Here is a 72,089-nt window from a genome sequence, read left to right as displayed (position 1 = left end):
ATATAGGTTATACATGGAAAACATATTTCCCGTATTAGTCACAGTTGTGAAAGAAGAAATGAATCAAAAGGAAAAAAAAAATGAAAAAGAATGAAGTGAAAAATTGCTCTTCAATCTGCATTCAGAGTCCATCAGTTCTTTATTTGGATGTGGATTGCATTTTCCTTCCTGAGTCCTTTGTACTTGTTTTGGATCATTGTATTGCTGAGAAGAGCTGAGTCATTCATAAATGATAATGTATCTGGCCACTGGACCAAGATGGCTCTGGAGGAGAAAGTAAGGCTGTGACTTTACACAGCCCTCCCTCACTCAAATCAAAGTCAATTTCAAGTCATATCACGTCTCCCTCATGTCACAGTCCTCTTTGAGAAGGAAAGATGAACCACAACCTATGAGTAGTCCAAGCTGCCTGAATGGGGACCCAGCTCGCCAGTTCCATTTGGGCAACTCAGCTCCTCCTCTCTCTCTCTCTCTCCTCTCCCTCTCCTCTTCTCTACTGTCTTCTCCTCCCTTCTCCTCCTTTCTCCTCTCCTCTCCTCTCTTTTCTTAATGTGTTTTGCCCAGAGGAAGGTAAATTTTGATGGTCAAAAGCTACTGAGTTAACTTGGGGTTTACTGGCTAGATTTCTTTCTCAAAGACCAAGCCTTAAACCCAATTTACTTTGAATCTCCTAGATTGGAAAACAAGAGGTCCCTGCCCAAGCATCACTTAATGGATATATTCTGAGCCCTCCTGGCTCAGAATGAATGTAAAGAGTAACTGTTTCTCTTTTGGCCAGCAACCCTGGTCTTCCCCTCCCAGTTCGATTCTTTTTAATTAAAGGGGCCATACCTTGACTCACTTCTTAAAGAGACCTATTCACTGAATGGGACTTGCCGAACTCAAAACGAGAACCTGAAAAGATCTTAGCTTAATAGGGACATGGTCTCCCACTGCATCCTGGGCCATCTCTAGTCATCCTGATTGATATCACTGGACCCGGATGGCTCTGGAGAAGAAAGTGAGGCTGGTGACTTTACTCTCCCTCACTCAAATCAAAGTCAATTGAAAGTCATGTCATCATCTCCCTGATCTCCTGGTCCTCTTTGAGAACAAAGGACAAACCACAACCACAATCATACAATGTTGCTGATAACTTTTTACGATGTTTTCCTGGTTATGCCCATTTCACTTTGCATCAGTTTGCACAAATATTTCCAGGTTTTTCTAAAATCTGCTTGTTCATCATTTCTTATTGAACATTAGTACTCCATTACATTCATATACCATAGCTTGTTCAGCCATTCCCCAATTGATGAGTATTTCCTTAATAGCCAATTCTATGCCACAATGAAAAGGGCTGCTACAGATATTTTTGTACATGTAGGTCTTTTTTCCCTTTATTATGATCTCTTTGGAATACAGACCTAGTAGTAGTGTTGCTAAATCAAAAGGTATGCACAGTTTGGTTAACCTTTGGTCATAATTCCAAATTGCTCCCCAGAATGGCTGGATCAGTTGGCAACTCCACCAACAGTGCATTAGTGTCCCAATTTTTCCACATCCTCTCCAATATTTATCATTTTCTTTTTTTTGTCATATTAGTCAATCTGATAGGTATGAAATGATACCTCAGAGTTGTTTTAATTTGCATTTCTCTAATCAAAAGTGATTTAGAGCAGTTCTTCATATGCCTATAGATATCTTTGATTTCTTCATCTGAAAACTGGCTGTTCATATCCTTTGACAATTTATCCACTGAGGAATGCTTTGTATTCTTATAAATTTGATTCAGGTCTCTATATATTTGAGAAATTAGGCCTTTATGAGAGACTATTACTGTAAAGGTTCTTTCCTAGCTTTCTGAGTTCATTTTAATCTTGGTTAGATTGATTTTGTTTGTGCAAAAGCTTTTTAATTTAATATAAGCAAAATCATCTATTTTACGTTTTATAATGCTCTCTATGTCTTGTTATGAATTCTTTCCTTTTCCATAGATCTAACAGGTACACTTTTTCAATATCGATATTTCTTCAAAATCTATAGTGCCTTATAGCAAGATGTAGTTTTCTTCCTTATCTCTTTTAAATAGATCTATTTTTGCTTTTTGCTGAGAACAGAATTGCTACCTCAGCTTTTTTATTTTACTTAAGCTGTAGCAGAATAGATTCTGCTCCAGTCCCTTACCTTTCCTCTGTGTGTGTCTCTCTGCTTCAAGTGTGTTTCTTGTAAGATTCTGGTTTTTGATCCTCTCTGCTACTCTCTTCTCTTTTATGGGAAAGTTTATTCCATTCACATTCACAACTATGATTACTTTGTTTTCCCTCTACCCTATTTTTATCCCTCTTTCTCCTTTCACCTTTGCCTTCTTCACCAAGGTTTTGTTTTTGTCCACCACCTCCCCTAATCTGCCCTCTTTTCTATCAGTTCTACCACCCATCTTTACTTAATTTCTTTCCCTTTTAATTCCCTGCTGGATAAGATAGATGTCTATATTCAACTCATCATGTATATTATTCCCTTTTTTAGCCAATACAGTTAAGAGTAAGGTTTAAGCCATGCCCATCACCTACCCTTTCAACTTTCCCTTCATGGTAATAGGTTTTTCATGCCTCTTCCTGTGAAATAATTTACCCTCTTCTACCTCTCCCTTCTTTCAGCACCCACTGTACTAATCTTTCTCATCCCTTAAAAATTTGTATGTTATTCACTCCAATTCACCTTATACTTTGTACCCTCTGTCTATGCATATTCCTTCCAGCTATACTAGTAGTAGTATATTTTTAAGAATTACATTATCATCTTCCCATGAAGGAATGTAAACAGTCCAGCTCCTTTGAATCTCTTATGTTTTCTTTTCCTGTTTTACCTTTTTAGCCTTCTCTTAGGTTCTGGATATTGAAGATCAACTTTTTTGTTAAATTTTGGTCTTCTTCTTATAAAAGCTTGAAATCCTTATATTTCATTGAATGACCATTTTTCCCTTAAAATATCTAGCTTAATTTCAATGAGTAGGTGATTTTTGGTTGTACTCCTAACCCCTTTGACTTCTGGAATATCATATTCCATGAACTCTAATCCTTTAATGTTGCAGCTGCTAAGTCCTGTGTAATCCTGATTGTGGCTCCTCAGTATATGGATTGTTTGTTTCTGGACACTTGAAGTATTTTTTCCTTGCCGGATAATTCTGATACTTGGCTATAATTTTCCTTGGAGTTTTAATTTGGGATCTCTTTCCTGAGGTGATCGGTGGATCCTTTCAATGCCTATTATGCCCTCTAGTTCCAGGATATCAATGTGTTTTTTCCTGACAATTTCTTGAAAGATGCTGTCCAGATTCTCCTTCTGATTATGATCAGGTAGTCCAATAATTCTGACATTGTCTCTCATTCATATATTTTCCAGGCTGTGTTTTACCAATGAGGTATTTTACATTTTCTTCTATTTTTACATTCTTTTTAATTTGTTTGATTGATTCTTGATGTCTCATTTATTAACTTCCATTTGACCAATTCTAACTTTTAAAGAGTTGTTTTCCCCAGTTAGCTTTTCTACTTCCTTTTCCATTTGGCCAATTCTACTTTTTAAGCAGGTATTTTGTTTTTTTTTTTTTTTCCCAACCTGTTGTCTCCCTTTTTTTATAATTCTCTTGAATCATTCTCATTTCTTTTTTCCAATTTTTCTTCTACCTGTCATATGATTTCTAAGCTCTTTTTTGAGCTCTTCCATGAGTTCTTTCTGGGCATGAGACCACTTTCTATTTTTTCTTTGGGGCTTTGCCCATAGGTTTTTAATAAACATTATTTTCTTCTTCTAGGTTTGTTTCTCAGTCTTCCATGTCACCATAATGAATTTCTATGGTCAGATTATTTTTTGTTGTTCTTTTTTGCTCATCTATTTTTTGGCCTTTCTTCTTTCTTTAAAATCAGAGGTCTGCTCCCAGGATGGAAGGGACACTGTCTCAGGCTTCTTTGCCAGGGTCTGCAGGCCTTGTATGTTTACCTTGTACTGCACAGATATTTCCTGAGCCCCAGGGGATCCCTCATGCCTGGTACTGTGCTGAGGGGTTGAAGTAAGGATTGGCTGGCACTCTTGGAGGTGTGACAGCTTACCTGGTGCTGTGCTGGAGTCTTAGCTTCTAGGGGCCAGAATGCCTCCAGCTTCAGAGTAGCCCTAGGGAAAAGTACAAACACCCCACTGACCTAAGCACATGCCAGACACAAGCGCTAGGACCCCAGCTCAGCACATGATGGAGACCTGATGTTGATGTTTGCTACTCTACCGTCTTTTTGATTGTTCTGCTGTTCCAGGATTTGTTTTGGGGAGAGATTTTATGGTTGTTTGGAAGTGAATATGGGAGAGTTACAGCAATTTACTGTTTACACCACCATCTTGGCCCCTGGAATTGGTTTATTACTTTTAAAATATATATCAATGGATCCCACTCTTACACTTTGATATTGCAATCTTATCAATGTGAATGCTATTATAATTTGAATAAGCCCCTCCCTCCCATCTATAGACTAAGAGAAGTGTAACCACATTCAATTTTGTTCAATCACCTTTCAGTCTCTTGTGAGCAAAGAAGAGCTTACAACAAGAGTCATAAGGTTGACCATCATAGCAGTAAAGATAAATTAACTCTACTCAAAATCCTACTTCATCAGATCATCTCTAAGCTTTTTATTATCATGTTAAAACAGATGAAAAGCATATATTTTTCCTTCTGCTTCTCACTCTTAAACCAGAGAGCGCAGTGGAGATGACAGTAGAGAACAAGCAGAGACTTCCGAGTGGTTATACTTCTCTCAGTCTATAGATGGCACTGGAAGACAATGGTACAAATCAGGGCAGAGCTCAGTTATTTTTTTTTTCTATTGAGGTTCTAACCAAACTTGCTACAGCCTTTTCTTTAGCCAATCTGCCAAAAATATCTCTCTTCCAATCTTTAGTCTTCCAGCACAGCATAATAGGTAAAGCCTTCCTATCAGATGACTCCCTCCCAGGTTTCTTCAATGCAGGCCTTCCTGGCTTCTGCAAATTGTTCATGATGCCTTCTTAACTGCTCAGCTCTTCCAAATTTATTTATTTTTTTTATTTCATTGCCTCTGATTTTTCCTTATGATGTAAAATTGATAAAATCCGCTTTTTGGTCAAAAGAAATTTTAAAAACCTAACATTTAAATAACACTTACTATGTACCAGATGCTGTGATAAGTTCTTTAAAATTATTATTTCACTCAGTCCTCAAAGCAACTTTGAGAGGTAGGTGATACTATCATCCCCAATTCCAGTTTGGGAAAATGAAGCAAACAGTGATTATATGATTTTCCCAGAGTGAAAAAAGCTATTAAGTGTCCCAAGATGGATTTGAAATCGGGTCTTCCTGACTCCAGGCCTCATACTCCCTCCACTGAGACACTTTTTAAATACTTGCTTTATCTTCCCATAGACTACAAACAGGTATGTGATATATCATTCTGTTACTGTGAATCTCTCATACTCTAAAAACAGTCACATGCATATGGGTTGAGCAATTACATTAACCAACAGCATCAGTCCCTTGTCACCCTTCTAACTAGTTCTCTAGAGTCTTTAATTTGGACAATTTCTCTGATTCTCCCAATAGTCTGTTACCTTACCTCACATTTTAGCTGAGATACTCTGTTTCTCTGTAAGTTGATCCTATCCTTCTTCCTTACACATTTTTTAAATTTTTGCACCATTTAAAGAAGCTCATCTACTCACAAAGGAAACAGGAAATTATGTAGTAGAAATGATAGTCAGGCCTCAAACTTCTTCAACTCTGTGAATTTGACAGCTTACCAACCCTTTCTTTTAGATTCTCTTTTTTAAATGTCCCTGAATTTTAGTAATACTGGTCTCTCCTTCTCCTCCTTGTACCTCTCTACTGTACTCTTTTTTTTTTGTATATTTATTTATTTATTATTTAGTATATTTAGTTTTCAGCATTGATTTTCACAAGATTTTGAATTACAAATTTTTTCCCCATTTCTACCCTTCCCCCACTCCAACACGGTATATATTCTGGTTGCCCTATTCCCCAGTCAGCCCTCCCTTCTGTCACCCCATTCCCCTCCCATCCCCTTTTCCCTTCCTTTCTTGTAAGGCAAGATAAATTTCTATGCCCCATTGCCTGTGTATCTTATTTTCTAGTTGCATGCAAAAACTTTTTTTTTGTTTTTGAACATCTGTTTTTAAAACTTTGAGTTCCAAATTCTCTCCCCTCTTCCCTTCCCACCCACCCTCCCTAAGAAGTCAAGCAATTCAACATAGGCCACATTCATATCATTATGTATAACCCTTCCACAATACTCATGTTGTGAAACACTAACTATATTTTGCTCCTTCCTAACCTATCACCCTTATTGAATTTTCTCCCTTGACCTTGTCCCCTTTCGAAAGTGTTTGTTTTTGATTACCTCCACCCCCATCTGCCCTCCCTTCTATCATCCTGCCCTGTTTTTTATCTTCTTCCTCCTTTTTTCCTGTGGGGTAAGATACCCAATTGAATATGTATGGTATTCCCTCCTCAGGTCAAATCTGATGAGAGCAAGATTCACTCATTCCCCCTCACCTGCCTTCTCTTCTCTTCCTACAGAACTGCTTTTTCTTACCACTTTTATGCGAGATAATTTACCCCATTCTATCTCTCCTTATCTCCCTCTCTCAATATATTCCTCTCTCATCCCTTAATTTGATTTTATTTCTTTTAGATATCTTCCAATCATCTTCATCCTGTGCCCTCTCTCTCTCTCTCTCTCTCTCTCTCTCTCTCTCTCTCTATATATATATATATATATATATATATATATATACACACACATACATAAATACATCTATACATACATACACACTCACATATACATATACATACATATCTGTATACATATATATGTGTGTGTGTGTGTGTGTGTGTATATGTATATATATATGTATATATATATATATATATACACACATATATATGCATATTCCCTTCAGCTACCCTAATACTGAGGTCTCATGAATCATACACATCATCTTTCCTTTTGAAAGTCCTCTATTTTATTGAAAATCAATATTTTGCCTTGGAGCATGATACTCAGTTTTGCTGGGTAGGTGATTCTTGGTTTTAATCCTAGCTCCATTGACCTCCGGAATATCATGTTCCAAGCCCTTCAATCTCTTAATGTAGAAGCTGCTAGATCTTGGATTATTCTGATTATGTTTCCACAATACTCAATTGTTTTTTTCTGGCTGCTTTCAATATTTTCTCCTTGATCTGGGAGCTCTGGAATTTGGCAACAACATTCCTAGGAGATTTCTTTTGGGGATGTATTTGAGGAGGCAATCTGTGGATTCTTTCAATTTCTATTTTGCCCTGTGGCTCTAGAATATCTGGGCAGTTCTCCTTGATAATTTCTTGAAAGATGATATCTAGGCTCTCTTTTTGATCATGGCTTTCAGGTAGTCCAATAATTTTTAAATTATCTCTCTTGGATCAATTTTCCAGGTCAGTGGTTTTTCCAATGAGATATTTCACATTGTCTTCCACTTTTTAATTCCTTTGGTTATGTTTTATAATATCTTGATTTCTCATAAAGTCACTAGCTTCCACTTGCTCCAATCTAATTTTTAAGGTGATATTTTCTTCACTGGTCCATTGGACCTCCTTTTCCATTTGGCTAATTCTGCCTTTCAAGGTAATCTTCTCCTCATTGGCTTTTTGGAGCTCTTTTGCCATTTGAGTTAGTTTATTTTTTAATGTGTTGTTTTCTTCAGTATATTTTTCAGTATTTTTTTGGGTCTCCTTTAACAAGTCATTAACTTGTTTTTTATGGTTTTCTCATATCCTTCTCATTTCTCTTCCCAATTTTTCCTCTACTTCTCCAACTTGCTTTTCCAAATCCTTTTGGAAGTCTTCCATGGCCTGAGACCAATTCGTGTTTTTCTTGGAGGCTTTTGTTGCAGGCTCTTTGCCTTTGTTGACTTCATCTGGCTGTATGTTTTGGTCTTCTTTGTCACCAAAGAAAGATTCCAAACTCTGAGACTGAATCTGGGTGCGTTTTCACTGCCTGGCCATATTCCCAGCCAACTAACTTGACCCTTGAATTTTTCAGCAGGGTATGACTGCTTATAGAGTTAAGAGAACTATGTTTCAAGCTTGGGGGTATGCGCCAGCTCTGCCACACCAGCACTCCTCCTTCCCCAAGAACCCCCAACCCAGACTGGACTTAGATCTTCAGCAGGCTCTTCACTCCTGCTCTGATCTGCCACTTAATTCCTCCAACCAGGTGGGCCTGGGGCCAGAAGCAACTGCAGCTGTAGTTCTGTAGCTGCCCCACCTCTGCTGCCCCGGGGCAGTGGCCGAACTGCGAACTCCTTCTACTCCCGCAGCTTTTCCTACTAACTTTCTCTGTTTTCTTTGGTGTTTGTGGGTTGAGAAGTCTGGTAACTGCTTCAGCTCACTGATTCAGGGCACTAGGGCACACTCTGCCCGGCTCCTGGTCTCGTTGGTCTGTGCCACCCACACTGGGCTCTGCTCTGCTCCACTCCGCTTCCAGCTCCGAGTGGGATAGACCTCACCCACAGACAATCCAGGCTGTCCTGGTCTCAAGCCCTGCTTCCCTCGGCTATTTTATGGGTTCTGCAGTTCTAGAATTGGTTCAGAGCCATTTTTTATAGGTTTTTGGGGGGACTCGGGGAGCTCACGCTAGTCCCTGCTTTCCAACTGCCATCTTGGCTCCGCCCCCAGACATTTTTTTTTTCTAGTGTACTCTTCTTACACTTCTTTGCTTAATAATCATCTATTCCCACCCTCCTAGCCATTCTTTTCCTCATGGAGTTCTGCCCTGTGTTATCTTCTCTTCTTTCTGTATGTCCACAACATCTTTCCCTTCCAACCTCTTCTACTCCCTCTCTGTTTTATCCATTTCAGATGTTCACCACTATGTCTAACCTAGTATACTACTGGTTTACATGTATCCAATCTCTTTCATCTCCAGTCAGTTATGTGAATAGCTGCCCAATCAATATTTCTAAAGCACAAATTTGTCTATGTCATTCTTCTATTACTTCTTGCCTCTGTGATAAAAGGGAAACTATTCTGTTGGGCTTTTAAATTCCTTCAAAATCTGGATCCAATTTATGTTTACATATTTATTTTATGGGAAGCTATCTAATGCAGTGGATGGAGTGCTAGGCCTGAAATCAGGAAGACCTGAGTTTAAATTTGCCCTCAGACACTTACCAGCTGTGTGACTCTGGGCAACTCATTTAACCCTGCTTGCCTCAATTTCCTCATCTGTAAAATGAGTTGGAGAAAGAAATGACAAACTACTCCATTATCTTTTCCAAGAAACCCCCAATAGGATTCATGAAGAGTCGAACACAATTAAACAACAACTTATTTCTTTTAGGCAAATCATCCCTCTTATTGTTTAATGTATACAACATCCCATTTCCTACCTCTGTGCTTTTGCAGATGCTGCCCCCTGCTCTCCTCTCATCTCCAACTCATAGGCCTCTTTGCTACATTAAAGGCACAGTTGAAGTCCTACCTCCTATATAATTCTGGTCCCATTACTAGCTGCAATTACATATATATAGATACATAGATATAGATATATAAATTTATATACACACATACACATATATATGCATATATACATTTTTTTTCTTCTGACCCAAAAGTTTTTTATATACACACGCATATACAAAATAACAGCTAGTAATGGGACCACAATTATAGATAGATAGATAGATATAGATATATATAGAATGCATAATGTGTGTGTCTGTATATATGTATGTGTGTATATGTATATGTATATATACATACATATATAGACACATTTATGTATATATATATTTTTTTTCTTTGACCCAAAGGTTTTTTATATATACACACATATACAAAATAACAGCTAGTAATGGGACCAGAATTAAAGATAGATAGATAGATATAGATATATATAAAATGCATAATGTGTGTGTCTGTATATATGTATGTGTGTATATGTATATGTATATATACATACCTATATATAGATACATTTATGTATATATATATATTTTTTTTTCTTTTGATCTGTCAGTACATATATTGTTCCTTGAGAAGAGGGAGTATTTCATGTTTGCTTTGTAACTCTGGTGCCTAGTACAGTGTCTTTCATGTAATAGGAACTTAATAAATGCCTGCTGATGGGACTCCCTCATTTTGCTGATTAGGAAACTGAGGTTCAGTGGATTTAAGTGACTTGTCAAAGGTCTCATGGGTGATTTCAGATATAGGACTTGAACTCCGGTTTTCTGATTGCCAGAGTTCTTTCCCCTGTATCACAGTGTCTCAGGGATCATGCAGAGTAATAATAATTGCTGATATTTAAGTAGAATTTTAAAGTTTGCAAGGAAATTTATCTATATTATTGCATTTGACCTCTTCAACAATTCTATGCTGAAAGTAATGCAGACATTATCATTCCCATTTTAAGACGAACCACACAGTTAAGTTAAATGACTTGCTTATGGTTACATCACTAGAAAGTTTAAGAGTAAGGATTTGAACCCAAGTTTACATGACTGCAGATGCATCACTCTATCTACTTGACTATTCAGCTGTATAAAAAATATAAATAATATATAAAAAAGCAAAAAGTTTACTTCAGAAAATTTTAGGACTCTTTAATAAGTAAACATGTATGTGTTTGTTTGACAAACTCATCTGACCTAGTTTCTGAGATAAAAATTGGTCAGAGGACTAATAGGCAATGTTGCACTGCCTATAATCCTATTTTTTCCATAACTTTGTTCCACATGCCTTCCAACTATGCTCCCCAGTCTTCAGCCTTTCTCCATTCTAATAGATGCCACAATCTTCCTAATTAACCCTCCTCAAAATATCCTATACAGTCTATCCAGATTAATTCATTATACACTTCTTTGGTCCTCCCTCTTGGCCCACTCCATAACAAAAGACTTCCCAGAGCTTAGAAGATAAAGTTCATCCTCTTTACCTTGGCTTTCTGTGTTCTAAACCAATCTACTCGCTCCCCTTTCCCCCCACTGCTCCCCTACATAAATTCTCTAGTTAAACTGATTCACTCTATTCCAGGAACATATCTTGGTCTTTTCTGCCCTCCTGCTGGTAGCAATCAGACTGTTGTTACAGTTGTTCCTTCTCTATTACATTTTATAAACATCCAGGGATGCAAGATAATATGGAGATTGAAAACTCTAATTGTACTGTCTGAGAAATTGTATTCTTTACATCAGCCTGAAAAAAAAAAAACAAAGAAATCATGTTGTACAATGTAGTAGATTCCTCATCCCCCCTTAAAATGCTCTTACATTCCCAAATCATAGGTCTGGCAAAATCTATTGTAATCTTATAGTTGCTAAAAAATAATTCACTCTATCTACAAGAGGTCCTTTTACTATTGTCCTTCCAATTATTCATTAGTGATAACATTAATACCAATATTAATGACTAGCAGTTATATAAACCTTAAGGTTTTCAAAGCACCACAAACATATCATTTGATGTTCATAATGACTCTTAGGTGTCAGTGCTATGTGTATCCCCATGTTATAGATGAAGAAAATGAGGTAGATAGAGCTTGTGACTTGCCTTGGGTCACACAACTAGAAGAAATCTGAGGACAAATGAGAACTTAGGTCTTCTCAAGTCTATGTCCAGCACTCTAGCTACTACCTGTCACTACCACTAACCCATTATTGTATTAAAGTATGGAGGTCTGCCCCCAGTTTTGCTTTTGTTTTGTTTTTTAGAGGAGAGCCAGTCTGAGTTCTGCGGTGGCTAATAAAGTCTTTTCATAAGCATTTTGTGATTTGGGGTTAGGGAATGCCTTAGTGAGTCTTTGCCATAATATTTCGGTCAAAGCAGTCCACAAGACCTTGGCACAAGAGCATATACAGACTAATGAATTATCACAGTATTTTCCCAATAATCACAATTATATCCTATTATTTGCAGTGAATTCCACTTGATTAATTCCCCTTATACAAACTTTTGTATAGCCTCCTCCAGCTCCTCCAAATATTTAAATGCTAACTGTTCTTTTTTACCCAAATCAAAACTTAAGTGACCACTACAATATCCCTTTCCTCCTCTAAATTCTTAAATGTGGGGAGGGGGCTGTTTTAATAACCCAGCTAGCAGCTAAGTAAGATCTCCCCCACAGCCAACACCCAGGAGGCTGCTGGGACCCAGGAGGCTGCCAGGACCCAGGAGGCGCCAGGAAAGCACAGGTTCTTTTTATCTGCTTAAACAAGGAAAGCACGGTGAAGGGGTTGACCAGCTTACTTTAATCCAGCATTCAGTTAGCATACAGACAACATTCATTTAATTCGGGGGAAAAAACGCCAGCATTCAGTTAGTTCAGGGGAGCAAAGAGACAAGCATCAAGAGATATACCAAATACAGATTCATTCACGTACTTCAGGGGAAAAAGCCAGCACCCTGAGGTTCAAAACATTCATTTAGTTCGGGGGAAAACAAACCAGAACCCTGAAACTCAAAATGAAAATACAAACAAATTACAAATATCAACAGACAGACCCAATACAATTCATAGTTACCAACATCTGGGCTCGGCCGGAGAGCAAGGGCTGGCCCAGAGTCACGCTCCCCACTGTTCCCATGCCAACCAGAAAAGGAAAGAGAGATCTTCAAGCTGTCCTCTACCCTCTTATAGAGTTTTTGACATCATAAAGCGCGGCCTGAATGACCAGAGCCGATTGGTTCTTGAGCTGGCCCCTCCCCCTAGCGTAGACCAGGTTAACACCCAATAGGGCGTGGCTCTGGAGTTAACACCTCCCCTCAGCCAGCCCCATGACTCATCACACAGGAAGTTCTTTGATTCCTGGCATGGTCACTGGACTTCCTGCCGCAGAAGAGCAAGCTGCAGCGTCCAGCGAGGCTCGATGAAGTAAGCTGAGTCATTCAAAGAAAACAAAGGCCATTCTGGTTACAGGGGCAGAAGGGGAGAAATTTACTATTTGTAATATTGCCTGAGATACATCACATAGTAGGTGAGGCAGAGGTTATGAAGTCAAGAAGGCCAACGTTCAGGTCTCACCTCTTACTTGACATGTGATTCAGGGAAAGATATTAAGTTTTCTGTGCCTTAATTTCCCCATCTGTAAAATGGATGACTTAAAGTTAATCACCTCTAATGTCCCTTTCAGTTCTAACTTTATCAATCCTATGATTCTGACCTTGTGACTTTAGGGACTCCCCAGAGGGCACTACATCGTTCTGAGATTAAGGAAGCCTGTGCCCAGGCTTCACTATTCAGCTTTGTCTAAGAGAGTTCTACATCAGTAAAGAATCTAGGGCAATGTCTCATTAGCCTCTTCACTCTGGGCCGTTTCCAGGAGGCTCTGTGATAGCCCAAAATCCCAGCCTTTGAACTCTACCTTCTTGGAGCTTCTACAAACTTTCCTATTGTTCTCAAAGGCTTCCAGTCATTCAATGTCATAAATCCAGAGGTATCTTGGCCTCTTTTTCCCACTCACTTTACATATCCAATGTTTCCAAATCTCCTCATTTTTACCCCATATCTGTCTTAGACATAACATTTTCTCCACTCACACAGCCACTCTCTTTGTTTATAGTCCTATGACCTCGCACCTAGAATATTGCAAAGGCCTAGTTGACTTCCTGCCTTTAGCCTTCCCACTCCAATCCATCCTCCATTGAAATGTCAAAATGATTTTCCTAAAGCATAGGTCTAACCATGTCACCCCTGACTTAATAATCAACAGAGGCTTCCTATTACCCTAAGGATCAACAACAAACTCCTTTGTTTGTTTTCCTTTAAAGCCCTTTAAAACCTGTCCCATACCTACCTTTCCAATTTTCTTACACTCTTCTCTCTTCTTTGTACTTTGTAATATGCTAACACAGGTCTTGCTCTCTTTCACACTTGAAATTTTATCTTTGAACTCAGTTCATTTGAACTGGAATGCCTGGTATGTTTTTCTTCATCATTTCTTCCTCATGGCATCGTGACTTTATTCAAGACTTAACTCACATTCTACTTTCTGCAGGAGACTGGCCCTGCTTCCCCCGCTACACACACACACACAAACACAAACACACACAAAATAAAATAAAAGAAACACCACTAAACTTTTTTCAGGCATAGAGGTGAGACATGGATTTTCTATATAGAATTATTTATACATTAGAAAGTGAGTTCTTTGAGGGGAGGAACATGTTTTTGCTTTTCTTTGTATCTGCAGATATTAACACAGTTCCCAGTATGTAAAAAAGTGCTTAATAAATACTTGCTGGCTGACTTATCAAGAGATCTTTCCAGAGAAGATTGATGCACCTGCTCATTTGCAGCTTATATACTCTCTAGCAATATTAACACTACCACTATCACCAATACAAATAATGATGATAATGATAAAAGCTTACAATTTTTTTCACAAAATATTCATCCACAATCCTCCAAAATATCCTCAAGAATTCAAGTGTATTAGATATAGAGTAACACCACTGATAAAAGCTTTGCCTATAATCACTAAGAGATAACATTCAACTACAAAAATTAAAGAACAAACTTTTAAATACATATTGCCATATTGAACACTCATAACCTCCGAATAACAGAGAATAAAAGCTCTCAAGATAAAGACCAAGTGGAAGAAAACAAAACCATGTGAGAACAGGAAGAGTTATCTTCCTTGTCTTCTTTGCTATTTGAATGGTCCTGAATATGAATCCATAGAATACAAGTCTACGTCCCTGCCTCTTTCATTCAATTTTAAATTTCAGTTATTGTATCAGCCTACACAACAGTTTATTTTCAATATTTAGCATCAATTAATGTGTTGCAGGATTGTAATTAGTCCCAAAATTATTTCTATCTAAACTACATAAAACATTGTTATGAGAAGGAAATAAAAAGAATAAAAAATTTTACTGGGAATTACATATCAATTTTCCAAAATGTTTTTCATCCATTGCCTCATTTGATCTTCAAAATAACTAGTTATCTGTATAGGTGCATGTAACAATAGGCCTGCTTGCAGCTACTGTCACTGTGTAAGGTCAATAATACCAGCACACAGGAGGGCTGCTAGCACAAGTTCTTTGATCTGCTTTTCTAAGTAAAGCAACTTGAAGGGGTTTACAATCTCACTTTAATTAAACATACATATATCATTCATTTAGTTCAAGGGAAAAAGCCAGCACCCTGAACTTCAGAGAAAACACAAACAGAAATTACAAGCAGAAATTATATGAAAAGAGCAAATAACACAAATCAACAAAAACACAAAAATAATACAAATTTAACTGACCAAGACAATAAATACATAGTTACTAGAGAGAAAAGCACCAACACCTGGGTTTTCAAAGCCTGGGGACTCGTTAAGGGCTACCCAGAATCTCCTCTGGCCGAATCACAAAAACATTCTTCCAATGATTGAACCCCCAAAGCAAAATGCTAACTTCAGAGTGCATATACTGTTTGCAATCAAGTAATCTTGATTTAATCAAAGACTCGATTCAAACAAAAGCAAGATTCAATCAAAGGCACTTGATGGCCTTCCTGCTGAGAAGGACTCCAAAAGAAAAAAAAAAGCAACAAAAAGTCTCACTTTGCTTGCCATTATAATGCATTAATCTTTTAACTAGATTTCAAGTTTCTAGAGGGCAAGAATTATATGTACCATTTCTTTAAATCACCCTTACCACCTAATCAATACCTTATAAATCATAAACACTCTAGAAAGATCTTTTTATGAACTGTTATGAAGAGGGTGCTGCATTTTAAAAAAAATTTTAAAGACTTTGAAATTATCTTTTTTGTTTTCTTACCATTCCCTATGATCCTGCATCCTTGACTTTAATCCAGTTTGGTGGTGCTGTTGTTGAGTCATTTCAGTTGTATAAAGTCTTAGTGAATTCATTTGGGGTTTTCTTGGCAAAGATACTGGAGTGGCTTGCCATTTTTTTTCTCCAGCTCATTTGACAGATGAGGAAACTGAGACAAAAAGGGTTAAGTGACTTTTTCAGAGTCACACAGCTAGTAAATGTCTGAAGTCAAATTTGAACTTGGCTCTTTCTAACTCCAGGCCTAATTCTCTATTGTCTGTACCACCTGTCTACTTTATTGCTGCTTTGGTTAAGTTCGAAGTTGCACAGTCTATGAAGAGTCTTGCAAGGCACCTCAGATATTAAAATATAAGAAAATAAACCCTTGTGTTTCTGTCCATCTACTTTTCGTTGGTTTCTCAACACTTATCATTCCCCTGAAATTCTCATTAACCTATGTAATTATAGGCAACAAAAAGCAATTAGCATACTTTGAAATAATGAATGAAATGCATAACCTCTTTTCTAATCAACGGGCAGTTCCTTCCTCAAAACAATGACACCCTATTCAGCCTAATGCATTCTTGTCTTCTTTCCAATTTTTAATCACTGACAGAACTTTTTCTATCCTCCCACAGTTGCCAGACATTCTCCATAGCCTATTGAGATTAGAACTGCCACTAGAAATTTACTTTTCCAAGGGCAGCTTCTAACACTGCAACCTCAAGTCAGTCTAGCCAGCAGATAGGCACCATAGCCAAACATGGGCCCTGTTTGCTCTATGCAATAAAGGCCAACTTCCCTCTAGCCCAGTAATACTCAGAATAAAAATGTCTGGGTATCCTATTTTCAAGCAGACTGTTTTAAGAGAGACTCTTTTAAGAGGTGCTGAAAAATCTAAATCAAATACATCTGGCAACTCTTGTCTATTTACTTTTTGTTAACAGCCATAAAGTATCCTTTCAGGATGAGAGCCATGATTTATGCAGACAAAACCCAGGTTGATTTATTCCTAACAAATTATGTTCATCTAGATGATCTAGCATCCCACCTTCAATGATTTTCTCAACTAGTTTCCCAGGTGCAGAGGTGAGAATTGCTGGGGTATAATTTTTGGATTACCCTTAACTTCCTTCTAAAAGATGCTTAGCATTTTGGCAGGGCTCCAATCACTGGCTATAGTCACTGCTTGAAAGGATAAATTACATATTTTTGTAATTATAAAGAAATAAAAACAAGTTCCACCAGCTAGCATGCCAAAACCACCAGCATGCTTAACACATCTTTATTCTCATGTAGTGAAATCTAAAAATAAGCTCACTGTCAAATTATAACTCTTTATCACTGGTTTTTATAGAATCTTTGAAATGTTCTAAATGTGTGACATATAGAAATAGGCTATAGAATGATTGCCTAAAGAAGGATATAGCACAGAGACATTGTTTCTGATAGCTGAGATCATGCCCTGTTCTTTATAGCTGAAAGAAAAAAAAAAAACCTTTCTGGATAAAAAAGAAACTGTAAGTTCTAGTACTTTAAGTCTTTTCATCTGTAATTTTTGGAATTCCATAATGTTTTGTAATAGAATTCAGGCATACATTTCACTCCAGTCCAAGCCAACTGACCTTGAAATATACGGTCTCTATATGCTTTTATTAAAGATTATGTTATTCAGAGTGGGCAATGATGAATAGACATTATGTTTTTACCACCTGGGTGGAAAGGGTGGTCATGAAATGTACAAAAAAAAGAAAAGAAACAAATACACCAAGTTTTATTTGGTGGTAGATATTTTTTTTTCTTTTTGAGCCCATGCCTACAAATTCTCACCAATGTCTGCTCTGCTTCTTAGAAGGAAAATAAATAAATGAGGACATAAATAAGCCTGCCCTCTTTCATTGTGATTTTCATTCTACTTTTTCTATTCATTTATTATCTATGCTGGAGATAGGAAAATAACCATAACATATTGAGGACACCAATGTTTTGGCAAATTATGAAACCATATGTTGTTGAATAGAATGTAGTAGCAATGGTAAATGGAGAAGTGGCTTCTCTTTTTTAAAAGAAGGAAACAAAATCCCTAATCCTTTTCTCCCTTCTCTCCATCCCATCTGCCCACCCCATCTCCAGCACATACTCATATACTAGGCCACATAAAATCACAAAAGGATGCTTAGCTAATTCTTAGTTCTATCAAAGTCCCTTGTTCGCTTGCGGGTGATAGAGGAAAACTGGGTCCCTTCTTTTATCAATATTTCTTATAGATAAAATGTATGTGGAAGAAAGAATTAGGATGAAATTATTAGGATAGTAAATTACCTAAGAATTAAGTAATAGAAAACAGCATAGGGATTTCATAATTATTATTGGACAATATTGAAATCTAAGATATGTAGCCAGCATAGGTGATACATCCTGGAAAAAATAGACTTCTTTGCAACATTAAGAAAATTATTTGAACTTTATTCTGGAGAAACATTCATATTTTTATACCTGAAAGTGAACTTAGAGATTTTTATTTCAATTTTAAAATTTTTAGATGAGCAAAGTAAGTCTTAAAATGGTTGTGACTTACACAAGGTTATACAGACATTAAGTGGCAGATAGAGGATTTGAACCTATGTGTTCAGATGCCCTATTAAGTACTTTTATCCCTGGCAAAGCAGTGGTGATCAGTGAATTCTCTTTGAAACTGTAGCTTATATTTACCGTATTTATCAGGGAAAGTTTGGATAGACAGATATAGAAATAGATCTATAGATATAGATGATAGTCTTGAATAGTTTTAAATTGATAACATGACTATAACTTCTGCATTGCTTACCAGGAACGTAGAATTTAGTACAACATCTTGGTGAAACATTATTCTATTTGGAAAGTAAGTGCAAGATGGTATTTCTGAAAAAAAAGTGATTTTTAAATTCTATTTCATTTCCTTGTTATATAGCTCTATCAATCTATTATTGAATTAAAATTATTTTGGGGAAAATTGTGATATTGTGTACTGTGAGTTGTCCTAGGGAAGTATGTATTTGTCAAATCCTTCATATAAGACCTTTTGATCAACAAGTATTGTATTAGTCAATAAACAAAATTGTAAAACCATGAAAATGCCAAATTAAGGGGGACTATTTATTAGTGCTATATATTTACGAAGCAAAGAACAGTCTAGTGAAATGTTTAATTTACATTAGAACCCTGCAGACAGCAGCAGCAGCAATAAATACATTTTGGTTTTAACAGCATGTACTCATCAAATACTCATGTCTGTGCATCATGTAAAACATTTATATACAATTACATTCGTCACCAATGCTTGCTGTTGTTAGCTCAGCATATCCTTCTACATTATGGCCTTAGAATGATGATCTTTAAATATCACCCACATGGTAGCTCTTGAATGGTTTGAAATGGATAACATTATTATAACTTCTAGATTGTTTACCAGGAGCATACAATTTAGTACAACATCATGGTGAAATGTTATTCTATTTGAAAAGTAAGTAGAAGAATTTTTAAAGTGACTTTTTAAAAATGCCATTTCATTTCCTAGTTATATAAAAGGAGAAAAGACAAATTCCTCTTTAAAATGAACCAGTGGCTTAAAGATTAACCATTGAACAACTTTAGCCTTTTTGCTTACACATTAAATTGTATAATAAGCTCAGTTTGTAGAAATAGATAATGTCCTAAAATATGGCATGGTGTCCTTTCTCCTTTCTTGATCCCCACTACCAGTGCAGCATATAATCAACCCTTAGCAGCATTGCAAGCTGACCGTACATGAGTGAAAAAATGAAAGAATAAATCAATTTCAGCCTCTGATATCTTAGTTGTTCTCACTCCATCAAAGAGTTCAATCAGTTTACAACTCTATGTATGAAGGAGCTTCATTCCAAATACATACTTTTCTGACACAATGGACTATTACCAGAAGTAGAATGGATATAGAAGATATAAGGATGCTGAGATGAAATGACCCTTATTTTATTGTAGGTTGAAACTGGGTTTTTTCATTATCATCATCATCATCGTCATTGTCATGGTCATAATCATCATCACCTAACATTTATTTGGCACTTACTATGTACCAGGAGCTATGCAAGGCATGTACGATTGTTATCTCATTTGTTTCTCTTAAAAATCCTGTAGGGTAGGTGCTTTTATTATCCTCATTTTCCAGATAAGGAAAGTGAAGCAAAAAGAGTTAGAGACTTGCCCAAAAGATGGCAGATTAGAGGCAGCGATGCAGCTGAACTCTTTCAACATTGTCCTCCAAACAACTTTAAAATAAAGCCTGAGATCAAATTTTATAGTGGCAGAGCCAGTAAAAGGTCAAAGTGAAACATTTTTCCAGCCTAAGAGAACTCATGAGATAGAAAGGAACGCTGACCCAGGGTGGGCACATCCCATGGGGAAGTAGTAACACCAGCTGTAGGCCCTGCAGGTGACCACTAAGACAGCAGCAGCAGCAGCAGCAACTTTGAGAGCTCTCAGTGGTATCGGGAAATGGTGAGAAACAGAACACAGGAGAATGTTGCACTATCCATGCAGACAGAATCAGGTGTTGTTTGACACCTCTATTGCCCATAAACATTTCTGCATTGAAGTTCAAGGGCATAAAGAAGTATTGCTGGTTGGTCACAAGGGAGCAGGATCTCTGGACACAATTCCAGGGCCAAGAGAAATGCTGGAACTTGTGGCAGAAAAGGAAGAGAGACCCTGCCTGGGTAAAGACCAGAGCACAGACCAGGAGAGCAGTGACCATACCTCTCCCTGTATCACATCACTGTGGAAGCACTAAAAACTTGAAAACCTCCAGAACCAGCTCCCAAAATATTGGCACATAAAGTCTGAAGCTTGGGACAGTCCCTCCACAACCCACCCCAAGGGAACAGAGACCAACTTTGCCATAAAGTTCAAAGTCAGAAAATATGATGGAAAAATTAACTAACAAACCTATCGTGGTGTCAGGGAAGACCAAGACAAACTCAGAAGGCACTGATGTGAAAGCAGCTACTTGCAAAGCCTCAAAAAACTGCTCTCTGGACACACACCCAACAAGAATTCCTGGATGATTTAAGAAAAAGATAAGATAAGAGGGACAGAGAAAAAAATTGGAAAAGAAATGAGAGTGATGCAAGAAAATTACAAAAATAGAACTCATAAAAAGCAGAATAGAGCAAATGGAAATGGAGGTCCCAAAGCTAACTGAAGAAAATAATTTCTTAAAAATTAGAATTGGGTAAGTGGGAGCTAATGACTCCATAAGATATCATGAGATAATAAAATAAAATAAAAAGAATGAAAAATAGAAGAAAATGAAAAATATCTCATTGAATAAAAACTAACCTGAAAATAGTCCTTGGAAAGATTTTTTAAATATTAAACTTATTTTCACATTAGTCATGTTGTAAAAGAGAAAGAGAGAAGGAGAGAGAGAGAGAGAGAGAGAGAGCACGCAAAAGCAAATAGTATACTTTGGGCTGCATTTGGACTACATAGATCTTTTTATGAATGTGGATAATGTTTTACATCATGAGACATTTGGAGTTGCCTTAGATCCTTGCATTGCTAAGCAGAGATAAGTCTATCAAAGTTAGTAATTGCACAATGTTGCTGCTACTGTGTAAAATGTTCTTCTGGTTCTGTTCACTTCACTCAGCCATTGGTTCATGTAAGTCTTCCTAGATTTTTGTGAAGTCTGCCTGCTCATCATTTCTTGTAGCACAATAGTATTCCATCACATTCACAGACCAAAACTTATTCAGCCATTCCCCAATTGATGGGCATCCCCTCAATTTCTAGTTCTTGGATGCCACAAAAGGAGATATTATAAACATTTTTGTACATGTGGGTCCTTTTCCTGTTTTTTTAAATCTCTTTGGGATACAGACCTAGAAATGGTATTGCAGGGTCAAAGGGTATGCACAATTCTGTAGCCCTTTGGCCATAGTTCCAAATTGCTCTCTAGAATGGTTGGATCAGTTCCTAACTCCACCAACAAAGCATTAGTGTTCCAATTCAACCACATTTTCTCCAATATTTATCATTTTCCTGTTTTGTCATGTTAGCCATTCTGATAGGTATGATGTGGTACCTCAGTTGTTTTGATTTGCAATTTCCATCGTGAGTATTTTGTAATTGCTTTAGGTCCTTACATTACTGAGAAGAACTAAGTCTATCAAAGTCAGTCATTGCACACCGTGGCTGTTACTGTGTACAGTATTCTCCTGGTTCTGCTCACTTCACTCAGCATCAACTCACATAAGTCTTTCCAGATTTTTCTGAAGTCCACCTCTTTTTCATTTCTTACAGCTCAGTAGTAGTGTATTACATTCATATGTCACAACTTGTTTAGCCATTCCCCAAATGATGGGCATCCCCTCAATTTCCAGTTCTTGGCCACCACAAAAAGAGCTCATATAGACATTTTTTGTACATATGGATCATTTTCCCATTTGTATGATCTCTTTGGGATACAGCCCTAGAAGTGGTATTGCTGAGTCAAAGGATATGCCCATTTTATTGCCCTTTGGGCATCAATTTAATTGCTCTCCACAATGGTTGGATCAGTTCACAACTCCACCAACAATGAATTAGTGTTGCAATTTTCCTACATCTTCTCCAATATTTATCATTTTCTTGTTCTGTCATCTTAGGCAACCTGATAGGTGTGATGTGGTACCTTAGAGTTCTTTTGATTTGCATTTCTCTAAGTAATAGTGATTTAGAGCATTTTTATGTGAGTATAGATAGCTTTAATTTTTTCCTCTGAAAGTTGCCTATTCATATCCTTTGACTATTTATCAACTGGGGAATGACCTGTTTTCTTGTAAATTTGACTCAGTTCTCTATATATTTTAGAAATGAGACAGTAGTGGTAAAAAATTCTTTCCCAGTTTTATGCTTCTCTCTTAATCGTGGTTGCATTGACTTTGTTTGTCCAAAAACTTGTCAATTTAATGTAATCACAATAACCTATTTTGTATTTCATAATATTCTCTATCTCTTGTTGGGTCATAAATTCTTCTATTCTACATAGATATGACAGATAAAGTATTTCTTGCTCCCCTAAATCATGTATCATTTGGACTTTATTTTGGTTCAAGAAGGATTTTAAAAGGCAAATTAGAGAGGCAGAAGAAAATTTGGGAAAAGAAATGAGAGGTATGAAAGAATGAGTCAACAGCTTGGAAAAGAAAGGGCAAAAATTGACTGTAGAAAAAATTCTTTAAGAATACAATTGCAGAATGAAAAGGAGGTACAAAAGCTAGTTGAAGTAAACAATTTGTTAAAAATTAGAAATGGGCAAATGGAAGCTAATGACTCTATAAGACATCAAGAATCGGTCAAACAAAATCAAAAGAATGAAAAAACAGAAGAAAACATAAAATACCTGCTTGGTAAAGCAACTGAACTAGAAAGTAGATCCAGGAGAGAAAATTTAAGAATTATTAATATACCTGAAAGTGTTGATCAAGAAAAGAACCTGGAGAGCATCTTTCAAGAAATCATCAAGGAAAAATGCCCTGACATCCCAGAACCAGAGGGTAAATTAGTCATGCAAAGAATCCACCAATCACCTCCTGAAAGAAATCCCAAATTGAAAACATCAAGGAATATTGTAGCCAAATTCCAGAACTATCAAGTCAAGAAGAAAATACTTCAAGCAGCCAGAAAGAAAAAAAAATAATTAAATACATGGGACCACAGCCAGGATCATGCAGGACCTTGCAGCTTCAATATTAAAATATTGGAGGGCTTAGAATATGATGTTTAATAAGGCCAAGGAGCTTGGATGACAACAAAAGCAAAATTGAGTATAATCTTTCAGGGGAAAAGATGGATATTCAATGAAATAGGGGACTTTGAAACCTTCTTGATGAAAAAACCAGAGCTCAGTGGAAAATTTTATCTTCAAATACAGGACTCAAGAGAGGAATAAGAAGGTAAACAGGAAGGGAAAACAAAAACATGGTTTTTTTTGTTTTTTTTAATTTTATTAAATTTATTTATTTAACATATTTAGTTTTCAGCATTGATTTTCACAAGATTTTGAATTACAAATTTTCTCCCCATTTCTACCCTCCCCCCACTCCAAGATGGCATATATTCTGGTTGCCCTGCTCCCCAGTCAGCCCTCCCTTCTGTCACCCCACTCCGCTCCCATCCCCTTTTCCCTTCCTTTCTTATAGGGCAAGAAAAATTTCTACGCCCCATTGCCTGTGTATCTTATTTTCTAGTTGCATGCAAAAACTTTTTTTTTTGTTTTTGAACATCTGTTTTTAAAACTTTGAGTTCCAAATTCTGTCCCCTCTTCCCTTCCCACCCACCCTCCCTAAGAAGTCAAGTAATTGAACATAGGCCACATGTGTATCATTACGTATAACCCTTCCACAATACTCATGTTGTGAAAGACAATATTTTGCTCCTTCCCAACCCATCTCCCTTTATTGAATTTTCTCCCTTGACCTTGTCCCCTTTCCAAAGTGTTTGTTTTTGATTACCTCCACCCCCATCTGCACTCCCCTCCATCATTCCCCCCCTTTTTTTTATCTTCTTCCCTCTCCTTTCCTGTGAGTATGTATGGTATTCCCTCCTCAGGTCAAATTTGATGAGAGCAAGATTCACTCATTCCGCCCTCACTCCCCTCTCCCCTCCTCCTACAGAACTGCTTCCTCTTGCCACCTTTATGCGAGATAATCCACCCCATTCTATCTCTCCCTATCTCCCTCTCTCAATTTATTCCTCCCTCATCCCTTAATTTGATTTTATTTCTTTTAGATATCTTCCCTTCATCTTCAACTCACCCTGTGGCCACTCTCTCTCTCTCTTTACATATATATATATATATATATATATGTATATATATATATACACACACACACACACACACACACACACACACACACACATGCCTGTATACATACATACACATTCACATATATATGTATATATATATACATAAACATATATATGTATATATGCATATTCCCTTCAGCTACCCTAATACGGAGGTCTCATGAATCATACACATCATCTTTCCATGTAGGAATGTAAACAAAACAGTTCAACTTTAGTAAGTCCCTTGCAATTTCTTTTTCTTCTTCTTTTTCTTGATTATCTTTTCATGCTTCTCTTGATTCTTGTGTTTGAAAGTCAAATTTTCTATTCAGCTCTGGTCTTTTCACTGAGAAAGCTTGAAAGTCCTCTATTTTATTGAAAGTCTATATTTTGCCTTGGAGCATGATACTCAGTTTTGCTGGGTAGGTGATTCTAGGTTTTAATCCTAGCTCCATTGACCTCCGGAATATTGTATTCCAAGCCCTTTGATCTCTTAATGTAGAAGCTGCCAGATCATAGGTTATTCTGATTGTGTTTCCACAATACTCAAATTGTTTCTTTCTGGCTACTTGCAGTATTTTCTCCTTGATCTGGGAGCTCTGGAATTTGGCAACAACATTCCCAGGAGATTTCTTTTTGGGATCTATTTGAGGAGGCGATCGATGGATTCTTTCAATTTCTATTTTGCCCTGTGGCTCTAGAATATCAGGGAAGTTCTCCTTGATAATTTTTTGAAAGATGATATCTAGGCTCCTTTTTTGATCATGGCTTTCAGGTAGTCCAATAATTTTTAAATTCTCTCCTGGATCTACTTTCCAGGTCAGTGGTTTTTCCAACGAGATATTTCACATTGTCTTCCATTTTTTCATTCCTTTGGTTCTATTTTATAATATCTTGATTTCTCATAAAGTCACTGGCTTCCACTTGCTCCAATCTAATTTTTAAGGTAGTATTTTCTTCAGTGGTCCGTTGGACTTCCTTTTCCATTTGGCTAATTCTGCCTTTCAAGGCATTCTTCTCCTCATTGGCTTTTTGGAGCTCTTTTGACATTTGGGTTAGTCTATTTTTTCAGGTATTGTTTTCTTCAGTGTATTTTTCAGTATTTTTTTTGGGTCTCCTTTAGGAAGTCATTGACTTATTTTTCATGGTTTTCTCGCATCCTTCTTATTTCTCTTCCCAATTTTTTCTCTACTTCTCTAACTTGCTTTTCCAAATCCTTTTTGAGCTCTTCCATGGCCTGGCATCAGTACATGTTTTTCTTGGAGGCTTTTGGGGTAGGCTCCTGCACTTTGTTGACTTCTTTAGGCTGTATGTTTTGGTCTGCTTTGTCACCAAAGAAAGAATCCAAAGTCTGAGACTGAATCTGGGTGTGTTTTTGCTGCCTGGCCATATTCCCAGCCAACTAACTTGACCCTTGAGTTTTTCAGTGGGGTAAGACTTCTTGTAGACCAAAGAGTTCTATGTTCCACGTTTGGGGGCAATGAGCCAGCTCTGCCACACCAGCACTCCTCCTTCCCTAAGAACCCCCAAACCGAACTGAGCTCAGATCTTCAGCAGGCTGTTCATTCCTCCTCTGATCCACCACTTAATTCCTCCCACCAGGTGGGCCTGGGGCGGGAAGCAACTGCAACTGTAGCTGCCCCACCTCTGCTGCCCCGGGGGCAGTGGCCAAACCATGAACTCCTTCCATTCCCTGCAGCTTTTCCCACTAACCTTCTCTGATGTCTTTGGTGTTTGTGGGTTGAGAAGTCTGGTACCTGCCACAGCTCACTGATTCAGGGCACTAGGGCCCGCCTCGCCCAGCTCCTGGTCTGGTTGGTCCTCGCTGCTCATGCTGGGCTCTGCTCCGCTCCGCTCCAAGCTCCCAGCTCACAACTCCCAGCTCCGTGTGGGATAGACCTCACCCAGAGACCATCCAGGCTGTCCTGGGCTGGAGCCCTGCTTCCCTCTGCTGTTTTGTGGGTTCTGCAGTTCTAGAATTGGTTCAGAGCCATTTTTTATAGGTTTTTGGAGGGACTCAGCTGGGGAGCTCACGCTAGTCCCTGCTTTCCAGCCGCCATCTTGGCTCCACCCCCTTGAGAACCACCAAAAACAAAAACATGTTATTCAACAAGGGCAAACTGTTCACATCCCTACACACTACATGGGAAAATGATACTTGTAACTCTTGAGAACTGTATCTTTATTATGACATTAACAACAAATATACATAGACAGAGGGTGTGGGTATAAGTTCACTTTGATGCAATGATAAAAAGTCTAATTAAGTGGCAAAAAGTAATGTGATGGGAGAAGAGGGAAGAAGGAGGCAGAAAAGGGTAAATAACATCATGTGAAAACCCACAAAGACCTATTACTGTAGAGGGAAAGAAGGGAGGGAGCTGAGCATTGTTTGAACCTTACCCTCATAGATTTGGCTCAACAACATATTCTTTTAGGTATAGAAATCTTACTTATACTATAGGAAATAGTAGAGGAAATGGGAAGGAGGGAAGAGTGGCAGATAGAAGGGAAGGAAGAAGTAGTAGGTAAAAAGGGAAAGAAAAGGGATGGGGCTGATAGAAAAGAGGGAAAATTGAGGGGGGTGATGGTCAAAAGCAAAACTCTAGTGAGTAGGGAAAGGGAGAAAGGAGACAAAAAAAACATAAACAGAGTGTGGGGAATAGGATGGAGAGAAAGACACATAGTAACCATAAATGTCAATGTGAATTGGATGAACTCTCCCATAAAATGGAAATGGATAGCAGAGTGGATTAAAAAACACAATCCTACAATATGTTGTTTACAAGAAACACATTTGAAGCAGAGGGATACACACAGAGTAAAGGAAAAAAGCTGGAGAAGAATATGATATGCTTCAGCTGAAGTAAAAAAAAAAGCAGGAGTAGCAATCCTGATATCAGACAAACAAAAGCAAAAAGAGATAGAATTTAAAAAAGTAACTCCCTTAACTTCTACTCTAAGAATTTGAATGCTATACCACTTGGTGCATCAAAGAACAAATCATAGAAATAAGCAATAACTTCATCCAAGAGAATGACAGTGATAAGATAACATATCAAAATCTATGGGATGCAATGAAAGTGATTCTTTTGTGAAGATTTATATCTCTCAGTGCTTACATGAATAAAATAGAGAAAGAGGAGATCATTGAATTGGGAATGCAACTAAAAGAGCTAGAAAAAGAACAAATTAAAAATCCTGACTTAAACATGAAATTAGAAATTCTGAAAACCAAGGGAGAGATTAACAATATTGAAATTAAGAAAACTATTGAAATAATAAATGAAACTAAGAGCTGTTTAATGAAAAAAGAGCAACAAAATAGATAAACCTTTATTTCATTTGATTTTAGAAAAAGAAGAAAAGCAAAGTACCAGTATCATAAATGAAAGAGGTGAAGTCACCACCAATGAAGAAGAAATTAAAATAATGATTGGGAGCTATTTTGCCCAAATGTATGTCAAGAAATTTGTCAATCTTACTGAAATGGATATTTACAAATATAAATTGTCCATACTAACAGAAGGGGTAATAAAATACTTAAATAACCCTATTTCATAAAAAGAAATTGAACAAGCCAATAATGAACTCCCTAGGAAAAAAAATTCTCCAGGGCCATACGGATTTACAGGGAGAGTTATTTTCAATACTATATAAACTATTTAGGAAAACAGGTGAAGGAGTTCTACCAAATTCTTTTTTTGACACAAATATGGTGCTGATACCTAAATTGGGAAGAGCCAAAACAGAGAAAGAAAATTATAGAACAATTTCCCTAATTAATATAGATGCAAAAATTTTAAATAAAATATTAGCAAAGAGATTACATCAACTTATCATGAGGACAATACACTATGACCAGGTGGGATTCATACTAGGAATGCAGGGCTGGTAGAATATTAGGAAAACTATCAGCATAATTGACTATATTGACAACAAAACTAACAGAAACCATATGATTATCTCAATAGATGCGGAAAAAGCTTCTGACAAAATACAATACCCATTCCTATTAAAAACACTGAAGAGCATAGGAATAAATGTAGTCTTTTTTAAAAAAAAATGATAAGTAGAATCTACCTACAACCATCAGCAAACATTATATTAATGGGGATAAGCTAGAAGCATTTCCAATAAGATTGGGGTGTGAAACAAGAATATCCATTATCACCAATGTTATTCAATATGATACTAGAAATGTCAGCTTTTGCAATAAGAGCAGGAAAGGATATTGAAGGAATTAGGAATGGCAAAGAAGAAGCAAAAGATATCACTTTTTGCAGATGATATGATGACATGCTTAGAGAATCCTAGAGAATCGAGTAAAAAAACTACTTTAAAAAATAAACAACTTTAGCAAAGTTGCAGGATACAAAATAAACCCACATAAATCATAGGCATTTCTGCATATTACTAACAAAGCCCAACAGCAAGAGATAGAAAAAGAAACTCCATTTAAAGGTACTGTAGACATCATAAAATATTTGGCCTTCTACCTGCCAAAACAAACCCAGGAAGTGTATGAACGCAATTACAAAACACTTTCCACATAAATAAAATCAGATTGGAAAAACATCAGTTGCTCATGTGTGGGCTGAGCTAATATAATAAAAATGACAATTCTATCTAAATTAATTTACTTATTCAGTGCCATATCAATCAAAATACCAAAAATTGTTTTATAGAGATAGAAAAAAAGGAACAGAATTCATCTGGAAGAAAAAAAGGTTCTGAATATTAAGAGAATTAATGAATAAATGCAAAGAAAAGTAGCCTAGCCATACCATACCTTAAATTGTATTATAAAGCAGAAATCAGCAAAACAATGTGCCATTGGTTAAGAAATAGAGTGGTGGATAAGTGGAATAGGTTAGGTACACAAGATACGGTGGTCAATGACTATAGTAATCTAGTATTTGATAAATACAAAGACTCCAGCTTCTGGGATAAAAACTCAGTATTTGACAAAACCTGCTGGAAAAACTGGAAAATACTCTGTCAGAAACTAGTCATAAACTAACATCTTACACTATACACTAAGATAAAGTCAAAATGGGCACACAATTTAAATATAAAGGCTGATAATATAAGCAAACTGGGAGAGCAAGGAATAGTTTATGGAAGAATTTATGACCAAACAAAAGACAGAGAAAATTATAAAATGCAAAATGGATAATTTTGATTACATTAAATTGAAAAGTTTTCTCACAAAGCCAACGCAACCAAGATGAGAAAGGAAACAGAAAACTGGGGAAAAAAAAAACTTTTACAACCAGTGTCTCTGATAAAGGTCTTATTTCTAAAATTTATAGAGAACTGAGTCAAATTTACAAGAATACAAGTCATTCTCCAACTGATAAATGATCAAAGGAAATTAATAGGCAGTTTTCAAAGGGAGGAATTAAAGCTATTTATAGTCATGAAAAACATGCTCTTAATCACTATTGATTAGAGAAATGCAAATCAAAACAATTCTGACTTACCACATTACACCTATCAGATTGGCTACAGTGACAAAACAGGAAAATTATAAATGTTGGGGAAAATGTGGGAAAACTGGAACACTAATTTATTGTTGATGGAGTTGTGAACTGATCCAAACATGCTGGAGAGAAATTAGAATGATGCCCAAAGGGCTATAAAAATGTGTATGTCCTTTGAACCAGCAATACCACTTCTAGGGCTGTATTGCAAAGAGATCACACAAATGGGAAAAGAACCACATGTACAAAAATATTTATAGCAGCTCTTTTTGTGGTGGCCAAGAACTGGAAATTGAGAGGATGCCAATCAATTGGAGAATGGTTGAACAAGTTGTAGCGTATGAATGCAATGGAATACTATTGTGCTATAAGAAATAAGGAACAGTTAGACTTCAGAAAAACGTGAAAAAACTAGAGTGAAGGGAGCAGAGCCAGGAGAACATTGTACGCAGTGACAGCCACAGTGTGCAATGACTGACTTTGATAAACTTAGCTCTTCTCAGCAATACAAGGACCTAAAACAATTTCAAAAGACTCATGATGGAAAATTCCATCCTCATCCAGAAAAAGAAAAATGGAGTCTGAATGCAGATCAAAGCCAACTATTTTCCTTTTTTGTTTATTTGTTTTGTTTTATGTTTTTCTTTCTCATCGTTACTTCCATTCGTTCTAATTCTCTGCCAATCTGCAGAGGCAAGATGGCTGCTGGAAAGCAGGGATTTGCCTAAAGCAATCCCCCAGGACCCTTCAAAAACCTATAAAAATAGCTCTGAACAAATTCTAGAACTGCAGAACCCATAAATTAGCAGAGGAAAGCAGGGTTCCAGCCCAGGACAGCCTGGATTGTCGCTGGGTAAAGTCTATCCCTCAGAGCTGGGAGCGGAGCACAGCAGAGCCCAGAGTGGGCCACACCCGGACCAACCATACCAGGAGCCAGGCAGAACAGGCCCTAGTGCCCTGAATCAGTGAGCTGTGGCAGTTACCAGACTTCTCAACTCACAAACACCAAAGACAACACAGATGTTTAGTGGGAAAAACTTCTGGGATAGAGTGAAAGTTCATGGTCCAGCCACTGCCTCAGGGCAGCAGAGGTGGTGCAGTACATCTGCAGTTGCTTCTGGCCCCAGACCCACCTGGTGGGAGGAATTAAGTTGCAGATCAGAGCAGGAGTGCAGAGCCAGCTTAGATCTGAGTCGTGGTCTAGGCTGGCGGTCCTTGGGGGAGGAAGAGCACTGGTGTGGCAGAGTTTGCTGTGTAGAAATAGCTCTGAAAACAACAGTGCAGCACCTCAAGCTTGGGACAAAGTACTCTCTACTCTACAAGCAGTCATATCCCCACGAAAAATTCAAGGGTCAAGTGGTTGGCTGGGAACATGGCCAGGCAGCGAAAATGGACTCAGATTCAGACTCAGACTTTGGAATCTTTCTTTGGTGACAAATAAAACCAAAACATACAGCCAGAAGAAGTCAACAAAGGCAAAGAGCCTACATCAAAAGCGTCCAAGAAAAATGTGAACTGGTCTCAGGCCATGGAAGAGCTTTAAAAGTATTTGGAAAAGCAAATTAGAGAAGTAGACGAAAAATTGGGAAGAGAAATGAGAATGATGTGAGAAAACCATGAAAAACAAGTGAATGACTTGCTAAAGGAGAAGCAAAAAAACATATTGAAGAAAATAACACCTTAAAAAAATAGACTAAGTCAAATGTCAAAAGAGCTCCAAAAAGCCAATGAGGAGAAGAATGCCTTGAAAGGCAGAATTAGCCAAATGGAAAAGAGGTCCAAAAGACCACTGAAGGAAATATTACCTTAAAAATTAGATTGGAGGAAGTAGAAGCTTATATATATATACATATATATATATACATACATATATATATATATATGTATGTATATATATATGTATATATATATATATACATACACATATATATACATATATATATACCAATATATGTATGTATATATATATGTCTATACACACACACACACACACACGTATATATACATGTATATGTGTGTGTGTATGTGTATATAGATAGACAGAGGGCACAGGGTGAGTTGAATATGAGGGATAATATCTAAAAAAATAAAATTGAACTAAGGGATGAGAGAGGAATATATTGAGAGAGGGAGAAAGGGAGAGATAGAATGGGGTAAATTATCTCCCATAAAAGTGGCAAGAAAAAGCAGTTCTGTAGGAAGGGAAGAGGGGGCAGGTGAGGGGGAATAAGTGAATCTTGCTCTCATTGGATTTGACCTGAGGAGGGGATAACATACACACTCAACTGGATATCTTACCCCACAGGAAAGAAGGAGGAAGGAGATACAAAAGGGGGGACGATAGAAAGGAGGGCAGATAGGGGTAGGAGGTAATCAAAAACAAACACTTTTGAAAAGGGACAGGGTCAAGGGAGAAAATTGAATAAAAGGGGATAGGATAGGAAGGAGCAAAATATAGTTAGTCTTTCACAACATGAGTATTGTGGAAGGGTTTTGCATAACGATACACATGTGGCCTATGTTGAATCGCTTGCCTTCTTAGGGAGGGTGCGTGGAGAGGCAAGAGGGGAGAGAATTTGGAACTCTGAGTTTTTGCAGGCAACTAGGAAATAAGATACACAGGCAATGGGACATAGAAATTTATCCTGCCCTACAAGGAAATAAGGAAAAAGGGGATGGGGGGAGTGAGGTGACAGAAGGGAGGGCTGACTGGGCAACGGGGCAATCAGACTATATGCTATCATGGAGTGGGGGGGAGGGTAGAAATAGGGAGAAAATTTGTAATTCAAACTCTTGTGAAAATCAATGCTGAAAACTAAAAAATATTAAATAAATAAATAATAGTTAATAAAAAAGGAAATGAAGTATAGTCAAAAATGTTTTCATCAAGTTTCTCAAAGGCTTCATTTCTCACATAAATGCTGAGTATAGAACAAACTCAAATTTATAAAAATGATAGCCATTCTCCAAATGATAAATGGTCAAAGGATTTAAATATTAATTTTCCTAAGAAATAACCGCTATCCGTAGCCATATAAAAATGTTTCAAATCACTATTGATTAGATAAATGCAAATGAAAACAACTCTGAAGTACCATCTGACACTTATCAGAATGGATGCATGCTGGAAAGATGAGGGGAAATAGGTATACTAATAGACTGTTGTGGAGAAGTGAACTATTCCAACCTTTCTGGAGAACAATTTGGAACTCTGCCCAAAAGGTTATAAAATGGTACCTATCATTTGACTCAGCAATACCACCAAATAATCTAGATCCTAAAGAGATGGGGGGTGAGGACATGGACCTACATGCACAAAAATATTTATAGCAGCTTTTTTTTGTGTTGCCAAAGAATTGGAAACTGAGGCCATGCTCATCCACTGGGGAATGACTGAACAATATGTGACATATGATCGTAATGGCATATTATCATGCTATAAGCATGACAAGGAAATTGGTTTAAGAAAAAAAACAAACCTGTAGGACCTATATGAACTGTTACAAAGTGAAGTGAGAAGAACCAGGAGATCATCATGCACAGTATTAGCAATGTTGTAATGATGATCAACTATGAAACACTTGGCTGCTCTGATCAACAAATACAGTGTTCACAGACAATTCAAAAGGACTCATGATGAAAAAAAATGCTATTCACCTCCAGAGCGAGAACTGATGAACTCTGAGTATAAATTGAAGAAACGTTTTCACTTAATTTTTCTCATCTTTTTTCTTGAAATATGAATAATATGGAAATATGTTTTGAGTGATTTCACATATATAATTGATATCATGTCGCTTGCCTTCTCAGTAGGTGTGGGACGGTATGAGAGAAAATGGGAGAATTTGGAACTCAAAATTGAAAAAGAAAAGAATGTTGAAAATAAACAAATAATGACGACTTTTAAAAAGATAAAAGAGAATTGCCCAGAGTCACACAGCTAGTAAATGGGTGTGGTCAGATTTGTACTTAGCTCTTCCTGACTAAGAGACCAACTCCCTATTCATTGTGCCACTGTACATAGAAGATAGAACTTTCAAAAGAGTTATTCTATGGTGTCAAATATGGCCACCATGGCTATTCCTCCAAAAGCTGATCCTTAAGGCAAGTGTAATTATACTGTCCTAGAGTACTGATAGGAGATATTGTTAAAAGATACATTTCATCTTTTTTCCCAGCACAGTCTCTTATTTCCTAGAAATGAGTCTCTAAGATTCGATCCTGGGAATTAGTGGGAGAGAATCGAGTTATGATTCTTTTGCAACAAATTCTCCCAACATTCACTTTGCTTCAATACCTTGTAACCATAGTGAAAGGAAGGGGAAAAGATAGAGTCACCAGCTGAGTATGAATGGAGGAAAAATATAGGGACAAGGGCTTGTCAGTCATATTGGTATAAATAAAATGATACAAAGCCTTTAGGGCATATATAAATATACTAAAGAAAAGAATTAAGAAGAAAGATTAAGGTAGAGGGTAATCCCTCACATGCTCAATTTATTATTTGCTTTCTTCATTCCTTCATCTTTCCTTTCTTCCTTTTTTCCTTCCTCTCTTCCTTCTTACTGCCTTCTCTTCTTTTTTTATGCTACCTTATAGAACATTTAAAATCAATTTACAGTTGTAATTTTTTAAATTGCACTGGTTAAAATGTAAAAGATATTTTTATATTTGTACTTTCAATTGTGTGTTCAGCTCACAAATGTAATCGATAATGTATGTATATGTAGTTATATGTCCATGTACATATGTGCATATATACATATTTAATATATTATATTGCGCCTTTCAATTATGCAACCTGGACCCTTGATAACATGTGTTATAGTCATATGGGTTACCCTTGTGTGGACATCTTTATACATACATATATATAACCTAGGCATAGCTGGCATTTATGGGAAAACTTGTTCAAATTTTATTTAAGAATTTTGTTTTACTTCTCTTGTTGCTATGTTATTTGATTATTTTTTTTTTGTTTTAAACAAATTGTGTACTCTGGTTGATAAAAGTTAATATGTTATGGTTCTATTAGCAATAGTGTTAAGTGGCTACAGATACACTGAGTATCTTGAACCTGATGAGCTATATCTTTCAGATCTACAGGTTAGATGGAGGAAGGATATATCAAGGGCCACAAGAAGAACTCACATGGATCTACGACCTCATCAAATTGGATGTTGCCTCTAAGGATAAAGATTATAATACATGTGACCACATAAACACTTTAAATTACCTATGGCCTTGGACACCCTCTGCAAGTGAAACTTTGTGGAAAGTGACAGTGCACCTGCAAGTTTCAATACTAAGAAAGAGAAGGGAGCTTGCTTGATGATGGGGTAGACAGTACTCTAGGGGCTGCTGGATCCAGAGTCTTATGGATTGAACCTCAGAAAAGGAAGCTTTATTTTACCTCAATGGCAAAAAAAAAGTTTCTACTATAATGATACCTAACAAAGTAAAAAGAGCTCTAGGTAAGGTTGACAGATCTGTGTTTATGTTCTAGAGCATTCACTAGCTATGTGACCATGGGCGAGTCACTCTCTCTAAGCCTCAGTTTCTTCATTTATAAAATAGGATTGTTTCCTTTAATTGTGCCATTGAGGAAGGCGCTTTCAAAATATTATTTTAAAATATGATTTTGTATTGCTTATATGTTTATCTGTTTTATATACATAGATATGAGTTAGAGCGAAGAATGTAACTCAGAAATAAGGTTAGAGATAGAAAGATAACAAAAAAAAAACGGTTCCTGCTCTCAAGGAACTCATAATCTAATAGGGAAGATCGCATACAAACTATGCACAAACAAGACATACAGGATCGATCTGTGGTGGTCTCAGAGGAAAACCAATAAAAATGAAAGAGGATTATAAATGATTTCTTGTAGAGGAGGGGAGGGGGAACTTTATATGACACTTGAAGAAAGCCACCAAAGCAAGAAGGTAGAGGGGAAGAGGGAATTCCAGGTATGGTGGACTACCAGTTAAAATTTACTCAGGGTCTGGAGAGGAAGTGTGTAAATAACAGTGAGGAGACCACTGACGCTGGATCACAGAGTACATAGAGAAAAAATAAAGTATAAGAAAGGTAAAAAGTGGCCAAGTTATGAATGGCTTCAAAATCTAAACAGGAAGTTTAATATTTGTTCCTAGAGGAAATAACTATCAATAGAATCCCTTTTTTAAAATGTTAACTCTAGATGGCCAGTGATAATCAATAGAGAACACATTGGATGGGAACTTATGAATGGCAGTATTATAAATCACCCCAAATCACATTTATTTAGCCTTAGAACAGAAGTAGTCACACTATCTGGAGACTTAACCTAACAGGAAATAACTTCAGATGGAGTGCTGCATTATGAAGACAGCTTAGTGGAAACTTTGCTATTGAGTCCTAAGAAATAAACCCACATTGATTTTTACCATGATGATTTATGCATTTTAACACATTCAACTTTATTATGGTGAATTGCATTCCAAGAAGGTTTGTTAATTCCCAAAACACACCTTATCAAATTGATAGTAAAGAGGGAATGAAGTGTTCTTGGGTTCTTTAGTGAATTGGAAGAAACAAAGTGTCACAAACATCTTTTGTGATCCCATTTTATTCAGGTCTCTGGATAGGAAGAGAATAAAGGAAGGCTAGGATGTTCTTAGATGACTCAAGAAAAAAAACTATACCCAATCTGAACTGAGAAACCAACTACCTGTGGACACAGTGCCAACAAGAGATGTCATAAGTTCCTAAAAACAGAAACCGGAAATGAAATGTGAGCTTGATAAAATCAAGAATCCACACCAGAAGGAGATTAATATTTTTGGTGATGTCATGCATCATTATAAAGGTGTCTGGTTTCTATCACTTGCCACTTTCCTTTGGCTGCTCACCCTGGTCGTGTGCTGGCTAGTTCAGCCTTGAATCTGCAACAATCTGCGAGCCCTGAAGCACTAGGTCATATACTATATCTAATTAAATAGCGAGCTATCTTGTTTTCTATAAAGAAGAGAATGTGGCAAGGTATGTTTTTGTTTGCTTTGTTTTCTGCAAAAGAAAGGATTTTATTGAAATAATTGAACGGACTTTCCAACTATAAACACTGTGATACTCCTGAATGTGTTGTCCCATGAGACTTTAAAAAAATCAACTCCTTCTCTTAGGGAAATTTATATACATATGTTTTTTATGTTTATATATATATATATGTATGTTTATTTACATATATATGTATATATGTGTGTGCGTGCACACATACACACATACACATGGGCAGTCAGCTTTCCAGGATGGCTTAAATGTACTCTGGAATGGAGGCAGTAGGATACAGTACATAACCTCTCAAAGTCCTTTCTGGCATGAAGCCTGATGCTTTAAGGTAATGGGCTAATGAGACAATAGAGACAAATGGCTATGACATCCATCTTGGTTACCTGTAGGGTCTGTCCTTTGGAATTTGAATATAATTTGCAGAGTTTTTTCATCCCCATACTATGGCCTTCTGCATTTTTTAACTCTAATTTGTTCCCACAGGTAGTAAACCTACATTTGTCACTTCTTGAAAGATTAATAATTAGCACTGTAATACTTTGATTCTTTCTTGTATAATTATTACTTAGCATTTATTGAGATCTACAAAATTGATCTGTCTTCTTGAATATTAGAGATGTTTTGTTTCAAAAAGACTTGCATCCTATTTCAACAGAACTAATGCATAAACTTTAATGAAGTTGAAATTGAATCACTGTTTTAATGAAATTAAGGGCTGATAACTTTGAGGGACCAGGCAGACATGACCAGATCCACAATCTTACCATCAAAGAATGATGGCCTGGCAACTCTTCACTGTGTTGGAGAGAACTAACACATGGAAACCAATTCAAAGATGAGTTACAAATGAAAATGGATAGTAAGCTGAGAAAGTCCTGAAGACTAAAGCAACAGCGGGTGGTTGTAATGATGGAGAGTGGATACATTGCCTTACAAAGAGAGAGAAAATAGCTAATTGCAAGTTCTTTATAGGGTTGAGAATGTCTAGATTAATGAAAGCTGAAAAGAATTTGGAAGTTTATGAAGATTCACTGTACAGATGATGGCAACTTGACATCTGAAAACTAAAAAAAAATATCATGAATATGGGATCTTCAGGAAGAACTTTTTTTCTGATAAAGGAAGTACTCCTTTTTTGGAGAAGGTTAGGGTCCAAGCCACAGATTCAGGGGAGCCCACTTGACACATTTGATTCTCCATCAATTAACATATATTGGTAGGCTGGAACTCCCAGAATTCAGGTCACAGTGCTTGCTTTACTATCAGCAAATACTAAATTTATTACATCATTGAGCTTTGGAAATTACTAGCCTTATGGGACTATAGGAAAATAGAATCCATATGTTTCTGATTCAGTTATAGAGAGAAACATAGAAGCTGTCTTTTGGTACCTAAGATAGTTCTAAAATTCCTTTTACAATTTGTCTTAAAGATCATTCCTCTACCTTATTTCTATAATGGAGAAAACAAAACAAAACAGTATTTGGCCAGAACTCCAAATGAAGTTGGGGAATCAACTCCCAGTTCAGATACTGCAAAGTCCAAAAGAGTTCTAAAGTTCACCAAAGGCATTTCACTACTCATTATTCTGTAGGAAAATAACAAAACAAAACAGATAAATACAAACCAAATAAATAAAAAGACAGACTCCAGTGCTTCTTTCATGTAACAATGTGTGCTTGTTACCTAGTCTGATTAGGACAAAATTCATGCACAGAATATTTGTTAAAAAAAAAAAGACTGCTAGGAGGAATTCTATTTGAATGTGACACTGAAAAAATGAATATTTCTAATTTTTACATACGAAATGGATGAATAAAAATCTGAGCTCAAGTAATATCCCTTTTCTACAAAGCAAGTTATTCTTCAAGGGAAAAGCCTTGCTTTCCCTCAACTATTTAAAGAATGCACTGAGTGCAAGCTTTGGAGTGTCAATTAAAAAGTGGCTCTCTGCAGAGGGCCCCTGTAGTTGATGTCAGACTATGAAAGGTTACCAGCTGGTATTAGAGAAAAAGAGAATAATTTACTGAGAAGAAAATGTTGCCACACTTTAGTTTTATTCTATGCTTAATTAGATTATTGCAATAGGCCTGCTATCTAAGGAAATAATTATAAGGACATATCCAAGAAGTACTGATTTGGGGCAACTTTTTGCTCTGATGGAGCAAAAACATCAGAACAGAAGTGAAATAAGGTGTTACCTGGCTATACTGAGATGGATCAGGGATTTCAGAATCAGCCTAAAACAAGTTTGTAATATTTGATTTCCTATGGCAGTATGACACCACTTCACCATATGGAAAACAAATGAACAAATATGTAAATAAATGGACATTCCGCTGCCTTTTCTTTTGCTCAACTAGTTTCAATGTGCCTATATGCCTGATATTTGCAGTTTGTCATCTTCAGACACATTCATCATTTCAAGTATGAATGATTAAAGTCCACACTTTTAAGATTTTATTAATGTAGGTAGCATTTCAAATTCTCTTACTCAAATGCATAGCAGTGCCATATATCACCCAAAGAACTCAGAGGTTGACCACCTCTGCTCTGACCTGTTGCAATTATTCATGACTCTGAAGTTCATCAGAATGTATATACATTTCCTGTTCCCAGTATTAACTGAAGGGCATGGGGAAATAACCAACATGAATCTCAAAAGAATAGTTATAAATTAGAGAATCTCATAATACCTAATATTAAATGCCAAGACAGAAATAGATTGGGGGGTTACTATTTTCCTATGAGACCATCATTCTATCAGTGAAATATTTGCAAATGGCTGATTTTGCATTCTTCATTTTCTGCATCTTCAGCTCAAAGAATGAGTATAGGCAGGTGGGGTAGGGGTTTCATCCCCCATTCTAATTATTTTAATCACATAAGGCCTGAATACTTTGATTGAATCAATCAACAGAGTGAACTAGGTATTAGGACATTTTTTATAACCACATTATGATGTATTGACAAGCCTTAAATCAATTTGATAGGATCATTTAGATGAATAGAACAGTAGATAATGCCACACAATAGATATTTTTTTTTAAATTGGCTGAGATCAAGTAATGCTTCTTGGACTATACATAGAGGACTAACGTGAAGTCATGTGGTCCAGATCCAGGCTAGTCTAATATCAGAACAGATCAAACAAAGACACTAGCAGGAAATAATGAGGGATAGAAAAGTGCTGTTGTTGTGGTTCCTGTTGCTGTTGCTATTGTTTCCATCTCTCTACCCAATAAAGCAACCATGTGAGCTCAGGAATCTTGATTTCAGATCAGTGTTAGAGTCCAGCAAAATTGGTAACAGAACGCACAAGTGTCAGTAGATGACCAAGGAGCAATCTTGCCATGGATGAGCCCAGGAACTAATCTGGCAAACATTACATTATCTAGAGAAATTACACAGCAAGAGCAGGAAGCTTAACCTCCCCAAGAACCTGGAGCAGATTGGGGTTGGGGTGGGGGGGAAAGGAATGGTGTAGAAACAAGAACAGAAGGAATACAAGCAAACATCATCCACAAAGAGTAGTCCTGAGCATCATCAGACTGATCCAGCCCAGTGGCACATCCAACATTACAGCAAAAGTTTCTATTCCTTTGAGTAGCTAGTCCATTGATGAGAATTTTCCAAAGATATTGCCACATATTGAAGTAAAATCCATGATGACATTATAAAGAGAGAATGATTTTCAGTAATTGGAAATTGAGTTTTCCTTCTGCCTGTTGTGTGCTCTACATTTGAGCACTCACTTACTTTGAACTTTTGGATTTCGTTCACTTACCCCAAGGAGTTCGAGTATGAAAGGGTAGAGTGCCACCATTTTTGTTTGCTGTGAGGTGTTTTGACCTAACTTGTAAGTACTAAGTGAACCATTTAATAAATGTCTTTCTGGGGAGGAGAGGAAGGGGGAGAAAATTTGGAACTCAAAAATCTGTGAAGTTGAGTATTGTAAACTAAAAATAAAAAATAAATTAAAAAAATAAATGTCTTTCTGAAAGGCTAACTAAAGCTATTAACTAATAGCCTTCAGACAGATCTAAGTAAGGGATAACACTAACCAGACTGAAGAATGAGTCTCAGAACCCTGAATGAAGAAAGTAGGAGCTATACAGTATAGGGATCTTAATGCAGGGCTGTGAGTGCTGCTTTGAAGAATGGCTCTAAAGAGGTTACCACAAGAGAGGATCATATAATTGATCTTAGAGGTAATTTGTTCTATTATTAGACTTAGAGGTCATAATTCCATACTCTCTACATAGAGAGGAATAAAATGAAGTACAGAGGAGAAGAAATGAATTGCTCAAGGTCACATGGACTATGCAATAATCTTTCCATTATATCCTTCACTAGTTGGGATTTGATGGGATATGTTCAACTTTATGAAAATTTTTCTAATGTAAAGAGATTTAAAAGAGCAATGAAAATGATTACAGAGTTGGTAGTAAATAAGGTTCTGCAAATCAAAGTCCCACTGATGTCAATTGCCTAGTAGCCTAAAGAAGAAAAGGCTAGAAAAGGTAAGGGCAAAGGGAAAAGAGACTAATACCCTCAAGTTTTGATCTTATGGAAGGATTATAGTGTAAGAGAATTATCCTTTGAAGAAGTGACCCTTGATAGCCTGTTTATCAGGGCCACAAGTCAGTTTTTGAGAAAAAATAAAAGAGAAATAGCTGATTTAAGTTAGCATTGGTAGATTAATTGCCTTGTGTGTAGATTTTCTCAGGGTTCTAAGAAAAACAATAGTTAAAGACTAAATCTATCTTAAGGTTTTGAATTCATTGTTTTTCAGTCATTTCAGTCATGTACAACTCTTCATGACCCCATTTGGGGGTTTTCTTGGCAAAGACACTGGAGCAGTTTGCCATTTACTTCTCCACCTCATTTTACAGGTGAGGAACTATAGCAAACAGGGTTAAGTTACTTGCCCAAGGTCACATAGCGGGTAAGTGTCTGAGACCCATATTTGAACTTCAGAAGATGAGTCTTCCTGACTTCAGACCTGGCACTCTATCCATTGTGCCACCTAGCTGCCCTTAAGGTTTTGAGGTAGCATTTGCTAAGTTCAGTGTGACAAGCTGTAAAACACTAGAGCCAATAGGAAAAAAAAAATATTTCTTCAATGATTTTAGATATCAAGAATTGAATAGCTGGAGAACTTCTATGATAATAAGTGGGGAAATGTGGACACCAGAACTGTTCAATAATTAGGGTACAAACTCTATTTCCCTGGCCAAAAACGGAAGATGAGAATTTAGTTAACCAATTATAAGATAGGATTGTTTGCAGAGATGCCCACAAGTTTTAAATCAGAAATACGAGAGAGAGGGTGGTGGGATTAGAAGGACAGATTTCAGAAATGTGCTAGAGAGACAACAATATCTTCTGTATAATTACTTGTTGATGGATAGATTGGTTGGCCAGTGAGAGGCTAGAGTGCTCTCTGCTGCCACCAGCTGCTGAGAAGCATAATAAGTAATGTAAAAAATATATTGTTATTTATTATGATTTTTTGCTGAGAAAAAAGAAAATGCCTCACTGAATGTCATCTGCTTCTTCTAAGAAGTGGAGACAGAGAAGTAGAATCTTACAAAAAGCAAATTCAGAGAAATGTGAACCAATTTGAGGGAAAAGATTAGGCAAAGACCTTTCATTAACACAGCAACACTGGTAGCTGAGAGCATCAGTTAAGCCTGAAACTGAAATCCTGGTTACTGTATTTGCTGTTGAAGAGTCAGTCCAGCTCAGCAGAGAGACAACTTGAAATCACAGAAGTCACCCAGTGAATTGTCCCTCAGAAATCCATTGTGGGCCCTCTTCTCTTCTTGTATACTATTTCACTTGGTTTTCCCATCAGTTCCCATGGATTTAATTACTGTCTCTATGCTGATGATTATCAAATTTACCTATCCTATCCAAACCTTTCTGCTTACCTCCAGTCTTATGTCTTACTGCCTTTTAAACATAAAAATACTGGGAGTCCAGTAGGTATGTTAAACTCAACAAGTCCAAAACATTATCTTTTCTCCCAAATCCTCCCTACCTCCTAACTTCCCTATTCCTGTAGAAGACAACGCCATCTTTTCAATCCTTCAGACTTGCAACCCAAGAGTGATCCGTGACTCATCATTGCCTCTCACAACCCTATGTCAAATCATTTGCCAAGGTGTAATGGCAAGCAAAGTGAACCTGTTTGCTGTTTTTTTTTTCTTTTGGAGTGCTTCTCAGCACTAAGGCAATCAGGTGCCTTTGATTGAGTCTTGCTTTTGTTTGAATCAGGAGTCTTTGAATCAAGAGTCCTTGATTGGAAGCAGTATATATACTCTGAGCTCAGCATTTTGCTTTGGGGCTGACTCATTGGAAGAGTGTTCCTGTGATTTGGCCAGAAACAACTCTAAGTAGCCATTAAGTAGCCCCCACCCCCAGCTTTGAAAACCCAGATGTTGATGCTTCTCTCTCTGGTAAGTATATGTATGTAATGGTCAGACAGTTAGAAGCCCTTTCTTTTGGTTTGTGTTATTTTATCCGCTTGTAATTTCTGTTTGTATTTGCTCTAAAGTTAAGGATGCTTACTTTTCCCCCTGAACTAAGTGAAGGATATATGTATGTTTAATTAAAGTAAGATTGTCAACCCCCTGAAACATCTATCTTTTCTTAGTAAAGCAGATTTAAGAACCTGCACTAGCAGCCATTCTGGGTATGCCAGTGTGGTTGCCCTTACACGAGGTCTCTTAGTTTCACCTTCCCAGTATCTCTCATAAGTTCCTTCTTCTTTCTTCTGATACTATCACCACCCTGGTATAGGTTCTCATCACCTTATACTTGGACTATTATAATAGCCTATTGGTGGGTCTTCCTGCCCCACTCCAATTCATTCTTAGACAAAAAGTAATTATCCTAAAGTGCTATCCAGGTGTCACCTTCTCATAATTCCAATGACTCCTCATTACCTCCGGGATCAAATACAAAATGTTCTTTTTGGCATTCAAAGTCCTTCATAACCTAGCTCTTTAGTCCTTTTACACCTTACTCCCTGCTGTTATGTAATCTTTGAACAAGAGACACTGGCCTGCTGGCTGTTCCACTTACAAAACATTCTATGTCTTAGCTCCCAGTATTTTCTTTGTCTGTCCCACATGACTAGAATGCTTATTCTCTTTTGTTCTGTCTACTGACTTCCCGGGCTTCCTTTAGGTCTCCCTCAAATTCCATCTTTTATAGGAAGCCTTTAACAATCAAGCTTCTTAATTCTGTGCCTTTACTCTGTTAATTATTTCCTATCTATCCTTTGCATAGTCTTCTTTATAAATACATTTGAATGTTGTCTACTCTATTAGATTTTAAGCTTCTTGAGGGTAGAGACTCTCTTTTGCTTTTTTTATCCCCAGTGCCTGGCACAGTGTAAGAGCTTAATAAATATGTATTGATTTATTGAATGGACTCATTTGGCTGAGATGTCATGACCAGAGATGTTAGTCAAGTACCTTGCGAATCAGCTTAGTATAGCAGTGAAAGCATCTGTTAAAAACAAAGGCTACATTCAACATGAAACTTTTAATAACTTTTAATTCTTGAGAAAGAAAGAGAACAGTGAGATTTATGCCTCCAGACTATTGAGTTACAATAGTGTGCTTCCCTGCTGGGTTTCTCTGAGTGTATGCCCACCTCAGTGAAAGGTATTCCGTACATTGATAGAAGAGAGTGAGTCATATTTATGTGGAGACTGTGATATTTTATTATTTTTATAATTGCTTTATATAAATGCTTGTGATGTTATAATTATTAGTATGTTTTTCACTTTATTGTTAAATAAATGTGTTTCATCTAAGATCCAATGTGTCATTGGGAGTAGCTAGGTTTAGTGAAATGGAAGCACATTGTTGGGGTCTTGAAAGCTATAGAATTGAAGAAGGGGAGTAGATATATCAAATAGAGTTGTACATAGGATGCTAAGAGAGTTTGAAACATTGACATGCCAGAGGAAGGGCAAGTTGAGATGTTTGAGTTATACAAGAGTGAATTTGGATGTCCTTTCCAATGATATTCCACAAAGGTTCCATAGTACGATGGTAATTTAGGGCATGAAGGGACCTCAGAGGAGAGGTGATTTGTAAGACATATGCCCTGGCACAATTAGATCATGGGATTTCCTCCCTCCTTTTGGAGGGAGGGAAAGAGAAAAGAATCTCACACCCTACTAACCATGGTCACTTTGCATGTGATTTTTCCATCAAGATTTCTCAAACTGACCTTTCAGGGGAAATGACTTGGTCTATTAAAGGGGTCAGTAAGAGTAAAACTGGAACACATGTTGCTTCATCAATTCATACTTCTTAGTTCCATATCCTAACTTTCCATCAGACTTTATTATAGTCATAAATTCTAGCAGGTGGTTTTCATGGATACACTATGGCCAGGAAAACAGCTGCAGTGAATTAGTCATTCTCTAGAGGAGCCAGATGTAATTTTGTCCAGGGGCAATACATACATATATTCATACATACATATATACATAAATTCTTAAATACATAAATAGATAAATAAACAAATAAGCAAATAAATAAATCAACAAATAAAGAGAGAGCTAGAAATAGATAAAGTTTTGTTTTGTTTGTTTTTAACACAGAAATAGAGATCTCACTTCTAGCCTTTAGGAATGTGCTTTGTTAATTATCATTTAGGCAGCTAAGTGGTGCAGTGGCTAGAGTGGTGGACCTGAAGTCAAGAAGGCTTATCTTCCTAAGTGCAAATCTGCCCTCAGATACATCCTAACTTTGTTATCCTGAGCTTGTCATTCAACCATATTTGCCTCAGTTCTTCATTTGTAAAATGAGGTGGGGAAGAAAATGGCAAACCACTCACTCCAGTATTTTTGCCAAAAAAAGTCATGAAGAGTCAAACATGACTAAAAAAACTGAACAATAACCACAACTGTTGCTTGCCTAGATATAAAATAGAAAATCCACCTGAATGGTATTATGTATATGTATCATATATGCATATATGCATATAATGCAGAGGATTGACAAAACAGAGCAGTAGCTGCCCTCCAGTTCCTCTGACTACACCATAAGAATGAATAAGTTTGAAGTGCAATAGTAGATATTTTGGGACACAATCCACCTTCTGGTGATATCTATAATGATCTCTATACCTAGTGACATAAGTAAATGTGTACATGTGTAATCAACAAACAGAAGAGAATTGTGTATGTAGATCCTCCAAAAATCTTTTCTTTGAATTTTTCTAATCTGAAAATGAACTAATTAATAAAAATAATAATAAATTAAACAAATCAATCAAATTAAAATAAATTAATTAAATCAATTAAAATTCATGAAATCCTAAATGAATGTGACAAAAGGGCAAGAAGCTTATGATGACCTTTTATGCAAAAAGATGAAAACATTCTTTGTTTCTGAGTGTTCAGAAAACTACACAAATGAAGTGCCTCTTTTATAGGACTACATCCCTGTTACTCTGCTATTACTCATATCTTATCAATGATCAGGTTACTGCCACATGAAGTCATTATAACCAAGTCTATGCCAGGGTGTAACTATATGTCTACATCCTAATATCCAGACGTAGTAGCATGATTGAAAATGTAGCATGAGGTAGATGTCAGAAGCTTCTAGTTGATCTAGTGTGTATGTGAACTGTTTTATTGAATAAGACTGCTTGATTTAAAAACACTTAAAACCCTTCAGATTGTATAGAACAATAATGTCAGCATAACTAAGGGCATAATTCTTATTTCCCTGATGGCATAGCTCCTCTATCATCTGAAAATTAGAGTCTAAATTCCCTATCACCTATCTACGAAAGTCACTTTACTCCAGAAACCACTATTAGCATATGTTCTCATCTCAGTTTTTATATTCTCAATATTTTCTACCTCCACATAAATCCTTGTTCAGATGGAGAACATTGCTGCTTCTGAAACTGATGAAATGTAGCTATTTATATTATATTTACTTTAGTTTCGTAGCAATCAAGAAGTATTCCTAGCCACTAACCTGAGAACTGAAATATAACAGAATTTCTGGGAATTGCAGCTGTCTGGTGCCCTAGACTTCTCTTATAGACATGGCTTGTAGAAGTAGCTCAACAAAATTTTCTGTATTTGGGAAGAGGATCCATGAAAATTACATTTAGGGAAACAGATAAGAAATTTAGCGCCATCTTGAAAATGTCATCATATGGACAAGAAACCAAGATGCTTATAAATATCACGTGGGATTGATTACTTTTTTTTTCCTTTTTGGTAACAGGTTTCTTCCTGTTCAGTGCAAGAATCATAGAATCTCAGAAACAGCAGAAACCTCAGAGCCTAACCACTTCTGTATAGATATCCCCTCAAGATCACTAGCAAGTGATTGCTTTGCTCCGAAGCATCCAATGCTGAGAAAATCATTGCCTTTTAATGCAATCCAATCCACTTAGGGTTCCTCTCATCATTGAGAATTAGCTCTTGAATCTATCTGAGATCTGCTTTTTTACAACCTCCCTTCATCTCTCTTTGTTTTGTCCTCTGGAGCTAAACTGAAAGGCAATTTCTATTGCATGTAGGGGTCCCATTAAGTACTTCAAGACAGATACCATACAACTCCCCCAAGTCTATTTTCCTCTTCTTAGCTAAACAACCTTAGTTCTTTCAACCCATTCTCATACAGTGTGGTCTTCAGCACCATCAACATCCTTCTTTCATTTTCCTAGATACGTCCTATTTCACTGGTTGATTAAAATGTTTTCAACTTTTAATCCATTCTTTCATTGATTCCTCCCACAACAGTGTGACTTAGAAGGGCTACATCATGAAGGCAGAATGGATGAAGGGAGATATGCAATCTTTTTCATTATCTTTCAAGTCACAGTTTTCCAGAAACTGATTGTTTTTCACCTTTTGAAAAACCTAGCACTGTGCTTCATGACCATATTGAATTGAACTCCATGAAGATAGAAACAATGTCTTCTTTTTTGGAGGGGGGAAGTCAGGGACATTGGGGTTAAGTGACTGGCCCAAGGTCACATAGCTAGTAAGTGTGTCAAGTGTCTGAGGCTGGATTTGAACTCAGGTCCTCCTGACTCCAGGGCCAGTGCTCTACTCACTGCTCCACCTAGCTGCCCTAAAGATGTCTTATCTGTAATTTGCATCATCTTGAGTCCCCAGCTTAGCACTATGCATACAGTACACACTCAATAAATGCTTTTTGAATGGAATGGAATTCAATTACATATACTCTTTTCCTCAGGAAACTTTATTATAACTGAGAGTGCCTCAGCAGTAAATGTTGCAGGCGGATGTTTTGCTTTCTTTCTTACATACCAAAACCAAGTACTGGCAGCTACAAAGATTTTGGCCTCATCATTCTAAAGTATGGCAGGCCATGAGCCATCCAGCTAATATGAAATCTGTAGTAGCTTTATTTCCTTCTGAGTATACTATGAAAGAACCATGAAATCTTCTGTTCAAGCCAGCTGTGCAGCTTCCAGAGGTTTCCTCTGAAGCAAGTGCTGGGCTAAGATTAAACTAGGCAAAATGCCTGAAGAGATACTGAATAGGTTTGATACAAATTACACTGTCCTGCTGGTTTGAAAGTGCACATTACTAGAGTCATTAACCATAATCATCCTCAATTACAAGCACTGTAAGCATGCATACAGCAGCCCAATAAATGTAGCCATTGTTTGCATGTGATGCTTGTAATTTGTAAAGATAAGCCACCCCTCCCAGGGCACAATACCAAACTCTCATCTCCTGCTTCTCCTCTCTGCCCTCTTTCCAATACCAGTTCTTATGGATTATCATAAAACAATGAAATGGGGCCAGCCAACACAGTTTTCTTTTCTTCATTCAAGACTATTCAACTGTTTACTTTCTCTTTTTCTATATTACAGAGAATGAGCTTATAGATCGGTATACCTTCAGTGTATCTCTGGTGAATAAAATTACTTTTACAACTTTCATTTTCTTAAAGGACATATCTGTTAAAATGACAGCATATAAAATCTTTGCCATGAAGAACGAGAACGGGAAACCAGCAGCTGCTATAGAATGAACTATACTCCAGCTTTTGCCTAAAGCATTAACTAAGTACAATTCCCCACTAAAGAATAAGTTGTCACTCATTTGTATATACATATACAACACATATACATGTACATATACATATGTACATACACACATATGTGTATATATACACACACATACACATTATATATGCATACACAAATATGTGTGTACATATATACATATATATGTACACACATATATATGTAAATCTTTTTTTAAAATGTTAGGGATGAGTTATAAGATCACATCAAAGTGAAATAACACCTAAAAAAGAAAAAGGGAAAATGAAATGATTTACTAAGACTACATTAATAGAGGTATATTCTCTTCTCATGCTCTTATTCATGATTTGGATACGTGATGTCTTTTTTTTGCTTTTTAGCTTATTTTTGTTTTAAGAATAACAAGACATTATGGAAAGCAACCCTCTGGAAGAAAAGAGGTGCTTAGCATACTTTTTTGGTAACTGATGATAATATCCATAGTTGTTATGATAATTGGTTATAGTAATGACAATGGTTGTTATGGTAATGATAACAATTGCTTATTTTTAGCAGAAGAAGTGTGTTCAATGGCATTATAATGATGTAGTCAAAATGGTTTGCATTTTCCAAACCTAATGTGTATTGAGAGGGGCAGTGGAAAGAGAACTGGCATCTGGGGTCAATATGATCTTAGTTCAAATCTTGCTGTGTGCATCTGGGAAAGTAATTTAATCTTTTAGTGCCCCCCCAACTCATTAAGATGGTAAATTGCAGATCAATAAGAGCAATAGCCAATCCATATTTGTACATGGAGTTTGCTTAGCAGTAAGTTCCCCATATCAATGAAATCATAGGTCAAGATAAAACCAAAATCTATGGGAGATAATTTTTCTGCAACCTTACTTTAAAATGATGTCAAGGGCAAATGAAAAACAGCAAGTCTGAGATGTGATCAGCCCTTCCCCTTGTATTCAATGGTCTACCTTTAACATTTTGTGCAAAAGGATGTCAGAGTGAGCCACTATGTATTGGCAGAAATTAAATACTTAGTTACCTGAACTGGAATTTTATTCAAGATCCTTTATCATTATCAGATTACTTGCCCAAAAGGAATCTTTCTAGCAGGGATGGAGAAGTCCACGATATTTAGAGTTCCATATATCCCCAGGATGTCTTAGTTTCAGACGAATAGTTGACTTTTCCAATTCCTACTAAAGTCAGGACTAGGAAAGCAACAATATGCAACATCAATGCTAGTACTAATACTAGGTTCTGCCCTATCACCAGCCTGGTGCCCCCAACATAACTTCCTTTGCACTAGATTGTTGTTCTTCGGAGTTTCATAAAATGTCTCTCTGAGAATTATGTCATGAGTAAGGTTGGAAAACTTATTTAGGATAGCTGGGGTGCAGCTGATTTTGTTATAGTCACAAGTGAAAAGAGAAACATTAGACAGCTGACAGCCTAAGAGAAAACTCTAGCAATAAAACTGCAGTTTAACAAAGCTGGCTCAGCAAAATCCAGGGCTGTTCTGAACCCTTATAATAATTCTTTTAAACAGTGACTGAAAACAAGTAAGAGATGCTGGTGTCATTAGTATTCTAGTCCCTGAGCTTAGTCAGAGAAAATAAAGTAAGTTTCATTTCCACATTCCTTAAACATTGCATCATGGGGTGCAGTAAAGTTACTATTGAAATTATGCATTACTCATGCAGAATTTGGATTATTCCAAGAAGACAGTAGAGATCTGTTTGCTTACATGATCATATTCTGAAGTTGGATGCCATTGAATTTTGTGACATGTTGTTTACTAAAAACATTAAAACTATTTTTCTCTTGGTTAATGATGTTAAAAACAGTTTAATGTAGAGGAGAGAGTCCTAGATTTTAACCTGTGTTTGGATTCTGTATCTATTTCTAAGATGGAGTTACAGCATTTGAGCAGAGAGGGACATTAGTGACCACATAAACCAATTCAGAACTGAGAAAGAATTCCCACTTATACTATCTTTGCTTGAATACCTCCAACAATGGCAAACCCAGTATTGTCAAAAGTACTCCATAGCTCATTTCTTTTTTGTTTTTTATTTGTTTTTTTTCCTTCTGACATTAAGCTTAAATTTTCCTCCTTTGCATCCCCCCCCATTTTTTCCTGGTTCTTCATTGTGGAACTAAACAAATGGATTAAGACCTAGAATAATTCAGAGAAAATGTCTCTCTGAACCTTAGTTACCTCATTTGTACTATCAAATTGCACTATCAAGGAATTAAAATAGAATTGGTAGTTCTCAAACTTTTTAGTTCCAAGACTCTTTTACATTCTTAGAAATTATTGAAGAATCTGCTCATTCTCCCTTCCCCCAAAAGCTTTTGTTTATGTGAGTTGTGTCTGTCTATATTTATTATACTAGAAATTAAAATATCTTACAATTATTAAGAAAATTATTTTGAATTTAGTTCCTCCTGAAAAGATCTTGGTGATCCCCAGAAGTCTATGGACCATACACTTTGAGAATTACTGAACTTGGTGGTTTTTAAGATCTTTTTAAGCTTTAGAACTTAAGATGATAGTTGATACTTATGTTAGTTATTTAAGATTTATAAGGGGTTTATGTATTTTTTTCTCATTTGATCTTTATACTATTCTTTTGAGGTGGATACTCTTGCAATTATTCTCATTGGATGAATAAGGAATCTGAGATTTAAAGAGAGAAGATGACTTGCCCAAGGTATATAAGCAGCAAGTAGTGGAACTGAGAGGGTTGAACACAAAATCTCTTAGTCCATGGTTGCTGAGTGTTCCCTCTTCTCTTTCTAAAGTAAACTTGATAATTTTCTTCCTGATGCCAAAACTACTCTCTGATACAGTATGGTAAGGAAGGCACAGTTTAGCATGACACTATACACCTTAATAATTCAAATGGCTTGATGTATCCTATGCTTTTGCATGTTCTCAGAATTCTTCTCATATATCTATTCGTACCTCATGGAGTAGTAATTCCTTTTAAAAATGTATTTTGTTTTTTTTTTTTAAATATTACCCAATCACTTGTAAAATAATTAACATTCATTTTAAAAACTGAATTCCAAAGTCTTTCCCTCCCTTTTGCCCCTCCCTCATATCAATTATACATGTGAAATCATGCAAAATATTTCCATATTAGTTATGTTGCAAAAAAACCACACATACTAAAAAGAAGAAAGAAAAATATGTTCCAATTTGTACACAGAGTTCATAAGTTCTCTCTCTGGAGGTTTATTACAGTTTTTATCATGGGTCCGTTAGAACACTCTTGGATCATTGTGATGAAGTCCTAATAGAGCTGTCCCCAGCCCCAATATTCTACCTTCATTCCCCACTGTACCTAGCCACTTGGTCCTCGCTGCCCCCCACCCTGCCAATGTCCTAACTTATGCCTAGAACTACAGGCATGTCCCTGAACTTTTAGTTCCCACAGAAACAGAAACCCAGCAGTGTCTCACAGTCTCTTTCCCATGAAACAGGTGTGTGCAATCACAATCATGTAATTTGTCATGACCAGACAGGACCATAATAGCTAGCTGATTGGAGGGCAGAATGCTTGACCACCAAAATGTAGAAGGGGCCCACCCTACAATAACACCTGCGCGGTTCCACTGAGGCTAGGACCCCTCCTCCATTACCTAATCTCTTAACAAACTCCTCCTGCTTTTTTAATATTAATCGTATTCCTGTGTTCTATGTAAATTTCTGTTATATAATTGCACCTTTACCCTATAAAAATCCTTGCTTTAAACCCTTGCTTTCTCTGAAGCTGCTGGTTCCTCTTAGTCTGCTCCATGAGAGGCGCCAAGATCAATAAATGCCTATACTTGGATAAGAGGTGGTCTGACTGAATTCTTTGAGACAGCTCCCCACAGCACATCATGAACCTGCAACAATTTTTGTCCCTAGGTGGGCAGAGACTGAACATCGACAATTGTCTTGATCAAAGTAGCTAAATCTTTCACTGTTGATCATCCTTACAATATTTCTGTTAGTAGAAAGAAACAAGGTTTTCCTGGTTGAACTCACTTCAGTTTGGATCAATTCAGATATGTCACCTTAGCTTTTTCTGAAACCATCCTGTTAATTATTTCTTGTAGAATGATAGTATTCTATTACAATCTTATACCACAACTTCTTTAGCCATTCCCTAACTGATGAGGAATCTTTTAATTTCCAATTCTTTGTCACCAAAAAAGACTTGTTATAAATATTTTTGCACATACAAATATTTTCCCCTTTTACTTGATCTTTTTAAGTTACAGATCTAGTACCGATATTCTTGGGTCAAAGGGGATGCACACTGTTATAGTCTTTGTTAAATAGTTCCAAATTGTTCTCCTGAATGGTTAGACCAGTTCACAACTCCACCAAAAGTGAATTAGTATCTCAATTTTTTTCATTTCCTCTAACAATTGTCATGTTAATTTTGTGTCATGTTAGTCAATTTGATAGGCACTTCAGAGTTGTTTTAATTTTCATTTCTCTAATCAATACTGATTGAGACCATTTTTCCCCATGTGATTATGGATAGCTTTGGTTTCTTCTGAAAACTGCTGGTTCACATCTTTTACCATTTATCAATGAAGAATGGACAATATTTTTTATAAATTCAGCTCAGTTCACTATATATTTGAGAAATATCAGAGAAACTTGCTATATAAATTTTCCCCAGTTTCCCATTTTCCTTCTAATTTTGGTAGCATTAGTTTTCATTGTGCAAACTTGTCTTAATTTCCACCAATCAAAATTATCCATTTTACTTGTCATGATCCCTTCCATCACATGTTTGGTTATAAACTCTTCCCTTATGCATAGATCTGATAGTTAAATTTTTCTAGACTCCCCTACTTTACATATGATATCACCATTTATCTCTAAATCATTTATCCATTTTGACATTATCCAAGTATACAGTGTGAGATATTGGTCTATGATGCCTAATTTCTTCCAAATTGCTTTCTAGTTTTCCCATAATTTTTTTTAATCAAATGGCAAGTTCTTATCCAAAAGCTTAAATCTTTCAACTTATCAAACACTACATTACTATGGTCACTTACTATTGTGTATCTAATCCATTACACTGGTCCACCACTGTATTTTGTAGCCAGTTCTAGATAATTTTCATGATTACTGCTTTTGCATTAATATTCATAAAGGAAATCAGTCTATAGATTTCTTTCTCTCTTTTTGCTCTCCCTGGTTAGGTATCAAAACCATGATTGGTTCATTGAAGAAATTTGGTAGGACTTTTTGCTTTAAATAGTATGTGGTGTTGGAATTGTTTTTGTTTTGTTTTTGTTTTTTTTTTTAATGCTAGGTAGAAAGAACCTGTAAATCCATCTATTTCTGAGGGTTTTTGTTTTTCATAGGGAGCTCATTTATGGCTTGTTAAATTTCTTTTTAAAAATCCTCTTCGTTTAATTAGGGTAGTTTATATTTTTGTAAATATTCTTCCATTTCATTTAGGTTGTCAGTTTAACTGGCTTATAATTGGTCTAAATAGCTTTGTAGTTGCTTTAATTTCTTCTTCATGGAACATTCAACCTTTTCAATTTTGGTGCTCGAAATTTGCTTTTCTTTTTTTTTAATCAAATTAACCAGTGATTTCTCTATTTTTTTTATAAAACCAACTCCTAATTTTATTTATTAGTTCAATGATTTTTTCTTAGAATTTTATTAATCTCTCCTTTGAATTTCGGAAGTTCTTTTTTGGTGTAATTGTGGATTTTCAATTTATTATTTTTCTAGTTTTTTTTTTTAAGTGACATAACCAAGTCATTAATCTGCTCTCTTTTATTGTTGTTCACATTTAGAGATATAAATTTTCCCCTAAGTACTGCATTGGTGGCATGCCACAAATTTTGGTGTGTCATATCAGTGTTGTCCTGTTCCTTAGGGAAATTATTGGTTTTTATATAATATTTTCTTTGACCCGCTCATTCTTCAGCATCAAATTATTTAGTTTCCAATTAACTTTTAATCTCTGCTTCCCTGACCCATTATTTAATGTAATTTCTATTGTATCATGCTCTGAAGAATGAATTTAATGTTTCTGCTCTTCTCCGTTTGGTTGTGAGGATGTCTTAATGCATAGTTATTTTTTTTTTGTGAAGGTGCCATGTATGGTTGAGAAAAGGTATATTTATTTCTATCCCCATTTATTTTTCTTTTCCAGGACTCTATCTAATTTTTCTAAGATTCTGTTTATCTCCTTAACATCTTTCTTTATCTTATGGTTAGATTTATCTAGCTCTTAGAAGGGAATATTGAAGTCTCTAGTAGTATAGTTTTACTGCTTATTTCCTCTTATGATTCATTTGACTTTTCCATTAAGAATTTGATTGCTATGCCATTTGGTGTATCTAAGTTCAGTATTGATTTTGCTTCATTGTGTATGGTGATTTTTAGCAAGATGTAGTTTCCATGTTTATTTTTTTATTAGATCTATTTTTGCTTTTGTTTTATCTGAGATCATGATTACTACCCCTGCCTTTTTTATTTCAGCTGAAGCATAAAAGATTCTGCTTTAGCTTTTATGTGTCTCTCTATTTAAAGTGTGTTTCTTGTAAACAACAAATTGTTTCTAGTTTCTAATCTGTTCTTCTATCTACCTCTGTTTTGTGTGTGAGTTCATCCCCTTCATATTCACAACTATTACTAGTAACTCTTCAAATCCTTCCACCCTACTCTCTTCTGTTTATGCTTTTTTCTTAAGATAAAATCTGATTTGCGTCTGATCCCTGTCTTCCTTTATCTGTCCTCACTTTTCCCACAGACCTCCTTTCTCTTATTCCCTTCCCCTCCTATTTCCCTGTTGGATATGAAAAACTTTTATACCCAGTTGAGTTTGTACTTATTTTTTTTCCTCTTTTAACCAATTTAGATGAGAGTAAAGTTCAAGTATTACCCATGTCTCCCCATGACCCTCATTTTCCCCTTTACCGTAAAACTCTTATGTGTCTCTTTTATGTGAGATAATTTCCCCATTTCTTCCTCTCTCTTTCCCCTTCTCCCAGGGCATACATTTTTTTTACATCATCTCAACATAATTGACTTTTTCCCATGTTCTTAAAATCTTTCTAAGTGCCTTAATGATAAAAAAAGTTCTTGGAAGTCACACGTATTATCTTGCCATATTGTAACAACAATGTTGCTAGCAGCTGCTGTGGAGGTGAAAGACCAATAAAAAGACCACCAACAAGAGAACACAGGAGGGCTGCTAGCACAGATTCTTTGATCTGCTTTTCTAAAGAAAGCAACTTTAAGGGGTTAACAATCTCAGTTTAATTAAACATGCATATATCATTCACTTAGCTCAGGAGAAAAAGTCAGCATTCTGAGCTTCAGAGCAATTACAAACAGAAACTACAAACAGATCAGCAGACAGGTTTAGTCTGATCCAGACATCACATACATAGTTAACAAAAAGACAAGCACCAACATCTGGGTTTTCAAAGACAGGGGGCTCTTAACAATGGCTACCTGGAGTCTCATCTGATCAAATCACAAGGCACTCTTCCATGAGTGAGATCCTCCCCAAAAAATGCTAACCTCAGATCTTATATACCCTTCTCAGGGTCAGAGGGTATCAAAACCATTCAACTCAAAACCATGTGACATTTCTTCAGGGTCAGAGAGCATCATCCATGTGACTCAAATCTATGTGAACTAGGTTTTCCTGTTTCTTAAGCAGGTCAAAGAATCTTGATTCAATCAAAGAAACAAAAGACAACAAAAAGTCCACTTCGTTTGCCATTACATTTGAAAGGCAAGACTCATCAAAGGTACTTGATAACCTTAACATTCTAAAAGAGAAAACAAAAATGTTCCACCCTAATTACCATAACATATATAGAAAGATAAACACTTCAACCTCATTGAGTTTCTTATGATTTCTCTTTCATGTTTACCTTTTTATACTTGTCTTTAGTCTTGTACTTCAAAATCAAATTTTCTATTCTGCTCTGGCTTTTTCATCAGAAATGCTTGAAGGTTACTATTTCATTAAATATCCCCTTTTTTTCACCTGAAGGATTATATTCAGTTTTGCTGGGTAAATTATTCTTGGTTGTGATCCTAGCTCTTTTGTCTTCTAGAATATCATATCCCAAGCCTTCTGCTCCTTTAAAATGGTAGAGACTAAATCGTGTATGATCTTGACTGTGGATCCTCAATATTGAATGGTTTCTTTCTGACTGCTTGACATATTTTCTCTGTCAGTTGGACTGAACCAACCTCTAACCTGTGGATGGCTGGAGCTGCGCAATGCAATCTAGAGACAGGAGAGTCAGGAATCAAACAGAAGTTTAATTTCAAAGTAAGGGGAAACAGCTTGCAAGCAAGGAAGCAAATAAGATGCAAATACTGGGGCCCTACCCCTAGTGGGAGGGACCCAAGGCAGAGTGGGGAAATCTTAGAACTTACACTAATGGCTACACAGTGAGTTGTAGCCCTGAAAATGAGGGGTAGTAGCAACAATGAGACAAGTTTAATTCATAGCAGGACTTCATGATCAGAACATGGGTACTCGTCTCATGCTTGTCCAAGCTTAGAGAACACATGTTGGTGGTCAAAGCAATACAATAATTATATTATTTTGCCAGAGGGTGAGATTATCCAGAGGGTGTACACAAAGGATTGTTTTTAAGACAAGCTCAGGAGACAGCTGGCTTGCTGGGCCTTAGCTCTAGAAAACAGGGTGTCTCCTAATATCTTGACATTTCCCCTTTTTGGCCAAAGGAAGGGGTTCTGAAGGAACTGCTATCCTTCTGGCTAATAAAGGAGAGGCAAGTATAAACTGAAGCACCACAAGAGGCCAACTGGGCCAAGATAAGCATTTTTCACCCCAGGAGGTTAGTTCCTTGAGGGGTCCCATGTATCATTGCTAGACATTGTTTGCTTGCAAGCAGAAAAGGTGTGTGTGTGTGGCAGGGGGAAGAATGTAGAGGAAGAAAATGCCAACACATTTAATCAATCCCTTGTTGGTTGAGCACATAACAAAAGGGAAGATGACAATATATTCAGCCCTTGTCTTGAATCTTGGGACAGCTGTTTCATCTAGATGTCAGTAGCTTCTAGATCCATACTAGACAAACCTTGAGGTCCCTGGAGGGTTTGTCCTCCACTTAGGAGCAGGGGCTTTCTTCAGAGGATCCAGGAGTATACACCCACAAGTTTGACAGCTGTGGGAGGAATCAGAAGGACCCGGCAGGGGCCCTTAGAAGATATGTGGATTGACAATTGTGAGAAAACTTCTTGCATCAATCTCTGGATCTGAGTTTCTGGTCAGCACAACATAGGTCCTTGGTTAAGGATCTTTAAACAGCACATAGAGATGGCCACATTTCCCAGCCATGCAGGGCCAGGTTCAAACAATGCAATAAAGTTTTCTCACAATTCCCATAATTGCATAATTACATTAAGTCAGGTCACATTAATGTCACGGTATATATCAAACTACTTAGAGGACTCACAGTGGACTAGTTTTGAGGAGGGAAATTTACACATCACCAAAGTAACAAAGAAAACTTAAATATAAACATTTTGAATCAAAAGACCAAAACAATAAAATGGCTATTATAAATATTAATTAACATTTTCTTCTTGCATGCTAGTAACACCTTCTCAATGTCCACTAAATCAGCACATTTTGAGTACCAGATTTCTCATGGAGTTATCTTGCCCCTAGATATTTTTTCTTGGACAATAGGCTTTATTCTTAAGACAGTTCTAAAGGGGATTCTGCTTCTCTGGTTCCAAATCTAGAGGTTCCTAGATAATTCCAACAATATAATTTAGTACAATCACTTAAATTTGGTTCTCTAATTTTAAAACTTCAGAGAATTTCAGTTGATATACCATTTGCTATTTCTCTTTTTTTATCTTCTTTATTTAATAGTTTAGTTTTCAACATTGATTTCCACAAGATTTTGAGTTATAAATTTTCTCCCCATTTCTACCCTCCCCCCCATTCCAAGATGGCATATATTCTGATTGCCCATTCCCAGTAAGCCCTCCCTTCTTTCACCCTACTCCCTGCCATCCCCTCTCCCCTTACTTTCTTGTAGGGCAGGAGAGATTTCTATGCTCCATTCCCTATAAATCTTCTTTCCCAGCTGTATCAAAAAAAAAATTTTAAGCATCTGCCTTTAAAAATTTGAGTTCCAAATTCTCTCCCCTCTTCCCTTCCCACCCACCATCCCTAGGAAGGCAAGAAATTCAACAAAGATCAAACATGTATCATTATGTAAAACACTTCCCCAATGCTCATGTTGTAAAAGGCTAACTATATTTCCTTCCATCCTATCCTGTCCCCCTTTATTCACTTTCCTCCCTTGATCCTGTCCCTTTTCAAAAGGGTTGGCTTCTGATTACCTCCTCCCCCTATCTGCATTCCCTTCTATCATCACCCCGTTTTTACCCCCTTCCCCTTACTTTCCTGTGGAGTAAGATACACAGTTGAGTGTGTATGTTATTCCCTCCTCAAGTTGAATCTGATGAGAGTAAGATTCATTCATTCTCCCTCACCTGCCCCCTCTTCCCTTCCAACAGAACTGTTTTTTCTTGCCACTTTTATGTGAGATAATTTATCCCATTCTATCCCTCCCTTTCTCCTTCTCTCAATATATTCCTCTCTCACCCCTTACATTTATTTTGCTGTTTTAGATATCATCCCTTTACATTCAACTCACACTGTGCCCTCTGTCTATATCTCTCCATGTAGGATTGTAAACAAGACAGTTCCACTTTAGTAAGTCCCCTATGTTTTCTCTTTCTTGTTTACCTTTTCATGCTTTTCTTGATTCTTGTATTTGAAAGTCAAATATTCTATTCAGCTCTGGCCTTTTCATTGAGAAAGCTTGAAATTCCTCTATTTTATTTAAAATCCATATTTTGCCTTGGAGCATTATACTCAGTTTTTCTGGGCAAGTGATTCTTGGTTTTAATCCTAGCTCCTTTGACCTCCAGAATATCACATTCCAAGCCCTTCACTCCCTTAATGTAGAAGCTACTAGATCTTATGTTATTCTGATTGTGTTTCCACAATACTCAAATTGTTTCTTCCTGGCTGCTTGCAGTATTTTCTCCTTGATCTGGGAGCTCTGGAATTTGGCAATAATATTCCTAGGAGTTTTATTTTTGGGATGCTTTGTAAGAGGCAATTAGTGGATTCTTTCAATTTCTATTTTACCCTCTGGTTCTAGAATATCAGGGTAGTTTTCCTTGATAATTTCTTGAAAGATGATATCTAGGCTCTTTTTTTGATCATGGCTTTCAGGTAGTCCAATAATTTTTAAATTATCTCTACTGGATCTATTTTCCAGGTCAGTGGTTTTTAGAATGAGATATTTCACATTGTCTCCCATTTTTTCATTCCTTTGGTTCTGTTTTATAATATCCTGATTTCTCATAAAGTCACTAGCTTCCACTTGCTCCAATCTAATTTTTAAAGTAGTATTTTCTTCAGTGGTCTTTTGGACCTCCTTTTCCATTTGGCTAATTCTGCCTTTCAAGGCATTCTTCTCCTCATTGGCTTTTTGGAGCTCTTTTGCCATTTGAGTTAGTCTATTTTTTAAAATGTTATTTTCTTCAGTAATTTTTTGGGTCTCCTTTAGGAAATTGTTGACTTTTTTCATGGTTTCCTTGCATTACTCTCATTTCTCATCCCAATTTTTTCTCTCCTCTTATTTGCTTTTCCAAATCCTTTTTGAACTCTTCCATGGCCTGAGACCAATTCATATTTTTCTTGGAAGCTTTTGATGTAGGCTCTTTGACTTTGTTGACTTCTTCTGGTTGTATGTTTAGATCTTCTTTGTCACTGAAAAAGGAATCTAGAGTTTGAGTTTGAGTCTGCGTTTGAGTCTGAGTTCATTTTCACTGCCTGTTCATGTTCCCAGCTAACTACTTCACCCTTGAGTTTTTTGTCAGGATATGACTGTTTTTAGAGTAGAGAGTACTTTGTCCCAAGCTTTAGGGTCCAAGCACTGCTGTTTTCAGAGCTACTTCTACTGCACCATCGCCCCAGGGTCTGTCACAGCAGTGCTCCTCCTCCCCCAAGAACCACTAACCAGGATCACAATACAGATCCAAGCAGGGCACAGCAAGAGAATCTGCCTTTGTGCCCACAAAGCACTCCTTGCGCTCCCCTCTGATCCGCGGCTAGATTTCTCTACCATGTAAGCCAGGGACTCTGGAAGCAGCTGACTCTGGAGCTCTGGAAGCAGCCTCAGGAGCTTCCTGCTGCTGCCACTGCCAACCCTGCATCACCTCTGCAACCCCCAGGGCTGGTGGCCAGACCGCTCTGAACTTGATCCCACAGTTTCCCTCTAACCTGCTCTTTGGTGTTTGTGGATTAAAAAGTCTGGTAACTGCCACAGCTCACTGATTCATACCCCCAAGGCCTGTTCTAGCTGGCTGACTCTGGGTCTGGTCTGTCCTGGTGCGGCCCATGCTGGGCTGTGCTTCACTCCCAGCACCATGCGATAGACCCTTCCCAGCCACCATTCAGGCTCTCCTCAACTGGAGACCTGTTTCCCTCTGCTATTTTGTGCTTTCTCCCACTCTAGAATTTGGTCAGAGTCATTTTTTACAAGTGTTTGGAGGGATTTGGGGGAGAGCTTAAGCAAGTACTTGCTTTCTAGCCACTATCTTGTTGCTATTTCTATCATTACCTAAATCCTGTATTTGATATTAGAATCTTTTTAAAAAATTACGGTGTTCCAAATATAAAATGGATTCTTCTGCCTTTTACAATTGTCAGATACTTTAAAAATGGGAAAAAAATCACTTTCTTTACCATTATCAACACAATTTATTTGTAAAATCCTCAATACAATTTTGAGGACTTATTACTAAAACATACTCAAAGCCTGAATTTCCACGATAGATAAATATGTAAGCCAGTCATATAATACTGTTGCTTTCTCAAAATTTACTATTCCATTTATTTAGAAAATGTTTATATTATGTCTTTGTCTTATTACTTTGTCTAATCATTTCCCCCTTAGGAGGATATTATACCTATATTATAATTTGACCACAAATACAGGTTAAAATTATAAATGCTCATACTTGCATCCTATTATAGCAACCAAAAGATGTTCCAGTATCAATCTATTATTTAATAGATTTAGTATTGTATGTACAAAACTTCTTGATTACAGAAATTTGCTATAGAAGGGAAAATGGGTACACAGTTATAACAATGTCATATATCATAACAGAGGAAAAACAGAGCCCACATGGAGGCCACACCAGTGGTTGGACTATATCACACCACCTTGGAAGCACCAAAAAATTTAGCTCTGTTTGATTCCAGAGCTCTTTAGCTCTGTTTGATTCCAGGTATGTCATATCTGGCAGCCAATCATGTAGTCACAGGGTATCAAAAGCAAGGCTCAGAACTAATCAGATAGGTAAATTTCCTGTTCAGAAAGTAAATAGAAAAATGGGGAAATAGAATGAGGAGGATCCTACCTTGGGCTATGTCAAAGTTGTCTCCAAAACATTTCACAAACACAGACATCCACCTTTAGCAGTTCCCAGACTGCAGCACGTGCACTTTTCTACTACTGGCTTCATGACAATTCATACACCTATCCTGTAATCAAAACTCAAAACAATGTCAAATTACAATCCCAAGTATTTTTACCTTAGATAAGAGAATTTTACTATCCACAACTTAGGGTCTGAATATTTTTTCCTGATATTTCCCTAACAGTTAACATTTCATTCATCCTTTTCTTATAAATTAAAATTACCCATACTCTGGGGTTTCAGACATATAGCAAATGCCTGATAGTTGACTTATCATTAATATATTGAAGCTACATCTTTAAATCACCATATATACTTTCATACTAGCCAACAATTTCAAAAGAAAATTTGCTATTATATATTATTATTATGTGTTTTATAACAAAATATTTCCCATTAAATATTTAAGTTTTCAAATATCTATTTTACCACATCCTTTTAAAAGTATGAACACAGGAAGTATTTAAAATAATCAATTAAATCATATCAGTATTTTGATTTGCTTTAGTCTGGAGTATAATATGTCATTAAAGAAATCACTTGGGGGGGCCAGAATCAGAGTGGCAGAAAAAAAGAAATATACAGCTGACCTCTTTCAATATTTCCCCATAAACAATGTTAAAATAATGCTTCTGGAGTGCAGAGCCAGCAAAAGGTCAGGATGGACATTATTCCAGGCTAAGACAACTTAGGAGCTTGGAAGGAGAAATCCATGGCAAAGGGATGAAGGCTGGCCAAGAGCCCACATGGAGGCCACACCAGTGGTTGGACTATATCACACCACCTTGGAAGCACCAAAAAATTTCCAAACCCCCAGAGTGAGCAACAGCAAGCATTTTTTGTTGTTCTTTCAGAAATCTTTGTTGGGCTTGTCTCTAATTCACATTTTCCTTTGAGGCTTTTCTTACAGCTTTTTCAAATTCATTGTCTTCTGAGTTTGTGTCTTTTTATGTTCAGATTCTTTTTTGTTGTTGCTCTTTTTTCTAGTCTATTTCTTGATTTTGAATTTATTTTAAAGTTGGGCTCTGTTCCTGGCCTGGAAGGAGGAGTGGCATTGTCTACATCATCAGGCCTTTTCACACTGCTGTTTGAAACTAGTTCTGTGGTGTGATCTGGGGAGAGATGTGGTCATTGCTCTTCTGTTCTGTGTTCTGATCCTTACCCAGGGAGAGCGCCTTGATCCCTTGGAACTTCAACTGATAGAACTTCTAAGGGCCCCTGCTCCCTCTTGACCAAAAGTGTTTCTCTTTGCTATTGAACTGTGACCCAGAAGTGAATATAGACAATGGAGTTGCCAAACAGCTTCCAGTCTGTCATCAAGTGCTGTCATAAGAGTTCTTTCTGACCAGTTGCCAGGTACCCTTACTTGAGACCTCCTGAAGTTGCTGCTGCTACTCTTCCTACTCCCCTAGTTCGAAGGCATCAAAGGAGGACAAAGGATAGCAACAGTTGGATAGCACCAACTGATGCTTCTCCTGTGGCTGCTGCTGCTGCTACTACTACTACTACTGCCATGACATATAAAGGTGATTACATGTTGCCAAAATGTTTTTTGTGACACCCTATGAAATAGCTAAAATTAATCAAAAGAAGAGAGGAGATAACAGCAATTTTTAGTTAAGTCATTTGTGCTTTTATTATTTAGTCTGGAGTTCTAGGCGATAAGAAAATTCTATGTACCTAATTCATATATGTAGCACTACTTATGGGCTTTCTCTCCTAATTTGGCTTTCCATAGGTGATGGGGTCTTAGGTTAAAGATATTTGATTGCCCTATACTCGCAGTGCTGTAGCTCATGAGCCCAAACTGGTGAGCTTTTCTTTAAAAGTAAGCCAATAGATACCATTAGCTCAAAGCATGGGCACTTACTAAAATGGAAATTAAATAAAACTGTAATAAAATTTTAACCATATTAACTTGAGGCATGCTTCTGAGAAATAATCATAGCATCAGTAGGAAGAGTGGACATACATATACAGTATTCTAGTAGAAACATACAGCTTGGGCTTAAAGCCAAGAAAACTTGAGTTCAAATATCGACTCAGATATTTACTAGCTCTGTGACCCTAGGCAACTGTTTGCCTCAGTTTCCACAACTGTAAAATGCAAATAATTAACAGCACCTACCTCACATGGTTTTGTGAGAATCTAATGAGAGATTTGTGAAAATAGTTTTAGCAATGTACCTAGCACAAAGTAGGAACTATCCAAATGCTCATTCCTTTTCTTTCCCTTCTCTTTTTGTGCAGTTTATTGCGCTTATTGTAAATTTTGAAAATATTTGTTAGCCAAAACTTGATTTCAAGTGACTAAAGTTTTCTATTAAATAAATGAATAAGTCCAGTGTTACTTTTTGCACAAGAAATCTTATGGACACCATATTCACTCTCCCATTCTAGAGATCATATACTGTTGTGATTTCTTTGTTGTGATTCTGTTGCAGTTTCTTCTTCCATCTAGGCAGACTTCATAATATATTCTAAGTTCACTTATATGTATGATATCTGCATGATAATTTTACTAAAGTTTGTTTCATATAAAATCACTACTATTCCAGGAATGTGAATGTACTAAAAAATAAATTAAAAATAATATTTAATTCTATTTGATACTCTTCTCTGTAGAAGTACTTTTCTAGTTCACAGAAGGATGATAAACCGAAGATTCAGGATTTTCCATTGAAAAGAATGAAATACATTTTAAGCTGTGTCCAAGAGCCTTTTTCATTGAACTTTAATCAAAATTGTCTCTTCCAAATAATTATATCAATGCCTGCTTCTCTGGCTTGATATCGAGGTTAGTGTTACTGAGAGATGATGCTTCACAATGACATTTCTCAAGTATGACACTGTCAATGCAAGATGCTTTGTGATCTGAGTGACCATCTCATGCTTTATCCCATGTTCTAAGGAGAATTAGTTCTCTGATCTAGAATTCCACTTTCCTGAAAACATACAGAGACAGGAATCATTTCCTAGGTTCTGAACTCTGTGGGAGATCTACAGGAGGTACAATAACCTTCATACAAGGATAATTAAGAATCGTAAACTTTCCACAAGTATCTTCTCCTGATTTCATCATTGTATCTTATCTATCAATAGACCTATTTATCATATGACAGTATTTAGCCATCTGTTGTTACAAGTGGTTAAAGAAGATAGATATACAGACAGACAGATAGATGGATAAGTTTTATAAAAAGCAAATAAAACAATGTTTTCATAAAGAAATTAAATGTTTAGCACTTGAAGAGGACCTGAATAATATCAGGATGTCAGGGTCAAAGTACAGTGTTTTTGGCTGTGGCTGATCATATGAATACAAACTTGGTTGGGCACAAGTAGTCTGTACAACTTTTTGGAAGGGAGATAACTCTAAACCTGCTTATTTCATGTTTCTTTTGAGATATAGCCATTTTGATTTGCTCACAGAGCATAGAGCCTTCTTTGATAGAGGCATAATATGCTGGATGACCCTATGCCAGTGTCTCCCATGTCTCACAATCAATACCAAATTCCTGCAGAGAGACATTGAGAGTATCCTTGGATCACTTGTTCTGATGACCTCATGAGCACCTGCCTTTGTGTGAATTTAAATGCATCCTTGTGGAAGGGGGAGCCAAATTAGGGGGAATACTTCCAAAAAGAGAAAAATTAAAAATGCAGAGGAATATGGGGAAGGAAAGCTGGAGCTAGAAGAATAAAACAGCTTAGGGGGCCCTGTGTTCTGTGTTTGTTCTTTCTCCTCTAGTTTCAGCTATGCAAGAAAAAACAAAGCACCAACAGATCATAGATTCCAGTTAAGAAGGAGGCAAATTAATATCATGATCACTATGAATTCAGAAGCATATAGGTTACTCTGACAAAACCTTGGAATGATGAACAATGAAACCTGGAGAGGCATTGAAGCCAAACTAATCTGAAGACTCAGAGTATTGTATTTTATTTTAAACTAAAGTAACTGGGACTTGACTCTAAGCAAGGTAAAAAAAAGAAGATAATTTAATTATAGGGATCTGTGTAGATATAAAGTTTAATTTTCAGAATTCTACTCTGAAAGATTTATATGCTACAACAACTGATGTTAAGGTAAAGTGTCTGCTCATTGCTGGTGAATATTAGTCACACCACAGCTATTAAAGCTGAGGGATAGCTAGGTGATGTAGTGAATAGAACACTGGCCCTGGATTCAGGAGGACCTGAGTTCAAATCTGGCCTTAGACACTTGACACTTACTAGCTGTGTGACTTTGGGAAAATCACTTAACCCCAATTGTCTTGCCTTCCCTCCTCCAAAATAAAAAAGATGATTAATTCTTGACTTTAAGAATGTACTTGTGATTTCACTTTCTTCTGTATCTAATAGTGAAGTCTTTTAATGAGGATGATATTAAGAATATACCTATGGTGCATATACTACAAAGAAAAGGAGAAATTTAATGACATCCCTGTCATACTCCATTAATCCAAATTATGAGTGAAACAGTAAGAAAAACAACCTTAGAAGGTTAATGAACATACTCTGCTCAGAATTTTAAATTTAGGTATCAAAAACTGAATAGAGCATCTCACAAACCTCAGAAAAATATGCATATATACACACACAAATGTATTTATAGCATTATATATTGTGTATATATTATACACACAAATATAGATATATAAATATATATATACAATTCTAGAATTATAGATATGGTTCTGTGTTTATATAATACATAATATGCAATATGTTGTATATATGTGTATTACATATCCTGTATGCATACATACATATCCTTTCCAAGGTTAATGCAACATCTGAGCCTACAAAAATAATTACTTTTCCTTTCCCATGCCTTTCATATTCTTACTCTCACTGGGACTTCATTCCTTCCTGATGTAAACACATCACTGCTTTTCAGCATTAACTCACCAATCAAGGTGGGGGACTTACAATACTGCTTATTCTCCATTGCTACTCCCAGGTCTATCACAATCACAAAGTAATCTTTTCTCCTTTGAAGTTCACTCATTCCATAACTATTATCTGATCAAATTCTGGTAGCAGTGTTCTACAGACTTCCAGGATTTTACCTTTCTTTATTCAGTCAGTTCAGTGTCTGGCTAAGAGTCTTTCTCTCCTCCCCATCTCCTGAACATTTTTTTTAACAGATGAGGATTCTGAGGCCAAGGGAAGTTAAATGGTTTACTTGAGGTTAAACAGATAGTAAGTGACAGAGTCTAGATTCAAAGTGGGATGCTTTGATTTGAAATCTGTCGCTCCATGACACTATATTGATCCCTCAATACAAGAATATAAAAATGATAAAAATCTGAATGAAGAATCTATCAGAAACGTACATACTCACCAATTCTAGAAAGACTTTACAGATCCCATGAACTGAAACTTTCCAAAATTATCCTTTTGATGTGATAGATTACCAAAGGAAATGTATATTTTATACAACATTATAAGATCTTTTCTACCTAGATGTACCCCTGGAGGCAAAGCAGCTTGCTACCATTTGGAAGACGACAAATAATATTTAAATAGAAAAAATTTAGGTATTTATATTTATAGTCTCATTTCATTATAAAAAAGATTAACTGGATCTATATAAACTTCTAGAATTCATTCTTATCCTCTAGGGAAAGTGAATTTTAAAGTTATCAATAGTCCATGATGATTTTTACGATCAAGAATTAGATTCAATTAAAGGTCATGTTTTAGTGGAACTAGTCAGCATTTAAGCTTGAGAAATTTCATTCCCTCCTATTCTGGCTTAAGTCTTGAATCACTACTATTGGGTAAATCAGTTATTCATTTGCATAAATGGAGAGCAACATTCAGCAAATGTTTTCAAATGCATTGTGTAAAGGTTTTCAGGGAATGAATAGTTTTACAATTTTAAGAATTTCTAGAGACTTCATTAGAGTATCCTTTTTCAAATTGAAATTCATTCATTTTTATGTGACATTTTAAATAATGGTCCTGGAATGGAGAACTGTGGGGGAATGGGAACTAAACCTGACCAGGGATATTTCAAAGCAGGAAATTGAATTACAAAGAGGCTAAATGTTACACCACAGAACCAAGCCGTTTGTCAATAGTAAAAACTCCAAAGACACTCTCTCTTTACTGAAGAAACATTTACAATTCATCCAGACAGCCTATCATTTCAGTGGATATTAACAAAAGCTAATCCAGATGAATGTTTGTGGAATTGGCTTCATAACTCAACAGAATGTGAACTAAAAGTCCATCATTAAATGAGAAAGACAATCATAAAAGCAGATGCATTAGAGTCTCATTAGAGATGGGACTGTCTGTTTCTCTGTTGATAGAAATATCATGACCAACTTAATCATGTCATTTGAGCTAATGTGAAAAGAAACATACAAGCTTAACGAATGCTTATTAATACTGTATGATTCATTTTTCAAATTTTTCTCCCTTTTAACATATTTTCATTAATCATACATACATAATTACATTGAATTGATATTTCTCTTTGCCTCTATCAGAACTATATTACCAACATCATACCTTGTATATAATACATTTTACATATGGTATTCCCAGAATTTTAGAACATAACTAGACAAACTTTGCTTTCTCCAATTTCTAAAAGGGTATACACATACATATACATACACACACACACATATATATATAACATATATGACATTAAACACATTAATACTTGTGTTTCTACAACACTTTAGAATTTAAAAAGTATTTTCACATTTATTACCTCTCTTGATCTCTGCAACAAGCCAATGAAGTAAGCAGAATGATTATTATCTACATGCTATGTTAGAACCAACTTGGATTCAAAGAAATTAAGTAAATTGCATCAATTAAATTATAGATCTAAATTTATAAGCCAGATCTTCTGACTCCAGACTCAATATCCTTTTCTATTTCATCTCACTACATATCAGTGGTCTGATGGAAATGTATTGCCTTTTTTAAGTTTGAAATTGGTATAATTGGTATAATAGAGAATCACTTGAGTGTCCAGTAAAGCTAACAATTTGCTTGGCTGAATTTTCCGCTTTCACCTAGTTATCTTGGTACTATTCTAACATAATTTTATAAGGGCTTTATTTAATAAGCATATTATTTTTAAAAAATGAACTAGGCTCAATTCTTTAGAACACAAGCCACATGGGCCAGATTACTTTCGAGCTGGAGTGCCAGCAATTAGTCTAAATCAATGGCTACAGACTTTATTGATAACTCAAGAGATAACTTGGAAATAAAGGACAAATAAAGGAGGGGATGGAGCTTTGTTTGTCTGTGTTTTCCATCTGGAAAATAATGTAGTGTAGTCTACTGGGAACTACTTCTATTTATGCATCGCTACAGGTTATAAACCTGGGTCCAATTCTTGCCTCAAATATTTACTAGCTTTGTGACACTAGGCAAGTCAAAACAATTCTGGTCCTCAGTTTATACATACATACATAATACACAGAAACACACACACACATATCAAAGTAAGTGTTTGGCCTCTAAATTCATTTCTGATTGTGAATCTGTGATCCCATAATGAGTAGTAGTTGCAACATAACAACTATTGACATAAGAGCAGGTAAAGTCCACAAAAATTAGAAAAACCATAAATGAAATGGGCTGCCTTAGGTGGGAATGGATACCTTTTCACTGTTACTCTTCAAGAAAAGACTGGATGGTTGCTTGTAATGGAATGTACAATAGGGATTTTTTCTAGTATTAGAATGGACAAAATGACCCATGAGATTACTTCCAAATCAATACAAAATCTTCTGAAAAATATTTGGATTATTGAACAGAGTCAAAGGTACTGATAAGAATTTAAAACACAAAATATGTAAAGTGTTGTTAATACATTATGTAGCTGTCCTTCAAGTGAATCAAATTACACTCCAGAGTCCTGGTAAAATAAGATAATAACTCAGTTGTTCTCAGTGCTGTTTAAAAATAGGAAAGTTTCAACAGCAATTGTGAGAGTCAAATGTTGTCCTATTGGTTTAAATTCCTAGTCATGCTCTAATATATTTTAATAAAATGAGAACTTATGAACATTTAGAATAGATGATCAATAGGATTTAATATGATTTCATCAGCAACAAGTCATGCTAGACTCCTTTTTGTCAGAGTTATTAGATGGTGTCACCAGCTGCGCTTTCTCCTCCAAAACCATCTGGATCCAGTGAACAGATATTCATCAGGACAACTGGAGATGACCCAGGATGCAATGGGAGACCCTGGCCCTTTTAGGCTAAGGCCTTTTTATGTACTTAATTCGAGTGAGGTAACACCCATTCAATATATAGGCTTCTTTAAGAAGTGAGCCAAGGGATGGCCCTTTTAATTAGAAAAAAAGAAAAAAAAAACATCAAACTGGGAGGGGAAGACCCTCAGGGTTGCTGTTCTAAAGAGAACTAGTTACCATTGACATTCACTCAAAGCCAGGAGGGCCAAAAGTACAGCCATTAAGTGGAGCTTGGGTAGGGACCAGGGTTGCTATTCCAAAGAGAAACTTGCACAGCCCTCCCTCACTCAAATCAAAGTCAACTGCAAGTCATGTCATCATTTTCCTGATAACATGGTCCTCTTTGAAGAAGGAGTACAAACACAACCTGTGAGTAGACACAACTGCCTGAATGGGGACCCAAATAGTTGGATAACTCAGCTCATCCTCTCCCTCTCCCTCTCCCTCATCCTTTCCCTCTCCTTCTACCTCTCCCTGTCCTTCTCTTTCTCCTCTCCAAAGAAAGGTAAATTTTGACTGCCAGAAGCTGCCCACTTAACTTGGGGTTTACTGGCTGGATTTCTTTCTTTCCTCCCTTCCTCTTTTCTCTCTTTCCTTCCTTTTTTCTCTTTCTCTCCTTCCCTCCTTCCTTCCTTCCCTCATTCCTTCCTTCCTTCCATCTTTTTCTTTCTCATTTCACTCTGAAGTTCATAGATTGGATCACAATAGGTCCCTGCCCAAGCTCCACTTAATGGCTTGTATTTCGGGCCCTCTTGGCTTAGATTGAATGTCAATGGTAACTGTTTCTCTTTGGAACTACAACCCTGAAGGTCTTCCCCTCCCAGCTTGATTGTTTTTTTTTTCTTTTTTTTCCTAATTAAAGAAGCCATCCCTTGACTCACTTCTTAAAGAGGCCTATTCACTGAGTGGGTGTTACCTCACTCTAAGTGAGTGCATGAAAAGGGCTTAGCCTAAAAGGGCCAAAATCTCCCATTGCATCCTGGGCCCTCTCCAGTCATC

The sequence above is a fragment of the Trichosurus vulpecula genome, chromosome 1, assembly GCF_011100635.1.
Source record: "Trichosurus vulpecula isolate mTriVul1 chromosome 1, mTriVul1.pri, whole genome shotgun sequence".
NCBI classification, from domain to species: domain Eukaryota; kingdom Metazoa; phylum Chordata; class Mammalia; order Diprotodontia; family Phalangeridae; genus Trichosurus; species Trichosurus vulpecula.
This window is presented reverse-complemented; position numbering follows the sequence as displayed.